The 72,089-nt window shown below is 43.1% G+C and overlaps 1 non-coding gene across 1 annotated transcript; it reads right to left on the bottom strand.

Moving 5' to 3' along the window:
• Positions 1–44,548: 44,548 nt before the first annotated feature.
• Trnak-cuu (transfer RNA lysine (anticodon CUU)) lies at positions 44,549–44,621 on the bottom strand. Its single transcript has one exon. It is a non-coding gene; the product is annotated as a tRNA-Lys (tRNA).
• Positions 44,622–72,089: the final 27,468 nt, after the last annotated feature.

The following is a 72,089-nucleotide window of genomic DNA, read 5'->3' as shown; positions in this document are numbered from 1 at the left end:
AACTGCAAGAGGTTTATTTGAATACACAGGTACCTGGGGCGGCAAGGTCTCTCGGAAGATTTGCGCGCCCCCAGGTTGGGGGTGAGGGGTTCTTATAGGAGAGCAAAAGCGCGGGTACAGAAGCAAAAAAAGCGTGGTTATGGGGACTCATTTCATTGGTCAGTTTAAATAAGGCTAAGCTGAGTGGCACATTCTTGACCTTTCATCTAAATACCAAGGAGGGGGTTGTCCAGACCCACCTGGATACCAAGGAGGGGGTTGTGCTACCTGTTTTTCTTATCTCTTCCTGCCTTCCTAGCTGGAGACCTGATGGTCGACTGTAAACATCCTGACTCACATCCTGTCACAGGACAAAAGGCTCCCTTCCCCTCCCTTACAGCAAGGGGCCTGAATTGTTTATCTCTAAGGCCCTGCATTCCAGCATCAAAGGGTGGTATATTTCTCTTTTTCCTTTTCATTTCCCCATTTTTTTTTTTTTGAAAAAAAAAAAACCTGTTATGCAAGTGTTTATAGGATCTCTGTTTCTCTTTGGTTTACTCTTTGGTATTGACTAGTTAAGACCAGGGCTTGAACAACCGAAAGTCTATCCTTAACAAATTGAATCAACCGATTTAAAATGTAAGGGCCGAACGTAAGAATTAACATTAAAAGAATTATGGGTCCCAATAAGGAAGAAATTAGGGTGGTGAGCCATGGAGATCGGTTCCAAAGCCCTTCGTACCATGTCTGCTGGGCTTCAAACTCTTTTTTACGTTTATCTAGCCTTTCCTTTAGTTTATCTAGAGTTTCAGTCACTACACCCGGTTTTATCAGTATAAAAACAACATTCTTCCTTTAAAACCGCACAAAGGCCTCCCTCCTTTAGAAAGAGCAGATCTAGTCCTCTTCTATTTGTAGTACCACCTCTGACAGGGAAGCTACTGATTCCGTCAGGGTTCTAACCGACTTCTCAAGAGCCCTCAGGTCCTCATTCATAGCTTGATGTAAAAGCATATATTGGTCCGTGCGCACTAGAGCGGCGGCCCCCGTACCTACCCCTGCAGCAACACCCCCCACCCCTAGGAGTATGGCCAGGGTCAGGGTAATAGCTTCCCGTCTTTCCCTCCGGGGAAGGTATTCATAATATTGGAGGACCGCCTCATCTGAGTGGTACGTGATGCGCGGCCAAATTTGTACCAAGACACAATATTCATGCGTTTGGTTGAATACCATTGCCGAAACACAGGGGGTTAGGCCGGTATTACAGGCCCAGAGGGTCCCATTTGGTGGGACTAGATAATAGTTTCCCTTGATAACGGGCGCGGTTGAGATGCAAAAGGGCTGGCCAGACGCAGCTCCTATGCAAACTCCAGTACCTGTCACCTGGGTGAGGGTTAGATGATGGTTCGTGCTCTGGCAGATGGGGGGTGGCGAGGTGACATTGCTATAGTTGCCCCTGAGAGCTATCCCCTCATAATATGGGGGACTTGGGTTAAGGCAGAGCCAGCAATCGTGGGCCCGATCTGGGTCCGAGTGATTCAAGGCCTGGTACGCCCCCCTAATGAGGTTCAAAAGACGATCTCCTGTTCCTCCCTCTGGCTCTATTGCGGCCCCTAGGGGGGCAAGGGTGGTGGCGGGAGCGGTAGTAAGGCTAGTCAGTCCAGGGGTAGCTGGCGCTTTGGGTAAAAATGGGGGTCTCTGATTTGCCAGGACCTGGTTGGGTCCTATCGCCCGGGAAACTATGGCCTCAGCTTTGAGCTGTATTTTGAAAGTCAACCCCCTGTCTGTCGAGTCCAAGTACCATCTGAGCCCCCAAGTATACCCTTGTTGCCATTCAGTGGCCTTTCTACCTTGTTCAGTGAAGGTGATATTAAGGGGCAAACATTTTCCATTAGTTCCACATTTGGAGAGCTGACAATACTCTGTAAAGTACTCCTCATCCCATATCTCTCTCTTCCAGCCGCGGGTCACCCTGATCTTATCCCAGCTGGAATGGGGTTTCCAGTAGGCATCCCCAGTCGTTTCACATCCCCAAGCCGCACAGAACATTTCATTATATCCCCCACATTTGTAAGCCGTAGCTCGATCTCGGCCATCCCGGGGGCAGACATAAAAGCTGGCCTCTGCTAATCGACATCTTCGCCCGGGGTTGGAGCAGCCTACAGATCCTCCCCCCGTTGGCGGCATGTTTCTCGTTAATTGATTATAGTCGGTGGTGGCTATGTCCCAAGAGTCTAGTCCCGCAGCTAGCTGACAAAAATCCGGGGTGAGGGGAGGCCACCAGGTATTGAGGGCATGTTGGCCAGTCGTCTTCCAGACTACCTCCCCAGTCTGGGAAATAATCTGCCAAGTTAAGGAATAAATTGCGTGGGGGCTTCCATTAGGAGCCCCCATGGATCCCAAGATCAACATGGGAAAGACTACTGCCCATAATATCATTTTCGAACCAGTCTTATCTTTAAGGGGTTTTGGGAGCGTTGGATCTTCCATCCTTCCTTTAGGCTGGCCGTCTGTTGTTCTGAGCTGGCGGCTTTCACGTGTGAGGCGTGGATCCAGGCAGCAATTCCGTCCACCTTGAGCGCCGTTGGGGTGGTCAGGAGAACAGTGTATGGTCCCTTCCAGCGCGGTTCCAGGTTCTTAGTTTGATGTCTACGGACCCAAACAGTGTCCCCGATCTGGTACGGATGAGGTGCCACTGGCTGGTTAAGGTTGTCTTTGTAGGCGGCTGCTAGGGGTTTCCAGACCTCTTGTTGTACCAGCTGCAGGGCCTGCAAGTGGGCTTGTAGAGAAGGGGAGTTAGCATAGTCTGCAATGTCCGTGTCAAAGAAATGTATGGCTGGAGGCGGTGCCCCATATAATATTTCAAAAGGGGTAAGGCCATGTGGCCCGGGGGTGTTCCTGGCCCGATATAGGGCCAGGGGCAGGAGCAACACCCAATCCTTTAAGCCAGTAGCGAGCGTTAATTTAGACAAAGTCTCCTTAATAGTTCTATTCATACGTTCTACTTGTCCTGAACTCTGGGGTCTATAAGCACAATGTAATCTCCAATCAATCCCCAGTAACTTGGCCACCAACTGACTTACCTGGGAGACGAAGGCTGGCCCGTTATCAGATCCCAATACCTTTGGCATACCATATCGGGGAAAAATTTCTTCTAATAGCTTTTTGGCAACCATCTTAGCCATTTCATGTTTGGTGGGATAGGCCTCTACCCATCCTGAAAAGGTGTCTATAAAAACCAGCAGGTACCTGTACCCATATAAGCCAGGTTTAACTTCAGTAAAGTCTATTTCCCAGTGGACACCGGGTCGATGTCCTCTGAGGCGTACCCCTTGGAGGGCTTTCGAGTGACCTGCATTGATTTGGGCACAGGCCCTGCAATTGTCTGTTGCCCGTTGGAGTGCCCTGTCCCTGTTCAAGAGGTATTGTCCAGTTTCCATTCTGTCTAGGAGGGTTTTCATTTTCTTCGTACCCAAATGGGTCAACTTATGTAAGTAGTCTATAAGTTCCTGGGTTATTTTTATGGGCACTGCTATTTTTCCCCGATAAATCCAGCGTCTATTCGCTGGGTTATATTCTGTCCCCAATTTTTGGAGTAGGTTTATGTCCTCTTTATCATAGGCCCAGTCTATTGTGGATTGGACGGGCTCGGATATTAGGGGGAGAATTTGTGGTCCCAAAGCAGCCTCTCGGGCCGCTTCATCCGCCCGCCGATTTCCTCTGGCCTCGGCGTGATCTCCTTTTTGGTGTCCGGGACAATGCATAATGCTCAGTCTCTTGGGGAGGAATAAGGCCTCTAATAGAGCAAGGATCTCTGCTTTATTTTTAATTTCCTTGCCTTTTGAGGTTAAGAGCCCTCGTCTCCGGTATATTTCTCCATGTATGTATGCGGTGGCGAAAGCATACCGGCTATCAGTATAAACATTCAGCTTCTTACCTTCTCCCAACCTAAGGGCTTGAGTCAGAGCGATGAGTTCAGCTCGTTGGGCCGAGGTGCCGCTGGGTAAGGCACTGGCCCAGATTATGCACCAAAATGAAAGACCCCCGAAGGATGTCTTCCTAGCGAGAGAGGCCCCGAACCCACAAACCCGACGAAGCCACACTTACGGATGCAAACTGCAAGAGGTTTATTTGAATACACAGGTACCTGGGGCGGCAAGGTCTCTCGGAAGATTTGCGCGCCCCCAGGTTGGGGGTGAGGGGTTCTTATAGGAGAGCAAAAGCGCGGGTACAGAAGCAAAAAAAGCGTGGTTATGGGGACTCATTTCATTGGTCAGTTTAAATAAGGCTAAGCTGAGTGGCACATTCTTGACCTTTCATCTAAATACCAAGGAGGGGGTTGTCCAGACCCACCTGGATACCAAGGAGGGGGTTGTGCTACCTGTTTTTCTTATCTCTTCCTGCCTTCCTAGCTGGAGACCTGATGGTCGACTGTAAACATCCTGACTCACATCCTGTCACAGGACAAAAGGCTCCCTTCCCCTCCCTTACAGCAAGGGGCCTGAATTGTTTATCTCTAAGGCCCTGCATTCCAGCATCAAAGGGTGGTATATTTCTCTTTTTCCTTTTCAAGGAGAGAGGAAGTGAGAGTCCACAGAGATTGTGTGTATTTTCTCCAGTGTCAAGCTGAGTCCCTCCAGCAGACAAGATCAGAAGATCACATGCACTCCTCAAGAAGAGTAACAGATCTTAGTCTCCACAGGATCCTAACATGTGACATAAAGACCTGAACAAAAGTAACTGATCTGACCCTGCTTGCGATCCTACCACCTAGCCTATGCATCCTGTGGATGAATCCCTCTGCTGCTCCAGGCTACCAGGACTTTTAAAGTTTTGCTCAGTTTCCAAAACCTTCCAGAGGGCTATGCCAGTCAGCAGGCAAGTGACCTGTATCCGGAAGTGAGAAAACCATAAGTTACAAACTAAGCAAGACATTTCAAACCATGCATTCGCTTTCCATCAATGGAACAAACTGAGACAAATCAGACGGAAGGAGGAAAAGTATTATCGCTCATGGTGTCACAGGTTCCAGTTCAGAGTGAAATGGCCTTGCTGCTCTTGGGCTAATGGTAAAGCATCACATCACAGCAGGTGTGAGGAGCCGGGGAACCCAGCAGCCAGGAAATAGCAAGTGGAGGAAGGAAGTACCAGAGTTCTGAGACTGTCTTCCAGGGCACACTCAAATGACCTAGCTTCCTCCTGCTGGGTTTCACCTCCTAAAGGTCCCACCCTCTCAGGCATGTCAAAGCCTCCGGACCAAGCCGTCAACACATTGTATCTTTGCAAAACATTTCAGATGCAAACAATCGCCAGCTGAATTCAAAAGGAATTGAACCATTAATCTTTTCAACTGTGACACGCTCCCCATGACGTTCATGATGGACTGCTGCTGTCGGTATTTTTATGACTTCTTATTTAAATTTATTTTTGCTTTGATTTCAGGAGCAATTTGCATGACTATTTTCTCTTGCTCTGCTGTCTGCCACTGAAACTGTTATAATAGCTATCTCTAGCAATCAGATCGCTCTGCCTAGAGGCATCTCATGGTTTCACTACAAGTCCTTTAAGCTATACTGTGATTATGGGGATTACCTGAGACTCCAGGGTTCTCACTCCTGTGTTAACATTCTCAGAACATTATTTGGTGAATCTGTGTGAGCTTGGTTCCTCAAATGTATTTGGTTCATGTTACAGCATTCACTCATTTAGGGCTAGTTAAAAAAAAAAATGTGCATTGGTCTCTTTCGGATTTGGAAGCAAGAATCTTTATATACAGTCCAGGAAGGCCTCAAATTTAGAATCCTCCACCCTCAGCCTCCCCAGTGCAGAGATGATCACAGGTACATGCCACCGCCACACTCAGCTACAACAGACACATTCCTTGTCTATTAAGTATTTGAAAAGGTATTTAATTTCATTGGTCCTCGGGGGAAACACAAGACACAGCAATATGAGATGTCACCGAAGACTCACGCTGTGGCTGAAAAGCACAAGGCACTGAGCAGCTACAAATGCCTGAAAGAAACATTTCTGCTGGTGGGAATGTGAGCCTAGTCCAGCGTACGTATACAAAAGAGGCAAACACACATTTTTAACTAGCCCTAAATGAGCTAATGTGGTGGAGAGATGGCTCAGCAGTTAAGAGCACTGCCTGTTTTTCCAAAGGTCCTCAGTTCAGTTCACAGCAACCACACGGTGGCTCACAACCATCTATAATGAGATCTGGTGCCCTCTTGAGGAAGAGACCTGGTCAGTCGTCCTCATCAACTTAGACCATGAAACCCAATATGGACGAGTTCAACAGAACCTCCACATACAGGCTGCCCATGCCTGCTTCTGCACTGCCAGGGCACAAATTTCATTTTTTAATTTTAAATGAGCGAATGCTGTGACAAGGACCAAATACATTTGAGGAATCAAGCTCACGTAGATTCACCAAATAACGTTCTGAGAATGTTAACATGGGGTTTAAGAACCCTGGAGTCTCAGGAAAAACTATTCTTGGTAATCTAGGAAAGCCTCATTTGCTCTGTTGAAAAGCTTTAGGAATAAATCTGAGGTTTTCCACTGGAAGTAAACAACTTTGCCTCAGGACCATTCCAGCACCCAGCCAAGAGTTTCCAGCCAGCTTCTTTCCATATAGGCTGTGTCTTATAATCTATTAAGAATGCACAATTATAAAAAAATTCCTTCAAGGCTTTGACAGGAAGTTGGCTTTTAGGACTAGAGAGATGGTTCAATGGTTAAGAGTGTATACTATTCTTGCAGAGGACCACAGTGTGGTTCCCAACACATATGTCAATTGGCTTACAAATACCTGTAACTCCAACTCCAGGGAGATGTGGTGCCTCTGGATTCCACAGGCACTTGTACTCACACACAGACACACATGAATACATAATTTCAAAATAATAAAAATAAACATTTTTAAAAAAATAAATCGACTCTTGTTATAAGCTATATTTAAGCCTTTAAAGGTCACCACACATACTGACTTAGTGGATACAGAGTCGTTGCTCTCTGGGAGATACAAGGCTCAGCCTTGCAATTCTCTAACCATAACCTTTCAACAGCTGACCAACCCACAATCCTGTTTTAAGTATGTTTCCGCCACCTAAAAGCATAGACTTATTACAAATAATTGATTTCACGGCCTTTGAGTGATTTAAAACCAGGGGCTTTGGGGACATTTGTGCTCGATGGCGTCATCACACAAACCAGTCTCGCATCTCCTGAAAAACTGCTCCTCCATGAGACCGTTCTTCATCACTTTGGCAGCTGCTTTTGGAAATTTTCAGCAGATTTCTGATTTGCATAATCTTCCTCGCATGTTTGTGCCCCACATATCACTTGGCACAGCTTTGAGGGATATGTACGTCAGCCAGGGCTGGTCCCGGGGCTAAGCACGTGACAGACCCCGAGTCACACGGCTGAACTTAGGGTTCTTTGCTTTGGCCCTTGAAGCAACGCTATCTATGGTGCTTTCATTCATCATTATCTCAGAAATTCACACAAGCAGCTAGATTTAAAATATTTTCCTTATCCACATCAAAACTTACAGATTTTGTTTGTTTGCTTGGGGTTTTTTTTGTCTCATTTTTGAACTTTCCTGGTGGTTTCTTGTATGAAACCGTGCATTTCTTCTTCCTATAGTGAGAGGAGATGTAACATTGTCTCATTAATATTCCTAATGATGGCTAACACATGGACTGTCCCAGAAGGCCCAACACAGCCCTAGGTTTAAGAACACCAGAGGAAACTTAGCCCAAGGCTTACAATCCACTATAGAGAGTGAAATATTTTTTTAAAAAAAAATGAACAAAAACTTTAAGAATGAGAAAGAAAACCATTAAAAGGTCCTAAAACACAACACAACACACACACGTTTATACAGCAAAAGAAAAGTACTTGTAAGTGTGAGAGTTGAAATAAGAAGGCAGAGTGAGCCAGATAGATATGGTATCATGTCGATAATCCCAGCTGCAAGGAGTCTGAGACAGAGAGTTACAATAAACTCAAGGCCACCTTAGGCTACACAGTAAATCCTGCCTCAAAATACCTAAATACATAATTAAATAAATAAATAATAAACGTGAGGTTGACTATAGCCATGCCCAGCCTCCTCTGGGAATATTTGGGTCAGTCAACTCGAGTTTTTCCCTGCTCTATGATGTAGGAGGGCCTTCTGTATATGTGTTGTTTTTATTGGTTAGTGAATAAAGCTGTTTCAGCCAATGGCTTAGCAGAGTAAAGTCAGGCGGGAAATCTGAACAGAGATATAGAGAGGAAGTAGGTGGCGTCAAAGAGACACCATGTAGCTGCTGAAGGAGGCAGGCGCCAGGCTGGAAACTTACCAGTAAGTCACAGCCTCGGGGTGATACATAAATTAAAAGAAATGGGTTAATTTAATATATAAGACCCAGCTAGAAAGATTCCTAAACTATTGGCCAAACAGTGTGATAATTAATATAGTTTCTGTGTGATTATCTGAATCTGGGCAGCCGGGAAACGAACGAGCAGCCTCTGACTACAGCTCTACACAGGGGTAACCTGAGAACACCACAAGCATCAATCCAAAGTTTATTTAAAAAAAAAAAACATGGTGAGGAGTGGATGGATTGCCATGGAATCTGGGTGTCAAGACAATATGCACCCATACACATAGTACGTGTTCATGACTTGGGGGGATAGGGGGTGGGGGAGAGTGCTTGTGGGTCCACCACTTCTCTTTCACTAGCACCCCTCAAGTACCCTAGAAGACGTTTTTTTCATTGAAATTCAGTATTGTATCAGTGCTGAATAAATATTTGTGATTCAGCTGACAGAAATGTTCAAGTTTCATAAAACATCCTGGCATAAAATATGACGTTAGTGAAAGAGAGCTAAGTCACAGATAGCTCAGATGCATGTCTCACAAAGTGAGCTGTGTGCTGAGAGCCCCCACTGGCAGGGCCATCTCATAACAGTGTGACCAGAAGAGCGGTATTCACCCCTTCCAGGGAAAAGACAGGAGAGATTGCCCCAGCTCACAAAACCAGAGAGAAAAAACAACCCCAAATGGGGAATTACACACAGAACAATCCGTACAGTTGATATACAATGCTACACGCATGGGCTAAAGCTATAAAGGCAAGGGTCTGTTAGAAAAGACGAAATTCTGAGCTAAGGGAGATTGAGGGTCTTCTGAGGGTCTGAATCTCAGGATCATCCTAAAGGAAATCCTTGTGACAAGCACTGATACACTCATTTTGAGGATGCTGAAAAAAGGTTCTAGTGGTTTGGTAAAAGCATAAGCATTTAAAGAACTTCTTCGCAATATGGATCCAGGCTAACAATAACTCTGAATTGAGAACTGCAACTCTCGGAATAACTACAACCCAATGAGATGCAGTAGATAGCATTAAGTTTCATGCATTTTCGTTATTTTAAAAGAGCACCTGAAAATCACAATTTTCTACAGTGAAATAACAACACTTTTAAATGTAGATGAATTTACCCAAAAATGTCAACCACATTAAGAAACGTCTCACAAGATAACATGTGAGAAAGGATGTTGGGTGTGTGACTTACTTTTCACGCGACTATGACGGAATGACTGACAGACCAGCTTAAGGGAGGGTTGGTTCTGGCTCCCAAGTTAGCGGTAGTCTTTCATGGCAGGAAAGTCAGAATTGTAAAGCAGCCCACATGACATCTACCAACAGGAGGCATGGATGCCAGGACTAAGCTCACATTCTCCCTTTTTCCTCTCCATTCAGGCCAATACTCCAGCCCGTGCGATGGTACCCCGAACCCACATTCCGGGCTGATTTTTCCTCTTCTGTTAAACATCTCAGCAAATATCACAGAAGGACCCAGAGGTGTATCTCCCAGGTGATACCAAATCAAGTTGACAATGAAGATGAATCCTCATATTTGATCTAAACACGTTTATCTCTTAGAGTGAAAGAAGATGGGAGGTGGAGGTAAGTTTGAGAAATAACACCTTATAATATGGCGTGTAAAGCGAAAGCCTGGGGAAAAGCATCAAGAAAGAGCTTGGGGACATAGTTAGAGAGGACTGCAAGCCCAGCAGGGGAGTGCAAACATGGAATCCCTGCACTCAGGCTGCCTGGGCTACACCATGAGATTTTGACTCAAGATAACAAGAAAGAGAAGGGTAGAAAGAAGAAGAGGAGGAGAAAAAAGCCTCCAAAGATCTTTGCTTTCTGGTACGTGTGTCTTTATGTAGCTCTGTCCCATAATGAATGAGAGACAGCAGGAGAGACTAGCAGGATATTATAGACGTGATCATCATGACTTTCAAGGTCTGAGCATAAAGGAAACCATCACCTGCCCAGCTCTGTCCGCTCCCTGTGGGAGAGCCAGTTGCAGGGCTATATCCACACTGTTTTCCTGCAGGGACAGGAAGAGAAATTGTAAGTGTCTAAAATCATTCTTCCAGGGCAAGAGGAATATTTATGTTATTTATATGTGCTTTTTCCCTCTTTTCTGATGGGTAATTTGACCAATGGGAGAATGATTTTAAAATATGGTTGAAAAGAGAACAGCATGTCTAGGGTAAAGAATTTAAAAGATACATATAGACATAAAGATAGGGTTTGGGGACATTTCATTTCAAACAGGAGACATTCTGGGACGTGTTTACTCTTTCCTCTCACTTGATTAGTTGCCTGGATTTTAAGAAAGTTTATGATATACCAGTTCACCACCATAAACCTCTGCAGTGAAACCACTTTACCCACGCCGAATGCTTGTGCAGACATGCATTCACTTTTAAAATCCTGGCCAAAAGCCTGTGAAGTCATTATAACCTTGAAAAAGATCCAGCCCTTACAAATGTTGCACATAATTTTTTTTTCCGGAGGAACAGAATGTTTAAAAAAATCCATAAGCTATTAGGACCCAGGTTTAATTCTCTCAGAGAGTTAGTGCTTTACAGTCAACAGAAAAAAAAATGCTTGAGGGGAAGGTGGAATGTGATGGAGTTCCCATTTTGTTCCTGAGTTCAATGGAGCTTCTGGAAATTGCTAAGCCCAAGGCCCCGCACTGTGAACTCTCTCTATTCTCCAGCACAGTGATGATGTGGGAGAGACTTCAGCAAATTATCGGTGTCCATTGTGTGTCACATAGAGGTCAAATCCACTCAGGACCCACAGGATAAGGAGAAAAATAGACCAAAACGATGCTCTTCATGGCTGTTCTATTAGGGACTTTTCCTTCTTTTGTCTTGCAATTTGTCAGGGACCACTCGGCCGGCACTGTGGGGAAAGCGCAGCAGCAGGAATAGGAGGTAGTTACAACCATAGTCATGAAGCAGAGCGAGATGAATCCTGGCACTCAGCGGGCTTTGCCTTTTTTTTAAGTTCATCCAGCTCTCCAACCAATAGGACGGTGCCACCCACATTCAGGGTGGGGCTTTTTTCTTCCAACCAATAGGACGGTGCCCTCTACATTCAGGGGGGAGCTTCCGTCTACCAACCAATAGAATGATGCCACCACATTCAGGGTGGGGCTTTTTTCTTCCAACCAATAGAACGGTGCCCTCTACATTCAGGGTGGATCTTCCTTCTACCAACCAATAGGATAGTGCCACATACGGGGGAGGGGGAGGACGGGTCTTCCTTCTTTAGTTAAACCTTTCTGGAAACACCAGTACACTCAGAGTTGAGCTTCTATGGTGGTTCTAAGTTCTATCAGTTTGGTGGAGTATTAACCATCACAACTACTGAATATCCCAGCTGTCACGGGCTCAATCTCACAAATACAGGGCTGACAACACTGAAATCCAGGACTAAGTTGAAGCATTTAAGCTTCCTATTTTCTCAGTAAAATTATACAACATCCAAACAAATTATACAACATCCCAGAACTCTGCATTTACTAGAGCAAGTGTGGCCAGCGATGACTTTCAGAACTGTGTGACAGCTAGAAGCTTGACTTTTCTGGTTTAACACAGATATTCTTAATCATTTTTCTTCTCAACAGTGACAGGGAGGTGAAAATTCAGCCCCAAACTCTTGAGAAATTGAAAAATGGTGACATCATACATTCACTAGACATGAAGTTTAACCTGGGAACTTACCTCCAATTTCAGAAAAGCTAGTCAACTCCACGAAGATGATTGTTTAACAACAATAATGACATGACCTATTTCTATATTTCATTCCATTTAGAACTTAAATGGAGCCACCTCAGAAGGCTATGATCTAGTATTCTCATTTTTGGAGTAGTACATCTTCTTGTAGATATAACTGATGCTTGAACCACATACTTCCAACTAATCAGCAAGCAATACCCCTCCACCCGATGAAAGAAAGATAAATGAAACTCCGGGATTGCTTGTAGACATCAGGACAGCCTTTCAATCATTATGCAGTTTCCTTATCTGAAAATTATACCCTGTTTCTCCCCCATACAAGCCTCTGTTCTAAAAGGCATGACACCATACACATTGCTATATCATCTTGAGCAACAAGAGCTCTTGATGGACAAGAGATGCATCCTGATGCTATACTGTACTTGCTACTTCACCCAAAGCAAAGACATTGAATTTTAGAACTTTGTAAGGAGCAAGCCAGAAAAATATATGTCTATTGCTTCTGCTTATTTTCTTGGCCAGGAAAGAGCAATCTCTAATCGCCTGTTCTAGCACAACGTTTGCCAGCTACCTGGATGTAACAGGCAGAAGTTAAATTTCACACCATGCAATTAGCTGAGCATTACAGATCAGCCAGGTATGCGAGAATGATGTAGCAGATGCAGGCAGGTGTGCGCTCAGTAGATGGTCCTTGTTCTAACCTTCACTAGCAGCATCGATGAGATGTATGCCCTGTTTGCTTCCCCTAGTCAAGGGAATTCACATGCATCTTCATCAACATAAATAACCGCTATTTCCATCTTAAAGTTATCAAGATAAGGAAATATAGACTTTGGAAACCAGCTATGTGTGTTTAATACATATATGAGAGCAAGGACATAAGACATCATGCCATGTGTTCGTTTTGTTTCCAATTATTACATTGAAGGGGTGAATGTCTCTTGGAACCCAGGTCTCAGACCTCACTGGTTAGTACTTCCTTCTTCCAAATGCATCCAGCTGTAATTTTTAAGAAACGATATAAAAATTTCCATTAATCTTCATGTTCTTTAGAAGAAAATTGAAGTTTTCAAACCTGAAATCAATTACTAGGCATGAGTGACAGCAAAGTTCCTCCATCCCACAGGACATAAAATCAATCACACCACAAAGGCTCCTGACACCATCTTTTAAATATTAAATTCCTTCAAGATACAAATAGATAGAAAGCAACTCAGTTGAGATTATCAGTAGCAGAGCTCTACAAATGTGTAGGACTCAATATGACTCCTAAAACCCTCAGAACTCTTGCTCTGTTCTTCTAATAAAAATTAGCATTAATATGTAAAGGCTTGACTATTTTTAACCTTTTCATTTAAATATTAAATTTTTTTCTAACATATAATAGCCTTTTTTACATGGGCATAGGAGTCAAAGGCAACCACAACTGTTGCCAAAGACAAGAGTGCTCTGGGCGCTGCGTCCAGCTCCTCCACCTCCAGGCTTGACACTGCCTGCAGCTTCTCTGCCTGTTGTGGAATATGACTTTGAAACTATGTAAAGATTGCTACATTTGTTTATGCTTCACTTGTTTAATTATGTAAAGATGTATTGCTGTTTCACCTGGTCTGCCTAAGGCACCTGACTGGTTAATAAAAAGCTGAACAGCCAATAGCCAGGCAGAGGAGGGAGAGGTGGGGCTGGCAGGCGGAGAGAATAAAAGGAGGTAGAAAAAGGAAGACACCCAGGGCCAGTCAGCCAGGTAGTCGCCAGACAGATAGACACAGATTAAGACATACTGTGCGTGCACTTTTATCATTATACTTTGTATGGGTACTGCTTTCCCACTACTGGGTAAGCAGCCATCCAACCAGGCAGTCAGTCTCTGGGGTTATGGTCATGGTCATGGGAGGCAGGAGTGTTCCTTGGGAATTGTCTTGAACAACTGAGCTATCTTCCCAGACCCTGTACTTCCCTTCTCAGAGAAGCCATGCAAAGCTGGATTGGAGGTCACTCTGCACCTTTCCTAGAGGAGACATAGCATGTATTAGACTTTTCCACTTGCTCTGTCTATAAACCAGCACCCCACATCCGGGTCCTGTGAGATCTGCAATCTTCCAGTGAAACCCTAATTTTTGCTTACCAATTTTGAAAGCATTTTAGTTTCTAGCAAGGCACTAATATGCAGTAAGGAAGTGATAAGTAGCTGTGTTTTAACTGAATGATCAGTGACTGTCTTTTAACATTTTAGGCTGGAAGAAAGATGGCTTCCCAGATCCTAACACCAAGGAGAGCCTCCACGTTCTTGCCTGCTGTGAGAAGAACAGCGATGTTTCAAAGAACTGCAGTTCCGCAACTTATACAGATTTGTAAGAACACCAGAAGGAACTCTGAAGGTAGCTTAAACAGAAATGTCCTTCCATTGCTTGCATTCTCAAGATGAAAAAAAGAAAAACCAGAGAAACAAAACCCTCTGGTCTGAGGCTGCACAGTCGCAATCAGGCCCTAATAGGTGCGCCCTTCTTCCTCCCTTACCTAAAACCTCTCACACATTTAACTCTATACCGACAGGGAAATAGCTACACCAGGACACTGGCCTTCAGAAGAGCACACTGTGAGTCGTCCTGAAGTTTCTAGGGAGTAGCACTGAAGATTAACGATAAGAGTGGTCCTTAAGACATTGCAATGCTCTTGGTTTGATCATGGTAACTCCCCTATCTTCTGTGTCAAGAATAAGAGGGCCTCTTGGCCTCAGCGTGTCTTTGGTGGTTGTTCACTTTTTTTTAAAAAGCTATACATAGGATGACTTAGCAAAAACCTGTTGGAGTGAGGCAAACTGTATTGGAGATAAAATTCTGCATAAGAAATCGAACAACCACACTAACCAAAATGTGCATGATTCTCACAACCATAGCCCCAATCACAATTCCTTCCATACTCCTTAGTTAAAATTGCTTTAAAGCTAAAAGATAAGAAGAAAATCTCTGATAAAGATTGAGGTTACACAAAGCTCTATCGACAAAACTCTGTCTAAAACATATTGATAACTCATTTGGCTTAGCTGGGTCCCCAGGCCATGACATCAACACACACCACAGATGGCTGTTTGGTGTTTTATCTTTTTCAAATTATGATAAATTGTCTTTCTCCTAGAAGTTTTGGTTTATGGTTTTTTTTTTTAATATTTCACCAACACATTGGAGGTTAAATCTTTGAAACCTCATAGTAGAAACTGATGCTGAGGGTGACTTCAAATCTAGGTGGGTTTCCCAACTTACGTATAAATAGCAAAGGGTGTGGCATGTGGCATGCAAAAGTTATGGTAAAACTTACCTCAAAAAAGCTTCCTTGTGAAAACAAAGTTTATCTATCTAAAAATTGGGAAACTCTGAAGGCAATGAAATAGCTGAGTGGGTAAAGGCCTTTGTCATGCAGACTGACAATTCAAGTTCAATCCCCACGAGCCCTGTTAAGGTGAAGGGGGAGAACTAACTCCACATACACGCTAATAGTAATAATTAACAATAATAATTTTAAAATTAGTAAAATATGTGATTTTGCTTTTCAATAAACAAAGTGATCTATAACATGGACCTGGAATGCTCCCCAGAGCTTGGTCCTCTACTTAGTGTTTCTGGAATGCAGTGGAGACTCTAAGAGGCAGTATCTAGTGGAAGGTCCTTCCAGCACTGGGTGTGTGCCCTTCAGGGGACGGGGGGTCCTACTCTCTCTCCTCCCTGCACATCTTTCCTTTTATTTTATATTTCTTTATGCTGCTTTTGTTTCCTCTCAAATGCCAGGAGTTCATAAAAAAGAAAGCAAATAATTTATATCATAAACATATCAAGCCAAGACTTTACCATTTTCTCTCTTAACTTAAAGAAACAGGAAACACTTTAGAGAGAAAGTACTTCTCAGCAATAGTTCCTCGACGGCCATAGGACAAAGACAGGGAACCCAAACCTGAACCCTGACAGCAACCCTGCACCTTTCTCTATATCAGGTAACCTACGTGATTTTCTTATATTACGTCACTCATTCCTCTCAGCAGTCCTAAGGTGCAGGTGATAGTGTGTCTGCCATCGCATATGTGAGGAAACTGAGACACAGAGAGCTTCATCAATTCACTCTAAATTATCTATCTGGTAAGCAGGACAAGAACTCAGCCTGCTTGGCATAAATGTATCCATGCTTTTAGCTACTCTAAATATTGCCTGCTTCCTGGGCTTTTATAAAAAAAAAAACAAATCACATGCAAAATGGTTACCATCCTCTTGACCATAACAAGCCAGCCTGCAGCAGCTACAAAAATCACCATGCTGGTCACTAGGATGATATTTATGAGTCACAATGCATATTGATGAATTATAAAGTAATATTTATATTTTAGATTATTTTTATATCTACCATCTTATTTTCTTCCTGCTGGAAAAAAATTGGCTTCTAAATAATTCTTTGAGACTGCACAGATTTCTTACTTGGCTTAAAATTATGTTCTTATGGAGGAGAACTATTTATGTGTCTCCTGTGTTTTCTCAATATAAAAATAATCAGATTGATACTTTTGTAATTGTACTCTTCTACTAAAAACAAGGAAGGAAACACACACATGCACAAGCACACAGACACACACACATACACACACACACACACACACACATACACACACACACACACACACGTACGTGCACACGCACCTTCAGCAAAACCAGAAGCATCTGCACCCCACAGGACATCTTTCAATACATGTTCCTAGAGATACATTAGGAAGCAGGCGCTTAAATTTGATTGGTGGCAACTGAGAAGGGGAAGAGTTTATCTTCCATTGACGGAAACTCACATGGGTGATGAAAAATTGCCAAGCCCCATTCAATCTACACGAAGCAAAATGAGCCAAGGAAACAGTAGCCAGAGCCTCTACCAGATGCTACTTGTGAGTTAAAGGAATTTTATCTCCTTCACATGTGATTTATTTGGAAGAGCTTTTAGTGATATTTCTAAGTGAAGCCAAGAAGCATTTTATTGAAATGAGGCATTTCAGTGCTGAGTTCAGTTGAAGCAACAGCCCAGTTTCAAACAAGCATTCAGCTGAACACAGCAAAAGAATGTGTGTTTTTCTGCACACTGGAGACTCAACTAAAAGGAATAACTACAGGCTTTCATATACACAGATAGTAGATGATGATGATGAAGAAGATAGATAGATAGATAGATAGATAGATAGATAGATAGATAGACAGACAGATAGACAGATTGATAGAAATATCTCCCATGCTCATGGATCAGAAGACTTAACATAATAAAAATGACCAACCTACCAAAAGCAATCTACAGTTACAGTGCAATCCCCATCAAAATCCCAACACAATTCTTCACAGATCTTGAAAGGACAATATTCAATTTCATATAGAAAAACAAAAACCCAGGATTGCTAAAGCAATTCTGAACAATAAAAGAACTTCTAGAGGTATCACCATCCCTAATTTTAAGCTGTTTTACAGAGCTATAGTAATAAAAATATCATGGTACTGGTGTAATAACAGACACATTGATCAATGAAATAAAATAAAAGATCCAGATATAAATCACACACCTATGGACAACTGATTTTTTGATAACGAGGTCAGAAAGACACAATGGAAAAAAGATAGCATCTTCAACACGTGGTGCTGGTCTAACTGGATGTCTGCGTGTAGAAAAATGCAATTAGATCCATATTCATAACCCTGAACAAAACTCAAGTACAAGTGGATCAAAGAACGTAACATAAAACCAGACTCTGACCCTGACAGAAGGAAAGTTGGGAAATAGCCTTGAAAGCATTGGCATAGGGCACAACTTCCTAAGCAGAACACCAATAGCACAGGCTCTATGACCAACAACTAATGAATGTCATCTCATGAAACTGAAAAGCTTCTGTAAGGCAAAGGACATTGTCAACAGGACAAAATAGCAGCCTACAGAATGGAAAAGATTTTCACCAGCTCCACATCTGATAGAGGACTAATTTCCAGAATATATAGAAACTAGGCATCAACAAACCAAATAATCCAATTTTTAAAATGGGGCACAGATCTAAACTGAGAGTCCTCAATAGGGAAATCTCAAATGGCTGAGAAACACTGAAAAAATGTTCAAATATTTAGCCATCAGGGAAATGCAAATAGAAACTACTTTGAGATTCTATCTTATGCCTGTCAGAAAGGCTAAGATCAATAACACAAGTGACAGCTCATGCTGGAAAGCATGTGGAGCAAGGAGAATAGTCCTCCATTGCTGGTGGAAATGTAAACTTGTACAATCACTATGGAAATCAACATTTCCTCAGTTCCTAGGGACAGGCAAGGCCTCAGAAAGTTGGAAACTGATCTTCCTCAAGACCCATACCATTCTTGGGCATATACCCCAAAGATGCTCCATCCTACCACAAGGACACTTGCTCAAGTATGTTTATAGCAGCCTTATTCATTATAATAACCAGAAACTAGAAATAAATTTGATGTTCCTCAACTAAAGAATGGATAAGAAATATGGTACATTTACACAATATGGTATTACTCAGCTGTTTATTCAGGAGCTGGTGATTCAAAGAAAGACCTGCTACATGTAAGGGCTTCTGCTTTTTATCTGTTGCAATTATTATTATTATTACATACAAGGAGGGTTTAAAACTCAGAGAACTTTTAACAGTTTAGTGATGTCGTCTTGAGAAAGTCAGTATATCTCAGTTAAAAGCACTTGAGAACTTGTGACTAGGCTGTGTGTGTTCAAATTTCAGCTCTGCCTCTTAGAAGCTGTGTGACCACAAGCTGATCACTGGACTTTCTATATTTTACTTTTCCTATCTGTGAAATGAGACCATAAAAATATGCAAAAAAATTTATGATGTTAGAAAACTGGAGATACAGTAATTACTAAGTAGCTGATCTGTAGTCGATGTAACAGAAACCTCAGTCATTAGTATCTCTTATGTTCATGGTTCTGTTGTTACAATCCTGTCGGTACATAAACAAGAGCCTCCCCTTTCTTCTTTGCTGACCATACTAATACTGTTGCAGAAGTCCAAGAACTAAAGACCTCCTGACCTGTTGTTTGTGACAGATTTATCAGGTGGAACCATGAATCTATTTGCATACATGTAAAGTAAAGGACGGTCCCTTTTCTTCAGCGCAGGGAGGCCGTGTTGACTCTTAGTTTTTGTAGCCATGGTAGCCATGTTGATTCTGTAATCACTAATGACAACTGAGGGACACCGTAACAGTACTAAAGACACCACAAAGCACTGGGCCCCTTTCCTCTAGATAGCTAATGATGCACTGAGAGACTCAAACAACTACAGAACCACAGTTAAGGGAGGTATATGCTACAGTCATCTCCTGGCATTGCCATGAGCATAGAGTACAGATACTTTCTGGCATATTGATCTTGTCTCCCTTGAATATTGTGTAAGTTTTTTCTCCCATTGCTGTAACTAAAATGCCTGACAAGAAGCAACTTGATAAAGGACAGATTTTTTTGGCTCAGTTTGTGAGAATTCCATCATCACAGCAGGAAAGGCAGGGAGGCAGGAACCTAAGGTGGCATGTCACATGTTACATCTGTAGTCAGGAAATAGGAAGTGATGAATGGTGACTCCCAGCCTGCTTTTTTCTTTTTATTCAGACTGGAACCCCATACCATGAGATGTCATGGCTCATGTCTAGGGTTAGTCTTCCTCTCTCAGTTAAACCTTTTTGGAAATGCTCTCAACAAACCCAGAGATGTTTCTATGATGATTTTAAATCTTGTCAAATAAACAAAATTTGTCTGATAAATACTACACAGTAGGATCATCACATTGTAGTTTTTCATTTTTATTTTTAAGGAATTAATTATTATTTTCCATATCATGTTTCATAATGACTATACTAACCTACATCCTAATCCATTATGTGCAAGTACTTCACAACATCCAAAATATGGAATCAACATAAATGGTTGAAGATAAAGAAAATATGGTATCTGTGTTTATAATGGAATACTATTTAGTCTTAGGAAAGAAAATCCTGTGGTTTATTGCATCTTGGATTAATCTAGACAACATATGTTAAGTGAAATAAGCTATGCATGAAAAGACAAACTGTATGATTTCACTTATAGATGCAATCTAAGATCTAACTCATAGACACAGAGAGTGGAATGCTGGTTACCAGCATCTGGGGTCAGGAGGTAAGAGAAATGGAAGCAGCTGGCCCCATTGCACCTGCACTTAGGAAGCGGGAAATGATCAATGCTGGTCAAACTGCACAAAAAAAAATTATCAAGAAGAAATAATTTCAATAAACCTACCATAGTCCCCTACTCTCTACTAGAGATACAGCCTACGCCTCCAGTGGGTACCTGAAACCATAGAGGATGGCACCTACTGGCTATGAAACCCTGAATACATGTGGGTGCCTGAAACCATAGAAGACAGTACCTACTGGCTACGAAACCCTGTATACATGTGGATGCCTGAAACCGTAGAGGACAGTACCTACTGGCTACAAAACCCTGTATACATGTGGGTGCCTGAAACCATAGAGGATGGTACCTGCTGGCTACGAAACCCTGTGTACATGTGGGTGCCTGAAACCGTAGAGGACAGTACCTACTGGCTACGAAATCCTGTATACATGTGGGTGCCTGAAACCATAGAGTGGTGCGGGAGAATTATCTGTATTCTGTCAATCATGTATTTTAATAAAACGCTGATTGGCCAGGCAGGAAGTATAGGCGGGAAAACCAGACAGGAAGTAGAGATAATGCAATGAGAACAGGAGAATTCTGGGAAGCAGGAAGCTTCCTCTGCCATTCCTGCCCAGACCACTGAAGAGGCAACATGTGAGCTGACAGCTGAAAAAGTACCAAGCCATATGGCTAACATAGATCAGAATAATGGGTTAAGATAAGTTATAAGAGCTAAGAAGTAGCCTGACCTAATGGGCCAATCAGCTTTATAACTTATAGTGATCTCTGTGTGTTTGATTTTCTCTGGGACTTGCCTGCTGTGGGGTACCGGGCAGGAACAGATACCCCAACAAGCCAGCCCTCATGTTACAATAGAGGACGGTGCCTACTGGCTACGAAACTCTGTATACATGTGGGTGCCTGAAACCGTAGAAGATGGCACCTACTGGCTACGAAACCCTGTATACATACCAGTGATAAAATATAGCTTTAGGTTTTGAAAGTTAATTTTTAAAACCAGTAGTAAAATTGAACAACTATAACAATTAACTGCAATAAAAGGACTATAGTCTCTCTCTCGAGACAGTCAAGACAAATGATAGCAATCCCAGATGGCAGTTGACTGTAGGTTCCTATGACAGATGGAGCCACAGATAAGGATTTCCATACTGATAAAGGAATCATTTATCCAAGAAACACAGCAAGCTTTGATATGTATTCATCAAGTTGCAGAGTTTAAACACACTGATAGAAGAGAAGCTAGGATAGTTTTGGTGCTTAGGCTGCTTTGTGCCCTTCATGGAACCAAATACAGATGCAAATTACTCTCTCCTGAGCACCCATCACCATTACTTTCCTGAGTCACCAAGTTGTGACTTAGCGACACCATCATAAGGCTTACAACTAGGCAGGAGGAGACCTTCTACCTCTGAAGGAAATTAAAATATTCATAGCCACCTAAGTCTCATGACATCCTTAAACAAAGACATTTCACATGAAAAGATAGGAAAAGTAACTGTTAGCCACACAGAGAAGCCAGGAGGAGGGAGTGGGGCACAGTCTTTCCTGAAGAATCTATAACTAGACCCCATGTCAAGACACCCACAGTCAGGACATTGTCTAGGCTTTATGCAAAGAGTCTTTTCATGTGAATTAGGCCTGAATTCTCATAGGGAAATATTAAAGTGAAGGGAGTCATCACCTGAGCAGAGGTAAGTTGGTAACATGTTACATTGTTACAGAGGTAACAATGTAACATGGTGCTGCCTTTACTATAGAGACTTATCCATCAACTTCACGCCTTGTTCATGTTGACAGACAGCAGCTAGATGATGTCCAGAACTATCCGTGTGACTCCAGCAGACAGGGAGAGGTTTGAAATGAAAAGAAGCAAGGGCAAGTGGGCCATTTCCTTAGCCGAGAAAGTCATGCTGCGTGAGCATGGTGTGACTCTGTCAGAGCTTTCTTCAAGGTACAAATCTTGGAGCATTAGCTCACCAAGTCTCTCTCATTCTTGTGGGACACTAACATCCATCTGAAGTACTCTTAGCCTCTCAAACTTTTGTATAGGACAAAATTTTAATTTGCTTTAAAAGATTAAGCAACTTGAGAGTAACTTAGACAATGTCTTCTTTAGGGGAAAACGATGAAGCACAGGACCCCTGACAACAGAACAGGACCTGAAAAGGATGAATCTCCCACCCCACAGTGCCAGTTAAGATACTTTAGAGTTTCCTCTGCTCTTAATTTTACAGACCTTATGATTTCATTTCTATGCCATGGATAAAACCATTCTCAGCCCAGGACTTGGCCTACTTGACTTGTACAATGGCAGGAAAACAGGGACTTCTGAGACCCATTGGGTGTGTTTCATCCACACAGGCCGACCACAGACTCATCTGTGTGTGCAGGATTTTGTACTAATCTTTTATTTTCATTTTAATAAATAAAGTTTGCCTGAAGATCAGAATGCAAAACAGCCACACTAGTCAGCCATACAGACCAGGCAGTGGTGGCACACACCTTTAATCCCAGCAGCCACACTAGCTAGCCATAGAGGCTGGGGGGGGGGGGTGCACGCCTTTAATCCCAGCAGCCACACTAGCTAGCCATAGAGGCTGGGGCGGGGGGGGGGGTGTGTGTGCACGCCTTTAATCCCAGCCCTAGAGAGGAACATAAGGCGGGATGAGATAGATACTCACTATTTTTCAGTCTGAAGATTTCACAGAGGTAAGAGCTCTCTAGTGACTGCCTGCTTTGCTTTTCTGATCTTCAGGTAGAATCCCAATGTCGGTCTCTGGGTTTTTATTAATCATGCTACAGGGCTTTGCCCTGTTGACGGCCACATTCTCCCCATAAAAGATGGCACCTGGTCCATAACAGGCACTCAGTAAACCCTGTTAGAAGAGGGAATCAAAGCAAGTCCATAAGACAGGCTTCTAGAGCAAAAATAACAATTGCCAGGAATTCTCTGAGCCAAGAGTGTAATAAGGAGGCCACTTGTTCATTTCCTGGCTGCCCAGACTCCTGAAATAACCACACAGAAACTGTATTAATTAAATCACTGCTTGGCCTATTAGCCCTAACTTCTTATTGACTAACTCTTACATCTTAATTTAACTCATTTTCATTATTTTATATTTTACCATGAGGCTCATGGTCTGCTGGCAAGGTCCCAGCATGTCTGTCGCCAGCAACGGCTTCATGGCTTCTCCTGACTCCGCCTTCTTTCTCCCAGCATTCAGTTTAGTTTTCTCTGCCTACCTCTATTCTGCTCTGTGCAGGCCCAAGACAGTTTCTTTATTAACCAATGGTATTCACAGCATACAGAGGGGAATCCCACATCACAAGAGCTGTTTCAGTGAGTTCTGTGCTGTTGATCATCAAAATGTGAACACACACACACATAAGAGGAACAAAGGAAATATTCCGGGCACAGGGTACATGCTGGTAACCCCAGCACATTAGTGGTGAAGCTGAGAGGATTGCTGCACACTCAAGGCCAGACAGGGCTATCTAGGGAGACTAGTTCAAAAACAAAACAGAAAGAATAGATGAACATGAAGATAACACTGGACCAGGAAGATGACTCCATGAGAAAATCTGCATGCTGCCAGACCGTGGTGGCCTGAGTTCAGCCACCAGAAGCCACAGTGAAAGGACACTGATTCCAGAATGTTTTCCTCTGACCTCCATATAAGCACAAGCACACGCGTGCGCATGCACACACACACATACATACATACATACATACACACACTTTTCATACAATCATAGGGAAACCTACTATTGCAAAAATTTCCTAAAATATATACTACATTATATAGACAGATAAAAAGTGTAGGTGAGGTTACCCTGTAACAGGGCAATAATGCCACTTCAAGGCACCAAGGGCTAAGAGACAAAAAGTCCAGTGCCAGGAATGGGTGCCTCTTTTGGGGGTCTAGTGACCAGTCAAGTGAGGCTACATAGACCCCCAAGATTACGAGCTATTGCCAATGCTCTTTGTCTCCCCATTGCCAAAGGTTTCTTTTAAAAGTGAAGAATTGGGAACTGAGTCTTGGTGCTTCTAAGACCCATCCCAGCAGTGCGATTCCTTCTGCAGTTTTAAAAGTTTGTCAAGACGGAGCTCAGAAACAGAAGCAAAGGAAACGTTCTCCAGAGATGGGATGAAAAGCAGAAAAGATGTAGGTGACAATTAGCAGAGACTCTGTAGACATGGAGTAACACTAAGTCACACAAAAGGCTTAGATGCTCTGGACTGGACCAGTGAATCCCAAGACACAGAGGATGTTAATACACAGGGAAAACTTAGATGCTCAGGACTGGGCCAGCAGAGAAAACACTTGCTCTCATCCATTTGTCGGTGAGAAAAGTAGAATGAGATTGGAAGACAGTTTTATTTTGTTAAATTAATAGACTTAATTTTCAAAGTCATTTTCAGATGCATAGTAAAGCTGAGCACGCTGAGTTTCCATTGACCTCTTCCTTGTCCTCCAAGCCTGCATACCTTCTGAGGATCACTGAGAAGGGGCCCTTGCTGGGCAGAACAAGGCAGAGGAGACAGGGGCTGGGTCTCTGATAAAGAAGGTTGACCTGCTAGTGTTTAAATCACACTTTATTGCCCCATTAACTAAAAGGAGAGAAGACAGAAAATGCAACATGTGACCAAGGGTGCTTGTGCTGGTGGCATTTGGGTCCCCGATCACGTGACTGTAAAATCTATGCTGAGCTTGGGTTAAAGTCACATTGGAGCTTTCAGCCAGTCAGGGGGCTCTGGGGCAGGGGATTTATAGTGACTGACAGAGCATCGCTGTTAAACCATCCCCAATTATCAACTTCACAGGCAGGAGGATGATTAAAATTTAACAACATATCCCAGCTTGTTGCCACCCGATAGAGCTGCTGCCATCCTCCTGTCAAGGGGGATAAAGAAGTGAGAAAGTTAAAAAGGCGAATATTTTTAAGGTAAAAGTCTTCCCTTGACAGGGTTGGAGAATAAATCAGCCATGCAAAGAAAAAGATCAGAAGTAATTTTCCCTGATAATGACTGACTTCGATTCTGCATGTCAAATAGTTACTATTTATGGATGTAATGGGGAGAGAAATTCTCAGCTGGTGCTTTAACTTCTAATCTGCTTAGTCATGACATTCTTGCCAATGCTCCACACATTAAAATGGCCTACAATTTATACCTTTTTTAAGCGAAATGAACTACTAGAACTATGCTTTCATTTTAATTGTATGTATTAAAATAATGTAACAATTTGCCTTTGGGGTTTGCACAGAACATCTCTGTAGCTGCAGTGACCAGGTTCCCAATAGTGCAGTATTGGTAGCTGAAAAGGTCCCAAGGCAAGGGATGCCCTTTGATGTGGATCACCCCGCTTGCATACATGAACTGAAATTCAGGTAGCCGTGCAAATGGAGCTCCACCCTGAAATGACATGGGGACTCTAAGAAAGCCTTTGAAATCACGTGCACAGGCTCTGGAGATTCGCAGGACTGTAGGCACCTAGCATTATGAGCCAGAAGCTAGGACTGTGGGTACAGCACTGAGACTCAAACTATAAATTACCTCTGTGTGATCATGAGACATGACAAATGCAATTGTTTCCCCATCTCATTAATTGTGGAGGGCCGGACCACATTCTCCATTGCTTCTAGGAACAAAGGTAGAGATTGACCTCTGTGACCCCAAGGTGTGGCGGCACACGCCTTTAATCTCAGCGCACGTGCTTTGTAACTCTCTACCGCTGCGTCCCTGCCTACTCCCGAGGTTTCACCTGGGACTGGGAGCAGTCAGCCAATCCGGGAATGACACGTCCAGGGCAGGGTCTGTTTCCTTTATAAGGGATGGGTTCCATCTTATCTGGGTCCCCACGGCCGTGTTGGCTTATGCTCTGCTCCCAAGAGACATAAAGCTATTCTGCAGAAGGATCCTAGTGTTCCGTGTGGTTCTTGCTGGCGAGACGGTAGCGCGGGACAATTAATAACCCCAGAGCAGTGTGACCCCAAGTTGGCTCTTTTGAGGTCTTCATCCTGGTCGTCATAGAAATAGACCTCAGGGCAGCATCTGCTATGGGGAGCTCTAATGTGGGCAGCTCTCCTTACTTCCTGTGGCCTTAGATCATTGCTACAGTCGGTGGAGTAGCTCTGTTTTTCTCTTCCCCATCCTCTTTCTCTCTCTTAGCTTTGTCTCTATTGCTCTGATAAAAAACCATAACCAAAAGCTACTTGGGAAGGAAAGGGTTTATTTTACTTTATACCTCTCGGCCCTTAGTCCATCCCTGAGGGAAATCAGGGCAAGAACATGGAGGCAGGAAGTGACATGGAAATCATGGAGGCATGCTGTTTACTGGTTTGCTCCCCATGGATTTGCTCAACCTGCCTTCTTATACAACCAAGGACTTCTGTCCCAGGGGTGTAACCACCCACAATGAACTGGACCCTCCTGCATCAACCATTAATCAAGAAAATACAATGCAGACTTGCCTACAGGCAATCTGATGGAGATAGTTTCTCAACTGTGATAACTCTATCTTATACCAAGTTATCAAAAAAATCAACCAGGACAATTTCCCTCTTGTTCTATTCTTATCCTGTCCCAAAAGGCTGTCGATGGCACTGGCATACAGTTCCTCGTTCACCTACCACATGCAGGAGCTGCAATTTAGAAGGAGACTGCGGAGCTGTTCAGTACAGTACTGTTAAACCATCACTGTGGTTACCATGCCACACCAATTGCTGACAGCCATTTGACAGATCTGACAGAAGGACCATATAGTATCAAGGTTGCCCCTTCCTAGAGTAGCCAACAGTCAATAGCTGATCCATGAGGTGTATAAAGGCCTTCATCTCAACACTATTCTTTCAAAAATACCAGGCAAGAAAATTTCCATTTTAGATTCTTCTGTTTCAGATCCAACTCACAAGGCTTGGTAAAAGAAGCCATCCCAGAAAATAGTCTTAAGATGGATCTTTAAGCTGGATCTTGATCATGCCTTGTTACCTAGCAACAAGGACCCTCTAGTTGGTACTCGGTGAAATTCAGAGAGTACCTGGCATAGAATGGAGCTCAATTTTAAAGCTTTCTCTAGTGGTCAACTAGGATAATACACAGTGGAAGGAAATGCATTGGTGGTGTCTGTAATACACAGAGAAAAGAGAAGTCACTGGGTGTGTGAGTTACATGCCTCACTGCTGAGAGAAAATACATAGCAAAGGCAACCTGAGGAAGAGGGGCTTATTTTGGTTCACAGTTTGAGGGTATAGTCCATCACATGGTAGGGAAAGCTTGAGGTTCCTGGTCACATTGTACCCACAGTGAGTGAACAGAGAGAGATAGATGGGTGCTGGTGTTATTAGCCCAGGATCCTAACCTATGGGATAGTGCCACCCTCATTCAGGGTCTTCTCTCCCCAGTTAAACCTCTCTAGAAGTATCCACACAGGCACCATCAGAGTGTGTCTCCTAGGCGATTCCAGATTTTATCAAGTCAGCCATGAGGCTTTACTGTCACGCAGGATGATGGAATTGGTTGGTTATTGCTTTGACAGAAACTGCACTGGAAGTAGGGATAAAGAGTACTCACCATGGCCAAGCTATTCATGACTGAAATAGGAGAGCCAGGGGAGGCTTCACTCTGCAGAAGATGAACGAAGCTGGGAACAAGACCCAGGACTTAACTACCAGAGGGACTACTCTGTAAAAGATGTCAACTCCATCCAAGCCAAGTCCACCAGGCCAACACCAGACCTTGGGTAGGGAGAAACATCTGAATAGATGGCCCCTATATTTTGAACCCTTAGATCAGAGTCCCAATAACACTATGGATGCTATAAAGCCCACTCCTCCTTATCTGGAAATGACCCTCCCCATCCTTGCTGGGAGAACTACTGAAGTCCTCCCCTCCGGATAACAGGCAGCCTCTCCTTAGTCGGCAGGCTGTGCCCGAAAGCTGCTACAAGATAGATCACCCGGTACCCACAGCAGAAGAACACATGGAGCTGTGTCCTGAGGGCCCTGATAGATGAAATGAGATCATCAATCTGTGAACACTCTTAAGGGAAACAATATCCAACCTGCTGGGGGAGGAGACAGAGAAACAGAAGCTGTGGCCTTTCCACCTTTTAGACTCTTAAAAGACACAGAAAAGGTCTGTGACAATCTATGCCGAGCAAGATGGAAATGTAAGAATTAGTTAATTGGCCCTGGGAAATGTTGAGAGAAAGGCAAAGCAGCAAGGATATACAATGCAGAGTCTGGGAACCTACCAGATGACTGTGCTCTTCAAGAAGGCCTGAGGACATACTAAAGCATATCACATGTCTTGAAGTCAGGAGTGACAGGAGGAAAGATCAGCATCTGCTATGCTCACCGACTGCAACATGGAACTCATTGACTCAGAGCAGCAGAGGTCACTGGGTGGCAACCAGTTGTCAAAATCCAGCTGAGAGCAATTATCATAATGAGCACCAAGACTGGACCCTGAAAACCTGATGTAGTTAGGAGAAGAACGTGTCCAACAGGCTAAGTAGATGGGCAGTAAACAAGGAAACTATTAGAGTTTGTACCACCAGAATAATTTCAAGCATGGCTTCTCAGGAGTATGAGGAGATCGTCTTTTATCCCCCTCCAAAAAAAATCAAGAATCCTTGCAGAATCATGAGCAAGTTCTACACAGAACCTACTGGCAGAGGAAGAGAGCAAGTGTGCGGAGGGACTCCCTAACACCCCAGGAAGTGAACTTTAAAGGCTCATTTTGAAAGCTTCTCCCCAGGCTCATGATGCTGTTAGATTTGGGGGTGAGGCTTAGCTTGTGGAAAAGGAGTGAGTCTTTGGTACTTGGCAGCTGGGCCCAGGATTCCTACTGTGCTATTGCTTCCTGGTCAACCGTGACGTGACCAGCTCTCCACTACACTCTCCAGCCACCATGATGTCCTGCCCAAGCTCTTGGGACCAAAAATCCATGAACTAAAACTCTCTGAAGCCACAAGCCAAAAACCATCGAGCCTTTTCTCACTTAAATTGCTTGGATGGTATTTTGGTCACCATGGTACACAGCAAGTGCTTCTTCACCCTGTGATGGTGCGGTGGATGGACAGAGGGAGGAGACCGTACTGATCAGTGTTCAGTGCCTTTGGTAACTGTGTTACCCAAGAGGCATGAAGCGAAGTTGGCATCCACATAGTCTATGTAGATTGGTACAGACGAGAGCCATTGGTGGCGCATGGAAGACCGGGACTACCGTTTAAGGTGGTTCCACAGGATCCCAGAACTGCCCTCTGACCGCTTTCAAACTCTCTGGATATACTACTATAATAAATATATGTGGTAGGTGGACTCGTTACTTCTCCCGTTGCTGTGACCAAATATTTGACAACACCAACTTAAGGCAGGATGGATTTGTTTCTGTCTTACAGCTCAAGGGTATACAGTCCATCATGGTGGGTAAGGCATGGTGGCAGCAGGGGGCAGCCGGTTACATCCACAATCAGAAGGCAAAGAACAGACAGGAAGTGGTGTTTAGGTTAGAAAACCTTAAGTAATGTAATCCCTACCCTACGCTCACACACACACACACACACACACACACACACACACACAGTGACCCACCTCCTCCAGTGAGGTTCCACCTCCTAACTGTCCCACAACTTCCTAAACAGTGCCACCAGCTGGGGACCACCACATGCCCAAACACATTAAGTCTGTGGGGACATTTCACACTCAACCCATAACAGCATAATGCTATGATTAGTGTTATTTAAATGGTCATGCCCCAAATTCTTCTATTCCTCATATTAATCTAGTATGATCTATTTTTTGATACTATTACAACTTGGAATCAGCTATGTGGTTCTAGCTCCAGACTGTGTTTATTTTACTGAAAAGGCAAAAAAGTGTTTGGGGCATGAATATAAAATGTTATTCTATCAAAAATGAAAAGCTATCTCTCTCTCTTCTCCTTCTCCTCTTCCTGCTCCTGTTCTGTAGCACACTGCCTCTATCTCTCTGTGGACATGCAGAAAATATCTTTATTTACCATTATATATTCTAAAAATAGATAAAAATGAGGCCCTTGAGGGGGTCAGCAGGTGAAGGTGATTGCCACCAAGGCTGATGACCTGAATTCAATCCCCTAGACCTTCCTGGTGAAAGGAAAAAACTGGTTCCCCCAAGTTGTCCTCTGACCTCCATGCATATCCTATAGCGCATGCGCGTGCACACACACACACACACACACACACACACACACAAAGAGAGAGAGAGAGAGAGAGAGAGAGAGAGAGAAAGAGAGAGAGAGAGAGAGTAATTTTAAAACTCATATTAAAAGTAACTTAGCATTAACCCAGATGAACCCATCAGCCATGACCAGCTGATTTTTGTGGTGAGTGCTAACCACTGGAGCAAGAGGGATCATTTACTGCTGCCTCTCTGCCCGTGAGAAATGTCCCAGCTTTGCTCTCTGAATTAACTTATGGTCAGGAAATAGGTGTCAAAAGTGCGGCCAGTGATTTACAAATGGCCAATTGCCTAAATCTGCCACAGTTGCTCTGAAAGACAACAAGAACAGCTTGGCTGACCGAGCTGCTCTCCAAATACCCAGGGGCCTCGTCACCTATGAGGACAGCTTCACTCAACCATCTGATTTCATTGTTATTTGCTTAATGCCAGACCCCAAGGTCACAGACAATTTAAACGCTGCTCCATTACCCATCTGCTGGGCTCCTTGATGCTAAAGCTCCCCAGAAAGCCCTGTCATCAACACTTACCCATTCAGTGCAGCAAGAGAGGGCAAGGGCATCTGTGGAGACACATCCCGGTCACCACCTCTCTCACGGACGTTTGCAAAGACAGTGGCCTGCAACAGAGAAGGGCTTCTGATTGGACGATCTCTGGGTCATTGTCCAGTCCCTGAAGGTGTGCAGACCAACCTCCACCCCAGTTTCAGCTCTTAACTGAAATTTCCAATTCTAAATAAAAATAGAAATAGGGTTTCTAATTGCACTAAACTCTGAAAGTAAGATGAAATTCTTGACTAGTCTTCGCTTATCTACTCTTAAAGGATTAAAATCTGACCAAGTGTGGTAATGGTGTCTGTAACCAAAACACCTGGGAGGTAGAAGCAGAAAGGTAATAAGTTTGAGGTTAGCCTAGTCTACATAAGTGAACCAAGGCCAAAGCAGATATAAATAACTTTTTATTGTTATAATTTAGGCTTTGTAACTATTTCTCCTTGTATTTCATGATACTTCAAACTTGCAGTTCTCCTATCTCTGCCTCCTAATGCTGGGATTACAGACATGCATCATCCTATTGGTCCAAATGTTTTCAAGAATGGATTTTTCATCAAGCATTGTGATACAAGCCTATAATCCCAAACTCAGGCAGCTGAGGCAGCAGGATCACTAATTTGAGGACAACATGGGCTATGTAAAAAAATAGTAATAAGAAAACTACTTAAGGAATTTATGTGCTGCTGAATCAGAGAAGTCCCTGTGTTTTCTCTGGATAACCTAGATTTTTATAACTTGTGTAACAGTTTCCTCTGGAATTGAAACATTCCATCCCTCAGAGAAGCTCCTAAAGCAAGAAAGTAAACAACTCATAATAGCTTCAGGAAGTCCCTGAAACTGACCACATTCACTAGGCCCAGCTGAGAGTTCCTGTCATTCATGCCAAGCTGCAAAGAAGACTCTCGGGCAAGCAAGGCTGTAAGGAAGACTGAGACCAGACCAGCTGCCTCAAGAAGCAGAAACCAGTTGAACTGCTTGACAGAGATTTAACAGCTGAGGCACTTGGGAAGAATAGTCTCCAACCTGGTGAGCTGTCTGCAGGCTGTGCAGTGAGCTATCTGCAGGCCGTGCAGTGAGCTGTCTGCAGGCCGTGCAGTGAGCTGTCTGCAGGCCGTGCAGTGAGCTGTCTGCAGGCCGTGCAGTGAGCTGTCTGCAGGCCGTGCAGTGAGCTGTCTGCAGGCCGTGCAGTGAGCTGTCTGCAGGCCGTGCAGTGAGCTGTCTGCAGGCCGTGCAGTGTGCTGTCTGCAGGCTGTGCAGTGAATTATCTGCAGGCTGTGCAGTGAGCTTTCTGCAGGCTGTGCAGTGAACTATCTGCAGGCTGTGCAGTGAACTATCTGCAGGCTGTGCAGTGAGCTGCAGGTTTCCATCTCTGTGAGCTGTCACCCATGCTGGGGTGGGCCGTGGTAATGCATCTGACTTTGAGTCATTTCTGCTCCTGTAAGTAAGCCTCATCCATATTTCTGTAAGTAACCCCAACAAAATTCACGGTTCATCAAGCTGGACTTTTGTGGTATCTATGCTTTGGTCTATCCTGGTTTTCCTACCTGGGGTTAGTAGACTTGTGTGTTGTATCTCCCCAGGAAAAGTTTAGTCACATAACATGTCATAAATGTCATACTATACCTAAGTACATTTAAAATTCTGGCCTTTTCATATCAGCTTCTATAAAACTGAACAGTTTGAGTATGGGTGAAGTTGAGGGACGTATTTTCCTACTGAGTTTGTCTTCATAAGTATAAGTTTTCAGTGCTAGTTAGCTGTGTGCCTGTGAATAAGATTTTATCCTGAGCTCCGTGAACCTGTGAGCTCTTACTAGACAATGAACCACCTCAAGGCTTGATGGCTCTAAAATGAAAAAAGATGGAGAATATTCCTAGCACAGCATTGCATGGGTCAGCAGCTAGGGTCGTGTTCTGCTGGGCAGCTCTTCCATCTCATCCTGGTTCACTTGTTCATCTTTGGGCTGCTGCGAGATCACTATTGCTGACTTCAGGCAGACTCTCACAGGTCTGAGGACTCATGGAGAGCCATCCGTCCTTCCTTCACATGGCCTTGTATCTTCTCATCCTCTAGCAGAAGATCTGAGCTTGTTCGTGTGAAGGTGTCAGGAAGAGAGGAAAATCAAATTTAAAAATTTCAAAGAGAGGAAGATGTAAGAAGATTCTTGTACCATCCTCACTTTTCTTTCTCCCCATGGTGCTGAGAAGTGAACACAGGGTCTTGCACGTGAGAAGTGAAACTCCATGCTGGGCTATGCCTCCAGCCCCATCATCACTTCTCCTGCGTTCTACTGGACAGAGCAGCGCACAGGCTGGCAGGAACATAAAATCTAGGAAAATAAAAACATCTTTGTGGTAAGGAAAGAATTTGTGGTTGTTTTATAATGAACTGCTTGTCTTTATTATCTGTAAACATTTTTTTTAAAAAAATGATCTCATTAATCATGTTATTAAATGGAACCACTTATAAAAAATCATAGGGTATTTTGGTATCTTTCAAACCAAGGATGCGGAGTCCAAAGCAATGAATGTCCTTGGGTGTCTTGTAAATGCCATCTGATTAACTGAAGGTTTAAATGAGTGCTGTTCAGGGCTTACTTTGATTATCTAATAAATCTGTAGATAAATACATTACACTTGACTTAATTATCCCAGCACTTGGAGGCTAAGGCAGAAAGAGCCCTGTTAGTTCTAGAAGGGTCTGGCTGCAGGACAAGATCCTGTCTCAAAAGACCAAAAGCAAGAGTTTAATTTCATGCTTCGGTTGATCTGTCACCTCTGACATGCCCCTCTGATGCACTGTTTCATGGCTGCCTCCTCAGAAATCTGATCAAGGGCCTACTCTGAAGAGTTCCTGTTTTTCACTTCATGGTGTAATTTGATTTTTCATACACATCGTCTCCCCTCGTTCTTCTCCTCTCTCACCCTCCTACAAAGGTCTTCTCAAACCTGCTCGGCTGAACCAGGCTCCTCCACCTTCCACACTCCTCTCTCCCTTCATCGTGTTTCCATGGATTCTTCTCAATTAGTTCCTGTGTATGTTGGAACCCTCTTGAAAGGTCATTTTAGTAACAGAACGTCTCCTCAGCAGAGACCAGTAGAACTCTCAGCTTGTGAGATGATTGCTGAGCTCCCTATGGTTGAACAAAGTTCTCTCTTCACGGGCTTTGGCCTGGGAAAGTGGTGGCCAGCCCAGTTTCTTTCTCCCATCATTGTCTTCACTATTAGCACATTTCTTTTTTTTTTCTTTACTCCCCCACAGAGTTTCATTTTGCTGACTTCCATCCAGGGGCAAATGGCACAGAATCACAGACCTCCACTGTGACTGCTGTTTCTCATACTATGAATTTCCTACTTTTGCTTCGATGCTGAGCCTTTTATGTTTTCCGCATGGTTGGTTTCACTAACCAAGATCAAAGTTCTAGGGTGAGATATCTCCCAAGATACATGTTAAAATTCTAACCCTAAGCGTCTCAAACTATTATATTTTAAATTACACAGTTAAAGGTTTAAGTAAAGTTAAACTAAAGCACCAGGTTGGTAAAGATGGACGCCTGTAGGAAGCCACCTGGAGGCACAGGTGGTCCTGCAGTTTGGAGGTATACAAGTCCATACCTGGCTTAGCCACGTGGGGCTGAGCACCCTTGCCTGCACCCTTGCTTGCACATGCTCAGACCAGCAGAATGGCATTAACCAATCAGGACAGCGTTCAAGCCTCTCCACCGTTTAAAAGCAGCTGCCTCTGGGCTCTACTTGCTCTCTCTAAGCTTTCTCTCGTCCCTGCTCTCTTCCCTTCCCCCAATTTTCCTCAACCAAATGCTCCGAATAAAGACGTGACCAGGGAAGGAATTCTCGTTTTTAGTGGCGTTCATTCCTGCTGGTCAGGATGCGCGTCGCAGACGCTGGTTTAATGATAGTTTCTTTACAAAATTTGGAGACAGATGCTCAGAGAGATAAGATGACAAGTAGACACATAGAAAGATGGTTACAAAATTGAAGTATCATATCTAAAAGCCAAGGAGTGCCTGCCTGCGTGCCTGCCTGGTTGCAGCTGAAGAGACATAAAAACCCAGAGACAGAAATTGAAGTTTATCCTGAAGGTCAGGAAGGCAAAACAGCCAGTCATTGACTCTTACCTCTACCTCAGTCTGAAATGGCAACCCTGCCTCCATGAATCTCAGAATGAGACTGTGTGAGAGAGCTGTCTCCTCCTGTTTTATATTCCTCTCTAGGGCTGGAATTAAAGGAGATTAAAGGTATGTGCCAGTCATTAAGTCCCAAATAAATCACACAGAGGTCTACATTAACTCTAAACTGATTGGCCCATTAGCTCAGGCTACTTATTAACTCTTATTACTTATATTAGCCCATTATTCTTGTCTATGTTAGCCACATGGCTCGGTACCTTATTCAGCGAGGCAGTCACATCTTACTTCTTCTGTGGCTGGGCCAGGACTGACACTAGGACTTTCTTCTTTCCAGAATTCTCCTGTTCTCATTGACCCACCTCTACTTCCTATCTGGTTGTCCCGCCTATACTTCCTGCTTGGCTACTGACCAATCAGCATTTATTTAAAATATAATTGACAGAATACAGACAATTGTCCCACACCAAAGTCATCTGAGAGGAGGAAACCTTAGTTGAGAAAATGCCTCCATAAGACTGGGCTGCAGGCAAACTTGTAGGACATATTCTTAATTAGTAATTAATGTGGGGGGTCCAGCCCATTGTGGGTGGTGCCACGCCTGGACTGGTGGTCCTGGGGTCTGTAAGAGAGAAGTCTGAGAGCCATGGGGCGCAAGCCATTAAGCAGCACCCCTCCGTGGGATCTGCATCAGCTCCTGGTTCCAGGCTCCTACCCTGTTTGAGTTTGACTTCATTTGATAACGAATAGTGATATGGAAGTGTGAACCAAATAAACCCTTTCCTCCCCCAGTTGCTTTGGCTATGGTGCTTCATCACAGCAATGGTAACTCTAAGATAACACATAACCAATGTCCCTCAACATCACTCTATTTTAGCATGACACCTTTCCATGCTTGAAATTCTCATGTTTATTATTTATTTCTCTATATCAAAGTAAACATATGTGTTATTTTTTCATTATAGGAAAAGCTATAAAGTGTTCAAAAAATATTGCAGATTAAGTTATCATTACAATTATAATGAATACATAAATGCATTATGACGTTGTTAAATATAATATATACACCTCTTAATATGATGGTTGTGGCTTGTTGTCTTCATCTACTTGTGGTGCAGGAGAATTGTCTGTATTCTGTCAATCATATTTTAATAAAACGCTGATTGGTCAGGCAGGCAGTATAGGCGGGAAAGCCAGACAGGACGTAGGGGTGGAGCAAAGAGACTGGGAGTATTCTGGTACACAGGAAGCCCTCAGCCACTCCTGCGCAGACCACTAAAGAGGCAGCATGTAACTTGCCCAGCTGAGAAAGGTACGGAGCCATTATGGCTAACATAGATGAGAATAATGGGTTAATATAAGTTATAAGAGTTAATAAGAAGCCTGACCTAATGGGCCAATCAGTTTATAACCTTATGGAATCCTGTGTGTGATTTTCTCTTTGGGGCATGCCGACTGTGGGGTATCAGGCGGGACAGATACCCCAACAAGCCAGCCCTCATACTACATACTTGCATTGTTATAACAAAATGCCATAGATTGGGCAATTTACACATAACAGAGATGATTTCTTACAGTTCTGGAGTCTTAGAAGTCCATGGTCAAGGTCTCATCAGATTCGGTGTGTGGTGGGATCTGCTTTCTCATGGATAACATCTTCTCATCGTGTCTTCACAGGCTTTTTTATGTGCATTTGCACTATGCATGTGCCCAGTGTCTAAAGTGTTCCAAAGAGGGGTTACAGTTGTGAGATGCTGTGTGTGTGCAGGGAACTGAACGCAGGTTCTCTGCAAAAACAAGTGGTCTCTCTAGAAGCCTCTTTTTTAAAGGCACCAATCCCACCTATAAGCTCTACCATCAAGACTTAATTACTTTTCCCAAGACCCCTCCATTAAACTTTAGAAGTTCAGTTTTGACACACTCATTTTTCAAAATTGAACATTCAGACCATGGCAGGATTTTTTTGAGCATTTGAGAGGTTTTATTTTCTCATGAAGGGGAATATGAATTACTTACTCCTGTATCCCAGGTTATTTTTACTTGTTGCTCATTGTTGGGATTTCTGTCCCACCTGGTCTCCGCAGTCATTAAGTCCCAAAGAAGTCACACACAGAGGTCTACATTAACTATAAAATGATTGGTCCATTAGTTCAGGCTTCTTATGAACTCTTTTTTAAAAATTTATTTATTTGTTATGTATACAATGTTCTGTCTGCATGTATGCCTCCCCACCAGAAGAGGGCACCAGATTTCATAGATGGTTGAAAGCCACCATGTGGTTGATGGGAATTGAACTCAGAACCTCTGGAAGATCAGCCAGTGCTCTTAACCTCTGAGCCATCTCTCTAGCCCCTTCTTATTAACTCTTACAACTTATATTAGCCAATTATTCTTGTCTATGTTAGTCACATGGCTTGGTACCTTATTCAGTGAGGCAGTCACATCTTGCTTCTTCAAGTCACATCTGGCTTGTGGCCAGGTCAGGACTGCAAACCAAACTTTCTTCTTCCCAGAATTCTCCTGTTCTCCTTGACCCGCCTGTACTTCCTGTCTGGTTGTCCCGCCTATACTTCCTGCCTGGCTACTGGCCAATCAGCGTTTATTTAAAATATAATTGACGGGATACAGACCATTGTCCCACAGCAGTTGCTACAAAAAGAAATCATGAAGCTGTAGTGAGGGGCTGCAGGCAGGCCTGCTTTTTGCCTCACCCAGCTCCTGCACGGCTAGCTTAGTTCCAGAAATAACAACACACAAATTGTATTCATTTAAGCACTGCCTGGCCCATTATCTCTAGAGAGTTAGTACTGACTAACTCTCATATCTTGATATTAACCCATTTCTAATAATCTGTAGCACCACGAGGTGGTGGCTTACCAGAAAAGATTCAGCATGTCTGACCTGGTGACTGGCTCCATAGCTTCTGCCTCATAGCCCTCTTCCCAGCATTCTGTTCTGTTTACTCCGCCTACCTAATTTTCTGTCCTATCAAGGGGCCAAGGCAGTCTCTTTATTGACCAATGAAAATAACACAATAGACAGATAATCCTCCTCCATCATGAAGCACCCATTCTAATCTTGTTTTGTCTTGATTGGTTGCTCGTGTGAACCAGTGAGAATAAAAGAGGGGAGTGTAGCAAGTGTTTAAACTCTCTCCATCTCATCTACCCCCAAACTGCACAATGATCTGTATTCATGTGTGCATTTGTTGACATACAGGCCAACAGTTCAGCAATCTGTCCATCTTGTTGAAAGTACATAGCTAGAATCCACCACACTTGCTAAGTAACTTGCTACCCCAGTTTTAGTGTTAGTCCCTTTCTCTATTCCTGAGAAGGCCATCGAAAGCTTGTTGAGATCTAATTAAATAGTGGTATTTGTTCCTCTCATCTTTTCACTAAAAGTTGTTTATGCTATGAACAATTCAGAGAAGGGAGGTGTGTGTCTGAAACTCTCCTGTGGGAAACACTGCATCTGGCTTCCAAGGCTGTTTTCTGTTTAAAGCTGGCCTTTATTTAAAACAAAAACAAAAACTTGAGCTATAGATACCACGAGATAGTCACAGAAACTGCTCCCAGCTAAGGTTCTTTGACTGTGTTTTCACAAAGTCTTGGAGCTGTGAATTAACTCACTTGATTTATGGTAAATAGCTTAACCGATAAACATCCATAGACTTTATAGTCGTGGCCAAACAAGACTTCTCTTTAGAGGAAAAGAAAGAAAAATAATGGATGGATGGATGGATGATAGGTGTGTGTGTGTTGTGTGTGTGTGTGTGACTGTGTCTGTGTCTGTTTTGTTGGAGATCAAACCCAGCACCATGCACACAATAGGCAAGCTCTCTACCCTGAACTACACTCGAGCTCTCTTCTTTGTATTTCTTATTTTGAGGCAGGATCTCACTATGCTGCCCAGGTTGCCTTTGAACTTGCTCTGTGGCCCAAACTGACCTTGAACTTGGACTTTTTCTGTTCTGTCTCCAAAGTAACCCTGGTTTAATTTGTGTCTCTAAGAATCCCTGTAAGAACTAAGTCTCTAATATATTCCATTACTACCAAAGCAGCTGTGGGTTGAAAGCCGTACTCCTGAGCCTTCCCCTGTAGGAAGTAAGCATGGGCAGGCGACAGCTGAACTGTGCTAAGTGGCTGCTGTCATGATGCAGGGTGTCCTGAATCCTAGATTTCAGAACCGGTGCTGAGGTGCCCCTATATTTCTCACATTTATAACACAATACTTTTAGAGAGAGCTATGTCTCTTGCTTACAAACTGCATGAAAGTTGACTGCAGGAGAAAGAAAAACAGGAACCGGGATGACTTCATAATCACAGGTCCATGACCAAGCAGTTGTAGGGAAAAGGAGGTTGAAGTTTTGGAAATGCGTTCTTCATAAATGCCAAGCCCATGTGTCCTTGTAAAGCCTCTCTGTACCCAGCTGGTTCAGCATTACTTATCTGCAGGCATCCTGCATGTGGCATTGGCTTCCTACTGCTACCTTGACACATGATCCAAGGCAGGTCACACAGCCAAAACATCCACACTTACTTGGGACAAACTCTGCCCACAGCACAGCGGTGCTTAGATTTCAATAGCTCTAAATATGCGTAGGTCACATCACTCTTTGTACTCTGAAGAATACCATGCTAACTTTCTTTGTTACCCATCAAAGAATTCTACATTGAAAATACTGGCAATATAAAGGAAGAGTGATAAAAATACAAATTTAGAACAACATGGTAGGAAACAGAAAGGATGCTTGCTGCTTATACTGTCTGGGGTCTTGTAATTTTAGAATAAAAGCTACGGTTCTTATTCTTACTTATAAAGATAACAGCAGTTAATTAGAAAAGAGTGGGTCCTAGACATACGATACAGGCAATATTGAATAATAATAATAATAAAAAAGAAGCTGCTACAAAGATCCAACTAATTATTTACAGAGATTTAAAAAGTACCTTGGGTTGGGGGTATTCTCCTGATCATTTAATACAATTTCAATTAAAGTAGAACATTCAATTCTGAAAGAAACACAAGGATGAGTCAGCGTTTATTGTGTGTGTGATCATTTATTCTATGTTCTAATCATATTCATTGCTCTAGTATGTGAACAGATAGCACTATGGAGGCCCAAAAATGTGAGCCTGTTCCTCCTTGTCTGAAGGTTGGAGTTTGAGCTTGCTCCAAGTTGTTGGCAACAACTGTGGCTACACACCCTGACCTAGGGTGTGGTTACTTGGTGTGTTGAACATTAAGGTGGCATATAGTGGTAGATCCACTCCACCCTGACCAAAGGCCAGAGAATTCAAGCATGCTTCTACTCCTTCTTTTGAAATAGGAAGGTTGACCTAGGGAGTGATTGCCTTTAGGATGGTAGAGTGGGTTTACTGCTTAAGCAACATAATGGTTTTCTCAAGAAATAATGACTCAATGTCTCAAGTATCTGGGCAAGTAACTGTTCTAGTTGTCCTTGGTATCATGTTAAAGCAGTCTTTTGCCTTCTTTCCCGTTTCATATTGGGGTATAAAAGTGTATGGAAAGATAAACAGATTCAGAACTCAGAACTTGGAATTTAGCATGCAGGATCCTCTGAGTTGCCCTCCCGATACCATCCTATGTATCTGTGACTCTTTATTTTCTCTGTTCCTCCTACCTAACATTTCTAATCTTCACACCCCTACCCTAGAACATACAAACCCACCGTGGCTAGGAGTGTGGCAAAAGTCACCCCAAAAAAGTGACTCCCGACATATGGCAGCCCAGTGTGGCACAGCACTGAGCCAGCAGTAAGCCCAGGGTCTTCAAACCAGTTTCATCTTGGCCATATACTTGCTCAGGAGTGACTAGGCAGCTGGTGTATGGTTTTTCCTCTTCAACCCAGATAAGACACCAACAACAAACCAAAGAAACATTCCACACAAGTCCAGCTTGATGACCTGAGAGTGTCCTGAGATTCCTTTCATGAGTAGAAGTCATCCACAACAGCCATATCCCTGAAACACCCACCCCAGCATGAGTGACATGTCACTAGTTACTGCTTACTGATTTTATAACATTGACTAGAGAGATCTGGGGGGTGGGGCGGCTGTGACCTTGTGAACTCTGCAGTATACCTGAGTCTTATAAGCTTCCTGAGTTTTAAAAGTCCCCTCCTCCCTCCAGCAGGGAATGCTTCAATTGGGAGAAAATAGTTACACAACAGCAACGTAGATGGTATTAAGCATACAAAACACATTACCTTAAAACAGAACATGTGATCCTTAAAGTCAGCCGGTGCCCAAAATACCATGAACAGAGCAAAGGACATCTTTCTTTATAAATACAAACCACACAATTAATAAGTTAGCCGTAGCCAGCATCTGTTGCTCCATGTGTCTGAATAAACAGCCCTTTATCCTGATCCGCCTGTGAGCACTCACAGCAAAGGCAGTACAATGTTGTTCTGAAAACAGTTTGCTATGAACTGACCTAAGCATATGCTGGACCAGCTCCTTTCATTGCAAGTGAAGGGGACCCCCACACAACAGGGGTCTCCCTCCCAAACCCCGGATTAGGCACAAATCACACCCAAACACCTGTATTTAACAGAGATCCTTTATTAGGCAGGAAAGAAAAGTTAAAATGGCAGCAAATGACTTTGTAGTTGTAATTTTTATTTTTTTAATTGATTTTTGTTGAGCTCTACATTTTTCTCTGCTACCTTCCCTGCCTCTCCCCTCCTCTTCAACCATCTGCAAAGGTCCCTGTAACATGAGGGGCCGGCTTGTTGGGGTTTCTGTCCCACCCAGTACCCCATAGCCAGCAAGTCCCAAAGAAAATCACTCACAAGACTCCATAAGATTATAAACTGATTGGCCCATTAGGTCAGGCTACAGCTCAGTACCTTTCTCAGCTGGTCAGGTTACATGCTGCCTCTTTGGTGGTCTGCACAGGAGTGGCTGAGGGAGCTTTCTCCTCCCTAGCCTTATCCTATTCTCATTGCCCCACCTCTACTTCCTGTCTGGTTGACCCGCCTATACTTCCTGCCTGGCCAATCAGCGTTTTATTAAAATGCATAATTATCAGAATACAGATAATTCTCCCGCACCAGGTCCCCATGCTTTCAATTTACTCAGGAGATCTTATCTTTTTCTACTTCTCATGAAGATTAGATCTATGAATGTCTCTCTTAGGGTCCTCATTGTTGTCTAGGTTCTCTGGGATTGTGATTTGTAGGCTGGTTTTCTTTGCTTTATGCTTAAAAACCACTTATGAGTGAGTACATGTGATAATTGTCTTTCTGGGTCTGGGTTACCTCACTCAAACTGATGTTTTCTAACTCCATCCATTTGCCTGCAAATTTAAAGATGATTCAAGAGATTCCATCTTACACCTATAAGAATGGCCAGTAGCAAAAACATTGATGACAACTTATGCTGGAGAAGTTGTGGGGACAAGGGAACAATTCTGCATTGCTGGTGGAAATGCAAGCTATTGTAGCCCCTTCAGATATCAGTGTGGCAAATTCTCAAAAAATTAGGAAACAACCTTCATCAAGATCCAGTAATACCACTTTTAGGTATATACCCAAAAGGGGGCTCAACTGTGCCACAAGGACATGTGCTCAACTATGTTCATAGCAGCTTTGTCATAGCCAGAACCTGGAAACAGCCAAATGCCCCTCTACCGAAGAATGGATAAGGAAAATATGGTACATTTACACAATGGAGTACTACTCAGCAGAAAAAATAATGGCATCTTGTAGTTGTAATTTAAAGAGGAGGAAAGGGTAGGTAGGTCTGTGTTAGAATAGGCTAGGATAGGGTGGTAAACAAGATAGGAGAAGAAGAGGAGGAGGAGGATGAGAAAGAGGAAGAAGAAGAAGAAGGAGGAGGAGGAGGAGGAGGAGGAGAGGGAGAGGGAGAGGGAGAGAAGGGGAAGAGGAAGAGGAAGAGGAAGAAGGAGAAGAAGAAGAAGAAGAAAAGGGAAAGGGGGCAGGAATATTTGTCCCGGAGAAACAAAGAAATGCTTCTGGATAGAGGAGAGACAGACATGGCACCTAGGCAAATGGCGGCTTATAAAGGCAAAGGTGGAAACCCCATGTTAGGATGAGGTGTTTAATTTTAACTGGGCATGTTAATGAGGGAATCAATGAGGCCTTCTGATTGCTGGACTTTGGTAGCCAGCCTCAGGAAGAAGAAATGCCCAAATAAGGTAATTGACCTTGGTGGCTAGCTTTAGGAATGTCATTTTATGGGCTTTTAGCAAAACAGAGGGGGATGCAGGAGAAGAGCAAGGCCAGCCAGAGCCATACCCTCTGGTACACTGGTGTCCCTTCAGCAAGTGTGATTCAGCTCATTTGGGCTGGGAAGCCATGAAGGTTCCTCATTTCTGCCCTCTGACATTTTGCATAAACTAAGGATTATTTGTTTGCTTGTAGACAGGGTCACCTAGAACTCACTATGTAGCCAAGGATGGGCCTCCTGCCTTAGCCACCCAAGTGGTGCAATGGCAGGCATGTGTCACCAAGGTGATTGCTAAGCCTTGATGAACATCATCACAAATGGTCAAACTGTCTGTCTTGATGAGAAGAAACCTGCTGGTCTCTTGAAGGACCTTGTTCTTCCCATCCTTGAAGCTGCTCTGCCAAACCTAGAGGTCACCCCACCCCCATCTAAGATCAGAGACTACACGGTCCTCTTGTGCAGCAGTTTGGAAGATCTTGGGTACCTTTGGGGTACAGCCTGAACCTGCACCAAAGCAACAGGCACCAAGAGAGCAGCTGTCTTCTGAAAGGCAACTTACGCACCTCTTAGAATTTGTTTTCCCTTCCCCTCTGATCAGTTAGTCTGCAGGCCTTTATAAACATACATCAAGAAAGTAAGATTGAGAAAATGGCTCCATCCGCCATCTTCCATATAAAGAAGAGGCTGGGGCCTGGCAGAGCTCTCCTGGTTGTTGTGGGGACACTGTTCCAGCCCCATATCAGGGTAACAGTTTAGAAAGGTCTATGGCGGAAATGGACTTTGGGTGGGACCAGGTACATGGACTGGTGTTGTGAGAGTATCTTCCGCTACCTCAACCAATAGTCGCTGGAGCACGAGCCCACAGTGCGACGGGGAGCGCCTTCTGCTCCTTCAGCCAATAGCTGCTGAAATACCAGCCCACTGGGGCGTAATACATTTCTCTTTTAAAAAGAGACACAGATCCCGGATCAGGCCCTCTTGGTTTCAGCACTTGATCCCAGCTCCTGCTCCAGCGACTAGGCTCCCTTCTTGACGGTTTATGGTGTATGTAAGTTTTACCCCCCAAAATAAATAACCCCTTAAAACATAACTGGTGTGGGATTGATTCGCCAATACTTGGTGCCCAACGTGGGGCTCGAACCCACGACCCTGAGATTAAGAGTCTCATGCTCTACCGACTGAGCTAGCCGGGCTAGCTGGTTTTAGAGCTGGACTGAGCTAGCTGGTTTTAGAGTTGGACTCTGGCTCAGTCCCTCTCTAATTCCAAGCCTGTTGTTAAAAGAAAAACCCAGAGTTTCTGGAGTTTCTGTCTCATGTCAAGAGCCATGATATGGGACAGAAATAAATATGAGTTTAGAAAACATTTTTACTTTTCTTCATATCTATCATACCTTTCATTAAGTATATCTATCATGTCTTTCATTGAATATATGTATGTCTGTATATGTCTATATGATTAATGTTTAACTTTTCCACAACGAACAATAAGTTTTTCCTGCAGTGACATTTGAAGTTTCCAGGAAAAGATGGGGCCCCATAACAATAACTCCACCTGGTTGATATGACATCATGATACTGATAGCGCTACTACAAAACCTGTTTTGGGTACCAGCTGCACAAGACGATTCCAACGTGGTTAGCTGAAATGATGCACATCTTGTACAACATTCTGGCCAGTCCTCAACAAAATACTCAGAGACTATTTGCAATTTTAAAAGACATTGATCTTGAAATTTAACCATCATTTTGCTTTCACAGGATCCCCCAGAAAGAACGTCGCCCCCATGACAGCTGGAAGTAATTCTAGAAAATGACGTCCCCTCTCCCAGTAAAGTTTGTCCTTGGGTTTAGGGACATCATTTAGGGGTTGGTTATAATTAGTATAGGGTTGAGGGTTGGGGGAGGAATTTTATAAGCGCAGGAATCTTAAAAAAAAAAGAGGGATAATTGGATTATGGGATAATAGCTTTGTACTTGTGAGTTACTGTTTTTAGACAAATATATTGGTATTGATTCTTATATATTGATACAAAGTTAAATTATGTTGACTATTTTATGCATGCATGCTTCTACCTCTGTTTAAAACATTTTTATGTATTGACATATATATATATTGTGTTGATATATGTATATTTTACCATATTGCATTGTACACTTCTACCTCTGATTAAGATACTTATATATTGTTTATGTATTGATATATATATATATTTACCCTATTGCAATGTATACTTGGACATTGTTTATATTTGGAGGTCATATTGTCCCCATTTATTGCACAGTTGTTTACTATCTCAGTCTTTAAGTTAGATAGATATTGAGAATTATATAGATCAATAGTCATCTAAGTTTGTCATTTATAATTAGACTAATCAGGTTCTTTAGATACATAGAGATTATATTCAGTATAGATAGATAATCTTCAACCTCTTCAAAGAGCTGTAAAAAATGGCCTATAATCTAATTCAGAGTTCTGTGGTAGGGAGACACAATCGCTCCTGGCAATACCGATCTATTCCCGAGAGAATGTTGAGCACCAAAGACACTCCACCTGGAGCCTTTCTTCTTGGCAGAACTTGCCTTTGGGTAAAGAAATGCCCATACCTCAACTACTGACAGAGTTACAGAATATCCGTAAATGGATAAAACAGGACTGTCATATCCTGCCAAGACAGGGTAAGATAGTTTTGAAAAGTTCCTTGCCTTTGAAAATGGTATGTCAGTTACGTTAGGCCTTAGCCAAAGTTGGTTGCTTCAACGCTGCAAACGTGACTTTGGGTGTTTGCCCAGGTAGCCAGTTGTCTATGTGATTTGTTACATGTCCTGGAAGTTTGATTGCACTTCCTAATTACTCAGGTAACATTATTTCCCTTCTCAGATCTTTGATGGGATTGAAGATTATATAAACGTAGTTACTTTCCTTTCATGACTTGGCCAAGTTATTTATTATACAAGACTTTAGCTAGTTAGAATAGGATATTTGTACTTATTGTATATAATTGTGTAGGTTTGTACTTACTGTATATAATTTCGTAGTAGGCTTAGAACTCTTTTACTTAAACAAAAGGGGGAGGTGTTGTGGGAGTATCTTCCGCTGCCTCAGCCAATAGTCGCTGAAGCACGAGCCCACAGTGCAACGGGGAGCGCCTTCCGCTCCTTCAGCCAATAGCCGCTGAAATACCAGCCCACTGGGGCATGGTACATTTCTCTTTTAAAAAGAGACACAGATCCCGGATCAGGCCCTCTTGGTTCCAGCGCTTGGTCCCGGCTCCTGTTCCCGGCTCCTGCTCCAGCGACTAGGCTCCCTTCTTGACGGTTTATGATGTATGTAAGTTTTACTCCCCAAAATAAATAACCCCTTAAAACATAACTAGTGTGGGATTGATTCGCCAATAGACTTTGGGTGGGACTGTGGTTCATGTTCCCCTGTGTGAAAGGTGGGAAAATAAAGTACATTGTGTTAGCCAAGCTCTGACCGAGACCTCAGTGCCGACCCAAAGGGCTTGGGGAGAAGTCTTCACCTTTGGTAGTAATCAAATGGTAGAGGTGGTGGCCTAGGCTCATGGGACTCAGAGAATTCAAGTGCCAGAATGGTCCATTGTCATCCAGAATCTGTCAAGTCCACCCAGACGTGAGTTTGGGAGGATCAAAACGGGCCCAGGATCCTGCTCACATCAGCAGAGGCAGCAGGCATGCTTTGTGCTGGTTTACAGAGCTGAATGTTAAATAATCAGGAATTTTGAAATCCAGTGGTTAAACACAACTAATATCAAAAATTAAATTATATCAACTTACAGTTAAGCACATGCATTAAAAACAAAGGTAAGAAAACCTTAAATTTTATGCCATAGTTCGTTTGAACGTTTCACTGCTGCCTGTACATTCTTTCATGTCTAGGTGACAAAAGGAAGCATTTCCAAAACCTTCCACCACTGCAGAATTTCTGCGAACCCCTGCACACTATTCTAAGACTACATAACTCAAGAAGTTGTGCTCTGGGAACACAGGCTGTTCAATGCCAAGTTCACAGGCCCAGTCTGCCTTAGGAAGGTAGTGCTTTATCAGGAAGGAGTTGACAGCTATCCCAGCTCTGTCTGCTTTTGACAAAGGCAGAACCTCAACAACATCGCCATGCAGAGGTTTACAGCGTGCCTGATTCCACGCAACACAGAATGCATCCGTGGCCCTCTACAAAGCCAGGTAGGTGTGGGATAGACTGTGGCCATGGGGCATGCTGGTATCATGGCACACCATGCAGAAACATGTGTTCAATAAACATTGTGTGCACCCAATGGCCTCAGAGGTTTGAAAAGCTCTCCTTTAGAGACCTCAATATAATACTACAGTAATTCCCAACGGGAGGAGTACAACCACTCAGGAAGACAAAGAGTGGAAGCTTGAATCGTCCCAGTTCAGTGATCCTTCACACCCCGTGGAGAATTTGCTAACTCCTGTCCCCCAAGCCATGAGCCCTATATACTTAAAGGTCTCCATCTACAGACAAGGGATAAAGCAGAGGATTCACTGGCCAATAAACACTGCCATAGTTTAGGAACTATCAGTGAGAAATGGAGCCAGCCTCCTAGCCAGGTCCACTGGGCAAGATCAACAGGATGAAGACAGTTTCTCCTATGCAATGAGGCAAGTGGAACCCATGTGAACCCACTGACTCGCTGGATTTCCACATGCTTATCTTTGTCCAATGTAACCACGAGTGGACATGCACAAAAGCCCTGGCCCGAGAAGAATATGGTAAGGAAAAGTTAAAGGGTTTTGTGTCCTATATACCATCTACATTGCTGTTGTGTGTCTGCTTTCTCCTAATTGAGGCATTCCCTGCTGGAGGGACGAGGAGGCTACTAAGACTCAGTGAGGTTTTGAATCGTACTGCCAAGCAAGCCACCCAAGAATACAGAGGTGACAGTTAAGAAGGAATATCAGAAAGCTAATGACCTTGGGCTAGGTCAAAGCAAAGAGCCACAGTATGAGGATCCTTGTCCATCCTCCCAGCATCCACTCTGAGTTTCCCCTCAGGAACCTGTGGGGATTGTGGATTTGGCTCTACATAAAGTAATGCAAGGCTGGGCTAGGGAAGCCATACTGTCACCTTTGCCACCTTTCTCACTCAGGTCTCCCTAGGCTACCACGGGGAATCTGAGCAGAGGCACCTTCAGGGTCTCTACAGCATCGCCCAGGTTACCTTCTTCCTGAACGTGCCAGCCAGTGACCCCATAATGGGAATCTGGGGTCTGGCTGATCCTCTAGCTCAGGACTATTCCCTATTCCCACTGATATTCTTTGTCCTGGAGTTCTTCGCTGAACTGGCCACGATCTTCTCAGCTCTAGTGTGTCTGAGCCTCTTCTGTAGCCACACCCCCTTCTCCGTTCACGGGTAACAGGTGTGGTGGTTCCTGCTTTTTCTGTAGTTTCTTTCATATAACTTTTCTTCCCACAGTGAATCTTCTGCTCCAAATTCCATCTTTGCATCTACTTCCTAGAAATCCAAACATGACTCTTAGAATCAATTGGCTCATAACAAAGACATAACTACAGCATAGGAGGGGAAAGACCATATTTTAAGTAGATGATCAGTGAATCACGGACCCAAGTTCCACTCTACACATAGAAATCAGCTCTGCGTGGATTTTAGATCTAAGAATAGGGGGTTTTTTAGAAGTTATTTTAAATAGGAACAAGAAGAAATGAAAAGTATACCACATGGATTTCACATTCTCAAAAGTAGCTGCTCGTCGAAAGATACCACTGGGGAAAAGGAAAACAATGTCCAGCTTCCTTTTCCGCTGCTGTGGTAAAACGCCATGACAAAGGTGACTTCAGGGAGAAAGGACTTACTTCATCTCACAGTTCCAGGTGACAGCCCATCACTGTGGGAAAAGTCACCATGTCAGGGACTTGATACAACTAGTCATATATCCACAGCCAAGAGCCGAGAGAGCGTGGATGCATGGGGTCTCCACTCTTATACAGTACAGGAACCACTAGAATCTGCCTAGGGAATACTGCCGCCCACAGTGGGCAAGGTCTTCTCACATTAGTTAACTTATTAAGAAAATCCCCCACAGATATGTCCACAGACCAGCCCAGTGGAGACAATCCCTCACTGAGACACTCTTCCCAAGAGAGTCCAGGTTGTGTCGAGTTGACAAATAAAGCTAACCATCACAGATCCTAAATGAAGCAAGATATATAAAATTTATGTCTTCTATGGAGATCCTATGTCCAGCAAATATAAAACTGCTTTGAACTAAGCTGGAGGAAGGCAACTCTGCTTCAGAGAGAATTCAGTTCCCAGAGCTACTAGGACGAAGTCCCACACACCTGGAGTTCTGTATCAGACTTCCCTCTTCTCTCACATGGCTGGAAACAAGTCTGAAAACATGCCAAAAACTAGAGTTATGCATTGACACAGCATTAATCCTTCCGGGGACTGCATAGAGCCAGTCCTGGTATCTCCCACTTTGGGAGAGTGATAGAATCCCTTTTTTAAGATTTGTTTATTATATATAAAGTATTCTGCCTGCGTGTATGCCTGCAAGCCAGAAGTGGACATCATATCTCATTACAGACGGTTGAGTCAATATGTGGTTGCTGGGAATTGAACTCAGGACCTCTCGAAGAGCAGACAATGCTCTTAAATACTGACCCATCTCTCCAGCCCTGATGGGATCTCTTGATATCACTCAGCCTCCATTTCTGGCCATAGCACCTTCTCTTGTCTCTGTGTGGGTTCCCTCACCTTCCCCTCTCTTAAACAAACACACGTGAGGATGCTGAGGTGGCTTAGTTAGTAAAGTACTTGTCTTGTAAACATGAGGACCTGAGTTTAACCCCTACATAAAAATTGCCTGTCAATATATATTCACATTATATTTAGGAAGGTATGTGCATACATAGATGCATATAACACCAATTAATGAAAAAAGAGGCCATGAGTTTTAAAGAGAGCAAGGAGGGGTCTGTGGGAGGGTTTGGAAAGGAAAGGGGAGATGATGTTGTTATGCTATTAAAAATAAAATAATTTTAAAAGATATTAATACAAACCAAAAAGGGAAAGAAAAAGAAATTTTTCTGATATGGTCCAGTGCTAAGGAGGAGAGACAGCTGATGCCTGGGACTTGCTGGCCAGACAGCGTAGCTTACTTTGTGAGCTCCAGGCTGGTAAGAGATAGAGTCTCTTAAAGGGAGATGGGGAATAGCAAGCTGGCTCAACAGGTTAAGGTACTTGCCACTAAATCTGATAACCTAAGTCCCATGCAACACAGCATCTATCTAGGAGAGAAAGAACCAACTTTCCAAATGTTTTTTCTGACTTCCATGTGACTATCGTGGTGTATGTACACACATACACACTTGCAGACATGCATACACATGCACACACACACACACAGAGAGAGAGAGAGAGAGAGAGAGTAAATAGATGAATAAATAAATAGATAAATAAATGAATGTAAAAAATATTAAAGGTGAGCAGAGCCTGAGGAATGACATCCTAAGTTATCCCCTGACCTCTAAAATCTGGTAAACAAGTGTGCACATGCACCCCACACATATGTGTGCCTGTATACACACAAATATGCACACACATACAAACAACAGTTGACTGCATTTAGAGCTCAACAGGATAACCCAGAACCAGATAATCCTAATATTAATTCTTCAACTCATCACTTATCAACCTTATCACTCCTTTTTCAAGGCTCCCAGGTGTCTTCGGGGCTGTGATTCGGCCCACGTGAGAGGAAAGGATTTGAGTTCCACTTCACGCGGAGGGTGTTCAGATGGCAGCCTGTCTGTTACGCTCTTAAACCCGCTCTAGTTCTAAACTTTGTCATACTATAAAAACAAGTGTTGGTGGCGTCACACATGGTAACCACCACAAGACAGTCTTGATTGCTGTGTTCTTTGGGGACAATTCAGAAAGTTTTAGCAGTGAAGCTTACTGTTAAAAGTGAGGTGAGGAAAAGCAAAAAAAAAAAAAAAAAAAAAAAAAAAAAGAATGAACTAAAAGCAGACGCTGAATGAGAAATGGAGTCAGGAGAATAAGAAACGCAAACACAGGACATACCTTCAAGGTTTTATGACAAGCCAAGCTCTACAAACTTTCCAAGATGCTACTGTGAATGAGTTCATTTCCCTATTAGAGGTCTGATCAATTGCTTAATGGGATAGAATCCTGAATAAGACCAAAACTTACCTACCACCACCAAGTGGCAAAACCGTGAACATCTCCTTGGTCCCAAGTATGCCTCTTGGGAGGAATCCTTAGTTTATATGAAGCAAAACATGTATTATGTCAGATTAGTTTAACACAATACAGGGCCCCCAAAAATATCTTCCTTTCTTTCCCCGCCCCACCTCTCTCCATTCCTCTCCCTCTTTCTCTGAATCCCTTTCTCTCTCTCCCTCTTTATTTTCTTTTCCCAGATTTCCCATACCTTTCTTCGCTCCTTCCAGCTTCCTCTCCTCTCTCTTCCTCTTCCCCTGCCCTTCCTCCTCTCTCTTCCTCATCTTCTCATCAAGATCTCACATCACTGAAAGAATCTAATGCTTAAGACAGGTTCCTCCCCTGCCACAAACCCTCACACTTACAATCTCAGCACTCTGGAAGTTGAAGTTGGAAGACTGCCCACAAGATCAAGACTATCTTAGGTTACATCGTGAGTTCTACAGCGTGAGGCACTGCCTCAAAAAAAAAAAAAAAAGAAAAAAGAAAAGAAAGAAAGAAAAAGGAAAGAGATGGGTGTCTCCCTGTAAATGGGAAGGTGTTTCTAATGAGGACTGTGATTATTTAGTAGACAATTTATGGATTCTCTTTCGGGGCTCAGTAAATGGGAACAGGAAGCATCCGATATACCCCCGAGTCCGCTCATAAGCATGCCATCCATCTTACTGCTGCTCCAGAGATCTCACTGCCTCCACAGAGTAGGTCAGGCCTGAGAGCTAATAAATCATGGTTAGAAAATGTGCCTGGTACGATGGATATTAAATAGAATACAGCTCATTTAGGTTGCTTTAATCTCTCCCATTAGATAGTGGGTAATAACTGAGGAGACTTTAGCACATAAATTCTCTGATCTGTAACGTGAGGCATGCATGTGACCTCACTGGTGGCAGGTACTTGGGAGTGAGGCTTGCTGCTGAACACTGAAACTCTCCACAGAGGACTCCCATATCCTCAAGTTGAAACATAGTGGGGAAAGGTCTGTGGTCTAGAGCAAAGAGACACTGCAGACCTCGGAGCTGGGGAATCTGGGCTCTGGTTCTGGACCTACCTGTCCCACAGGTACACCAACATTTCTTTATCTGTGAAAGATAGGATGGTAGGAGAGGTGTGCAAAACTCTACCTCCTCTGAGACTTGAAATTACTCTGTTCTCTTCTTATTAAACAAGGTCTTGGTATGCAACCCAAACTGGACTCCAATTTGTGATGATGCTTTCAGCCCAATCTCACTAGTGCGGGGATTGTAGGACTGCAACACCACACCTAGATGGGTGGTTCCAAGGGTGACCAAGAAAAATGCAATAGCAGCACACAGCTTGTGCTGCGTCCTTACCAGGTACCAGTCAGTGAGCCAAAATATTTACCAGCACGGAAGGCTGTAAACAGGAGTGGGAGTCTCAGGCTCCTATAAGGAAGAGCAGGAATGAAAGCAAAACGTGAAATCGAGAATGAAAGCAGAAAGGTCTTCTGGGATCACTCCTCTAGAGTCCCAAATGTCTGGGATTTCAAAGGCATTAGAGATGCAGCAACCCAACTCTGATGTCACTGATCTCCTCTGCATCTGTGTGTTTCTAAGTCCCAAATGTGACACAGCAGATTCTTCCCAGCAACAGAAAGAATTTGTTTCTATCAAGCTGGAGCTCTCTGGTGAGAGGCATTGTTTGAAAGCAAGCCAATTGGGGCTGGAGAGATGGCTCAGAGGTTAAGAGCACTGCCTCCTCTTCCAAAGGTCCTGAGTTCAATTCCCAGCAACCACATGGTGGCTCACAACCATCTGGAATGGGGTCTGGTGCCCTCTTCTGGCCTACATGCATACACACAGACAGAATATTGTATACATGATAAATAAATAAATATTTAAGAAAAAAAACAAGCCTATTGTTACTCTGATAAATCATGCCACCCCTAGCATTTTATTGTTATATTTCACATATTCTTAGGGGTAAAAATTTTGCTTTCATTAACTCAAAGACCCAACTCTTAGTCTTAAAAAAAATAACAGAATACTATGCCTACACCAAGTGAAAAATTATAATTTTGTCTTAATTTTCAAAACAGTTTCAACACATAAAATCTATTTTCTACATTCTTAATCCACTAATTCTAATAGAGTTGTTTCCTTTGTTGTTGTTTCCCGTCTGTCCTTCTGACCTGGAAGACAAACACTACTAGGATCTAATAATTGACTGGCAGGTTTCATGTTTTCCAGTATGTGATATTTTGGTTTGCTGAGTTTCATTTTTATCCTGTTTTGGCTGTGTCTAGTTTCACGATGTGATTAATGACTGAACTCGTCTTGGTCTCCCTGCGATTGTCTTGGAAATTTGCAATAGCAGATTTATTCACTTACTATAAATGCAAAACAGAGATGTGATTCTCAATGCAAATGTTGCCCTTAAAGCACACAGATATTTATTACCAACTGCTTTTGTAATCAACTTCTTGGATTTTGCACACAGTATGGTAACTATTAACTTTTAAAAATAAAATATTGTCTCTGATAATTACCCAACTCATAACATTGCAAATTGGACTCCTTCTAGCTAAAGACAGCATCACAGCAGAGCAATCCTCTCACTGTGTACACCTTGGAATTATGCCTAATAAGGGCCATGTGCTTGACTGACAACTAGTTTCCCCTAGGGGATAATGTTAACTAGAATTGCAATAATAAATGGATTTATAAAACGACTGTCACAAATAAATTGACCTCATGTTTGACCTGAGTTGCTCATGCAGTTGACAGACCTAATAAAACACCAGACTTCTTCCCTCAGAACTCTCCTGGTAAGCCATTGGAACATTATTCTCTGAGTCAACAAAGATAACTGACTTTCCTGAGTGAGCAGTATTAAAAACCCACCTTACTGTTCAAAAACCACAGTCCTCCACAGTGGTTCTGAGCCTGACTCAGACTTAAATTGGCTGAGGAGCCCCTCTCTGACTCCTACTCTGAATTCCAAACACACAGAGACATTTATCACTTTATCTGTTAACTAGTTTTCATCACTGTGACAAAATGCCAGAGTAAAGCATCTTAAAACAGAGGTTTGATGTGGGATTCCCCTCTGTATGTTGTGAATATGATTGGTTAATTAATAAAGAAAACTGCCTAGGCCTGTTGATAGGGCAGAATTTAGGTAGGTGGGGAAACTAAACTGAATGCTGGGAGAAAGGAGGAAGAGTCAGAGAGAAGCCATGTAGCCCCACTGGAGACAGACGCCAGAATCTTTAGCCAGTAAGTCACAGCCACGTGACAATACACAGATTAATAGAAATGGGTTAAATTAATATTTAAGAGTTAGCCAATAAGAAGCTAGAGCTAATGGACCAAGCAGTGATTTAAATAATATAGTTTCTGGGTGATTATTTCAGTTCTGGTCAGTCAGGACGAACAAGCAGTCTCTCCTCACAACAAAGGTTTGCTTTGGCTCTGGGGTTTCAGTCCACAGTCAGCTGTTTCCATTGCTTTGGATGTGAGGCAGGCAGAACATGGGAGAGAATACATCATAAAGAGGAGTTATTCCACTCCTGGCAACCAGGAAACAGAGACAGAGAGGAGGAAACAAAGAAAAGATACACTTTTTTTGCCCTCTACAAAAAGCGCCATCAGATTACAAATCCCTCAGCAAATTCATGGGTTGATAAGTCAAAACCCTCATGATCCAGTCATTTCCCTAAAGCCCATGGGCTCACAACTGAGCCACGTCCTTGACATGTGCCCCTCTGGGACATTTCAAATCAAAACCATGACACTTGGATGTGGGACACTCTTGTTTTTTTAAAGCCCTCTCAGATTTTTAAGTGGATTTAGTTACCATGTTGGAGCGCTAATTGTAGAAGGAGCAGCAGGCTGCTTTTCGTCCTGCCCGGCTCCTGGCTGCCTGGCTAGCTTTACCCGAAATAATTACAAGGAAACTGTATTCATTTAAACACTGCCTGGCCCATTAGTGCTAGCCTCTTATTGGCTAACTCTCACATATTGATTCAACCTTTTTCTAATAATCTGTATCTCACCACAAGGTCATGGCTTACCAGGAAAGATTCAGCATATCTGACCTGGTAGCTTCATGGCAGGCAGCTCTCTGACTCTGCTTTTTTCTCCCAGCATTCTGTTCTGTCTCCTCTGCCTATCTAAGCTGCTGTCCTATCAAAGGCAAGGCAGTCTTTTTATTAACCAATGAAAGTAACACATAGACAGATTACCCTCCTATATCAGTACACTGTCTGTCACTCCTTTTCTTCCCCACAGTGGGATTGGCAGTGAGGCATAGAACACAGCACTCTAGTCAGACATTAGAGAAGTCTCAGTCCTCAAACCAAAGAGATACAAACTTCCCCAGTGTGGTAGTACAAATGTCTGATAGCTTGTAGACGCTAATGCTGTTTGAAATTCACTTACCTGTTCTTTTTTTCCATTTTCATTTAACTTTTTAACTCAAGAAAGCTGACCAGTGGTTAACAGTACACCTCAAGCTTGCTCTGGCTAAGAGGGAGAAGCCTCTGAGATGCCTAGAGCTACCAATGCTTCTAGTGTTGAGACGGTAGACGTGGGTCTAGTTTTCATGGGAGCTATGCTTATCTTGAGTAAAAACTTGCATTTTTTTTTCAAGACTGTGAATCTTCTAGGTCCTTAGCACCAGACCAGGACTAGGAATATCCTGGTAGATCCTATTTAGTCCCAGACTAGGGTATCCAGCCTCATTGACTAAGCACCTGATTAGAACTTCACTTAAATTCTAGCCTTAAAAGATCTATTGTTCTCTTACTTTATTGCTGTGACAGAATATCTGACAAGAAGAAATTTAAGGAAAGTTGGCTTACTGTTTTAGGGGACACAGCCCATCGTGGTGGAGAAGGCTTGGCAGTAGAAGCATGAGGTAGCTGGCCTTGCTGCGTTGGCTGTAAAGAAGCTGAGAGAAGAACGCTAGTGCTTAACTCACTTTCTCCTTTTTATTTTTCAGTCCAGGACTCCAGGCCAGGGCTTGATGTGGTCCATATCAGGGATGGGATCCCACTTCAAGTAATATTTCTGAAAACACCCTCACAGGAACATCCAGAGATGACCTTCCCTAGTGATTTTAGATTTAACCAAGCTGACAGTGATGATTAACTATTATAAGAGGCAGAAATCAATTGCTCCTGAATCACAGCCAGCAATGCTCACTGGATGCTTTCCGTGATGAAAACGCACCTTGATTAAAGCTAGAACTTTCAGGCTCACCTGCTATCAGTGACATACATGAAGAGAGTGGCGTGGGGAGTGGTGTGACGGTTGTATCTTACCCCTAGTTCTCATGCAGGCGTGATCCTCGCTGCTGAACCATCAACTCATGCTACAGACTTTGAGTGCCCACGTTTCCCACAAGAAACTGACTCTCAAAGTCATACACACAGAATGGGCAGGACGAGGATCTGAAACAACACTCTGTGATTCCACATCCTAACTGTCCCACTCCACTATGCATCTCTCACCATTCTGTACTGGATATAAAACTCCCTCATGCTACTCCGGACTGTATGGCTGTGGGCAGTACCATCCCACGCTACACAAGGGCACGCTATAGTACAATGTCTTATTCCACACTAAATGTGATATGCCATCCCACAGCCAAATCACCACCTCTTGTACTGCTTGGAGACTTCCCTGAGGAACACTGCACATGGAATGTGCGTCTTTGCCAAGGCTCCTTCTAATTGGCTTAATAAAGAGCTGAATGGCTAATAGATAGGCAGGAAGCGGCTAGGCAGGACTTCTAGGAACAGAGAGGACTCTGGGAAAAATAAGGGCAGAGTCACCAGTCAGACACAGGGAGGAAACAGGAGGTGAAAGATGAAAGAGAGGTAATATCACACGATAGAAAGTAGATTAATACAAATGGGTTAATTTAAGTTATAAGAGCTAGTTAAAAACAAGCCTAAGTGAGCTGGGTGGTAGTGGTACATACCTCTAATCCCAGCACTCAGGAGGCAGAGACAGGTGGATCTCGGTGAGTTCAAGGTCAGCCTGGTCTACAGAGTGAGTTCCAGGACAGGCTCCAAAGCTGTAGAGAAACCTGTCTCTAAAAACAAACAAACAAAAAACAAAAAAAAAACAAGCAAAGACCAAACTTTCATATAAATAATAATAAGTCTCCGTGTCATTATTTGGGAGCTGGCTGATGGGACAGATTCGTTACACATGTGGTGGAAGAGATGACCAGAGCTCTGAGCTCTGGAAGGGCTCGCTGACCCGATTCAGCACAACTCCACGACCCTCAGCTCTCACTGCTTCTGTGAGAGTCTGGAGAGTTTGTTACTTGGGAAAGGTTCATAGTTTGCTTGAGAAAAGTCACAGCACTTAGCGTGTAGGAGAAGGAAAGCCTACCCCAAAGACACATTAGACAACTCTGATACTCAGAGTTCTCTCTGTATTTCATAGTTTTCAAAGACTATATCCACAATTTATAAGTAAACTGTATAAATGTTTTACGGTATCAGAAGAAATTAATCTAAAATTAAGAATACTTTAACAAAGTAATTTTTTAATAAGCTAGGCTTTTGTTTTTCTTTCAGTTAGTGTCAAAGTTCATATTTTTGCATGGCAAAATGACATCACAGGTGTAATTTTGCATTCAGCTTACATTATTCCTGTTATTTTGAAAAGGGATTTTCATAGACAGTAAAAAGAATGTTTCAGAGTTACATCAAAGAACTTGCATTACAGAGATATAACAGCCAGTGGTTCCTTAAGTTGGGGTGGTGTGCAAGCCTAGCAATTTTAAACTACAAAGAAGAAAATAGCCTTGCCTGATAGAGTATTTCATTTAAGTCACAGAATTAACGCTATATTTATCTTGTGCGTGAGGGGAGCCAACAGAGCACAGCAAATAGTTCTCAGTTCTCGCCATGAAACTTTCAGATTTTCCAGTGCTAAATGTGAGCCATTTATATGAAATTCTTAGTCACCCAGTAACCTGCTAATAATCATTAGACAGTCTGGGAGCTGGCCAAGGAAGGAGGCTGAGGATTAAAGCTTCTGCCAAGTAGAAAAGGCGTTCCAGTAGTCAAGTATGTGAGCTAAAGGGGAGATGGCATTTAGACAAAGCATATAATCATCCTTCCAATCTTCAATAGACAAAAATGAACACACAAATGAACCTCTGTCAGCATTCAGAAAAGGCTGCAGTTGAAGTGTGTACACATATTGCACAATAAACAGTCATGTGTTGCTTATTTTAAAAAAAATAGAACTTTGTAAGTAAAGTGCATAGATGGGCTGAGGATGTAGTTTGGTTGGTAGAGTTCATGAGTAGCATTCACAAAACTATGAATACCCAGTATCACATAAGTCATGTGTGGTAATGCATGCTTGTAAACTTTACCCTTGGGAGCTGGAGGCAAGAAGATCAAAAGTTCAAGGTCTTCCTCAATTACATAGCAAGTTTGATGCCAGCCTGGATTGTGTAAGATTGTATCTAAATATACTATTTGATAGAAGATAGATGATAGATAGGTAGAAGATAGATAGATATAGATGGTAGGTGGTAGATAAATAGGTAGATATATAATAGATGATAGAAAATAGATGATTGATAGACATAGATAGGTAGATGATGATAAATAGATGGTAGATAGACGGAGAGACAGACAGACACACAGACAGACAGACAGAGAGATGATAGATAGATGAGATGATAGATGGTAAATAGATAATAGGTAAATATATAATGACATATAGATAAATAGATGATTGATAGAGAGACATAGATAGGTAGATAATGATAGATAAATAGATAGATAGATACATAGATAGTAGACATAAAGAGAGAAGGAGAGAGGAAAAGAGAGAGAGAGAGAGACTAAAACTGCCTTGATAATGGGGAAGTTTGAATGGGAGTGGACAATAACTGACTGGAGGCTGTCGGAGCAACAGCATCACCCATGGGTGCTGGTACTGGCCCAATTAGAATTCTGACAGCCTCGTTAATGATCTGGAAAATGGAGTGAATAGCTCATTAGTGAAATTCAGAAGTCAAAGGGGATGATGGGTTGGCTGCAAGAAGGTGTTAATAGACCAAGGTTCAGCTTAGGAAAATGTTCACTCATCTAATTAAGCCAAAAGTCACCATGTGAAACTCATTTCATGGTGTATCCAGAAACCACCAATGCATGCAGAGACCAGCCAATGGCTGAAAGAGGCAGAAGCTGCATCCCTGTGATCAAAGGTTCTCTTTGAAAAAGCACCAGGATGTTAAGCAGATGCTTGCATGGCTCCTGACCAGCATCCTGCCACCAGTTCATCTTGCCTGGTGACCAGCCCAGACATTGCATTTCTACCTGGGGAAGATGGATCCAATGGCTTCCTATGGATTCTCTATCCTAGACATCGATAGTGCTTAACACTGTGATGCTTAGGGGCAGTACTGAGACCAAGGACAGGGTGTGAAGTCCAAGCCTGGGGCTGAAGTTTGAGTGTTTGTTCCCGGATAGGCCTGGGAATTGTGTCTTAATCTCTAACCTCCACCTGCTTCCAGGCTTACCGTGGTGACGTTGGAACCAATCAACATGCTCAAGCTACTTTCCAGCATTTTTAGGAAGCAGTTTGTGGTCAGGGGGTTGTCTGCTGTATGTATCACTTTCATTAACAGGCAAAGCCTAGTAAGTCTGAATAAAATTTGTACTTGAACACGTACTCCTGCATAACCCTATGCTGACCTGCTCTCATTGCCTTCCTTATTAATGGCTGCTTCCATGAGTGTCTTCAGTGATTGACTGATTACTTGTTACTAACACTCACTTTAGCTACAGAGTAAGGAAACTGTTTAAAAAAAAAAAAGTCAGTGGCTCCTATTACTATTCATAAATTCAGTCCTCGACATAAGTAAGCAGGAATTGCCTGGTGGTGGCGACACACACCTTTAATCCCAGCATTCAAGAGACAGAAGGCAGAGCCAGGCAAATCTCTATGAGCTCAAGGTGAGCCTGGACTACTGAGCTAGTTTCAGGACAGTCAGGGCTACACAGAGAAACCTTGTCTCAGAAAAAAAGGAAGGAAGGAAGGAAGGAAGGAAGGAAGGAAGGAAGGAAGGAAGGAAGGAAGGAAGGAAGGAAGGAGAAAGAAAGAAAGAAAGAAAGAAAGAAAGAAAGAAAGAAAGAAAGAAAGAAAGAAAGAGAGAGAAAGAAGGGAGGGAGGGAGGAAGGGAGGGAGGGAGGGAGGAAGAAAGACACCTTGCAATTCTTACTATTTTCCATCAAGTCAAATTGAAATACATTGGGAAGATGATTGATATCTTCATTTACAAGAAGCTTGAAAGACTTATTCAATCCAAAAGAGCTGACAGAGGGGCTCTTGACTTGAGTCTATTATGACCACCTAGAAGAAAACCTCATATTCAGGCTCCTGTCCCACCTCAGTGACAGATGTCATGGCTATTTGCAGCCCCGCTACTCAAGGAATGCACTGCTTCTGGGACTGTATTGGCTAGCATGGCCATGGGTCCTGTTCATGGCTACAGCGCTGTGGGTTCCATGCCCCAGATATCCAGAGAACCTTCTGTGAACCCACACCTCCTGTGGTTAGAATGGAGAGGTCTCCACCAGCCAACACTGGAATTGAGGGGGACAGGTAAACTGGATGCTCTCCCTGTTCACCCATGTGCATCAGGTGGGGAAAATGCTCTAACCTTGCCCCATAGCAAGGGGTCTCCTCCATCCCCTCTGGGAGAATGAATTAATCGTTCATTAATTAAACTAAGACTTGGAAAGTCTTAGTTATCACGATGCCCCCAAGCCCATAGAGATGTTCCTCACTAAGTCGTCAGCCAGGTGGCCATGAATCTTTACCCAAGTTTAGGGCTTGCGGTTTTGAAACATTTCAAAGGATGAATGTGAGATCTACGCTGTTCCTTAAAGTAAAACACAATGCAAACACATGACTTTGTAGCACAAGGGTGTGGGGATACGAAGAGTTGAAAATGACAGGATGAACCAGGGAGTGGACTGTTACAAGATTCCAAGACAGTCAAGAAGAAATGGCAAGGGTGGGCACAAGCAACAGTTCCACGCGTGTTAAGTGAGATGGTGTCCGGCACTCTCTGGCGAAGATGAGCTTCTCAGCTCACTGATGGCCATTCCACACCAGCTTGGGAAGCTGAGATAATACTGGAGGTCTCCACATCCTCTAAATCCGGGCCTCTTTCTCTCAGGCTCTGGGAGGACCTTGGGTCTAGGACACACCCCCTTCCTGCTCTGTGATGTAGAGCACCTCCCTGAGAACAGTGCTGTTTGGTGCTGGGCTGTGTCTGATCTGGGCCAGTCTCAGACACTAGAAGAGGTGAAGGTTCTCCTGGTTCACTCCTGCTAGAAGCAGTGTCCCTTGTCTGATGTCACTGGATTCTTGTCCAGCAACTGCAGAAGCCCAGCCAGTGCTGAGATTACATTTCATGTCACCCTTAATTAATCTGACTGGATACAGCCCCACCCCCCACCCAAGACTGAGAGAAGAGATTCTCAAGGAAGGATAACAGAATGGGCTTTTATGTTCCTGGCTCTTCTGCAGATAAATGTCTCGAAAAACTGCTGTTTTATCTCTTTTATTGTTTCTGGTACTGAGCTCATGTTTTTGCAGCCCAGTCTTGTCAGCTCACCCACCAGCTTTCACAGGGTGGAAACCCTTGCAAGACTGGGGCCACCCAGCACAGTGGGGTTGCTAATGACAGGGTCCCAGCAAATACCAGTCCTCGTGCCTGGATGTGGTAGCCTTCCTGCTCAGCCCTGCTCCAGCCAAAAGTGACAAGAACACCTTGTGACGTGTGTGTGTGTGTGTGTGTGTGTGCATATATGCATTCACGAGCTCCAAGGGGGATCAAGACATAGCTCTGGAAGGACCATGAAGCTTTTCTGATGAGCTGTTTCCTCTGTGGACACTGAAGTCTGCAAACCCAGGATGACTACAGTCTGGTGCATTGGCAGACTAACAAATACTCCTTCTCTATGGCAGAGAGCTCGCCTAGCAAACACAAATCCCTGAGTTTGATCTCCAGTGCCACAAAACAATAAACACACAAACAAATCAGTCTTTTTACTTGCCCTCTAATTCCCATCGAATGTCTGAATTGCTTGTGTTGTCCAGAAGACAATATTGACAATCTAACTAAAAAAAAAAAAAGAAGTAATATTCCACAGATTTAGCCAGACTGGCTCCTTTTAAGTTCAGATACGTTGAGTATCTTTTTTTTTTACAGGTACTTAGCAGATGATAGCCTGTTGTTTTTCTGAATGAGATTTTCCATTACAAAATAGAGAGAATAGCTTCTGGATTACTTCAGGTGCTTTACACAGTAGCTATGAAATGTCCATGATAATTCTAAAATCAAAAGTTAAAAAATAAATTGTTAGCCTGGAGGTTGTGGTGTACACCTTTAATCCCAGCACTCAGGAGGCAGAAACAGGCGGATCTCAGTGAGTTGGAGGCCAGCCAGGTCTACAGAGTGAGTTCCAGGACTGCCAAGGCTACACAGACAAACCTTATCTTGAAAAACAAACAGAACAAAAACCTGTTTAAGGCTGTGAAGAAGGCTCGGTGGGTAAAGTGCTCGCTGAGCAAACATGGGACCTGAGTTCAGATCCCAGCATCCACATAAGAAGCTGGATGTGGATGGATGTGTCTGTCAATCCAGTGCTTAGGAGGCAATGATAAGTGGATTCCTGGGAGCTTGCTGGATACTCAGCCTTGCCAAATCAGAGAGCTCCAGGTTCAGTGAGAAACCCTGTCTCAGAAACTCAGGTGGGACCTCTGTCCCCCTCATGCATACAGACACGTGCATGTGAACCTATGCGGGGACCAGGGTGGGGTATTGATCATGGTTTCTGTCCTGCCCAGTTCCTGCAGTCATTAAGTCCCAACGAAACACACAGAGGTCTACATTAATCATAAACTAACTGGCCTATTAGCTCAGGTTCTTAGTAACTCTTATAACTTATATTAGCCCATAATTCTTGTCTGTGTTAGCCACGTTGCTTGGTACTTTTTTGGCGAGGAAGTCAAATCTTGCTTGCTCTGTGTCTAGGTGATGACTACAGACTGAAACTTTCCTCTTCCCATAATTCTCGTTGCCCCACCTCAACTTCCTGCCTGGTTGTCGTCACCCCACCTATACCTACTGCCTGGCTGCTGGGCAATCAGCATTTTATTAAAAATAATACAAGTGACAGGATAAAAGACCATTGTCCCACAGCAGTGGGGGCTTAAATAGCTGTTTGGAAAGTGACCAAACACTTTAGATTTCATCAAAGAACGTAGCAGGAAAATATTAAAAACAAAAACCTAGAGTAACCATATTAAATTTGGACTTTCAGGTTGTTGAAGCCACTCTTTCTGCTTTCTTGCTCTTAAATGTAAACTTTTTTCTAATTTTGTAATGATGTGCCCATGTATAGTCTATTCCTGTAAGGCACTGAGCACAGACAGAAAATACCAGAAATAAGAATTTCATGCCTGCTTGTAGAATTCACACCAGCTACTATAATTATGACTAAGCACTGGCTTCTGATTTAAATGGATTACTTAAACTATGTAAGTAACAGATTGCTTAATACAGTGTTTCTAAAAGTCAGCTTGGGGACTGGAGAGATGGCTCAACCATACTTGTTTGCAGAGGAAGGACCTCCCTCTGATTCCCAGCATTCCCATGGTAATTTCTGATCCAGGAGATCTGATGCCCTCTTCTGGTTTTGGCAGGCATGTGCACAAAATGAATTTTTTTTTAAAGGGCAGCCTGATTTGACTTTGAAGTAAGTACTCACATTGGTGAGTTTTGAGTTGATCGTCCAGCCACTTAAGGAATTTTACATCTATTTTCACTCAGAAAAAAATTTTAAATTATAATGATTATTAATAAAATCAGACTTTCAGGCATTTCTGAGAATGTTTTAGTTGTTGTAGGACATTTGTGATCAGAACCAAAAGCTACCAGATGAGAGAAATCGAACTTTACTACAGAAATGCTATCCTTAGAGGACAGAAGGATTTGTTTGTATCTTAAGGCAGGGTCTCATGCGGCCCAGGCTGGCCTCAAATTCACTATGTAACCAAGGCTGGCTTGGATTTCTGATCCTCCTGCTTCTACTTCTCAAGTGCTGGGATACAGGTGCATCACTGTACTGACTGAGCTTCAAAAATGTAACATGATTTCATTCTAAATTTGAGCAGATTGAGGCAGAGAGATCTATGAATGGAGAGTGAATATCCTTGCCTTGTGAAAATATTCTTCTCAATGAGATACAATTTTATTAGAAATACTGACAAGTGAGGGAGTATAGATCATGCCTGCTATGTCATTATTGTCATAGACATTGGGAAGTTGGTGCTCTTATAGAGGCCAACACAGGTTAAACCAGGGAGGAAAAGAATTCTGGGAATTCGAACTATAGTAGCTACCATAGTTAACAGAAAACCCAACTATTTCCTGGAAGCCAGGCAAAATTTACCTAGCTCTTACCTAAGACCTACACAGACACCCACTGACGAAAGTCAAGTTTTTTTATAAATGGGGGAAGATGTGCTATACTGGTCAATTTTTGTTAACCTAACCCAAACACACACAATTAAAGAACTCCCTCCCTCAGAATGGCCTGTGGGTGTGTCTGTGGAACGTGCCATCCTTAGGCAGGTGGGCAAAGACAGGATAAAAATGGGTAGCTGGTCAAGGCTTGGAGAACAAGCCAGTAAGTGGCATTCCTCCACGGTTTCTGCTTCAGCTCCTGCCTTTGGGTTCCTGCTTTGAGTTCATGCCCTGACTTCCTTCGTGATCGATTGTAACTTGTAAGCCAAACGAACCCCTTTTTCTCCCAAGTTGCTTTTGGTCATGTTGTTTATTACAGCAATAGAAAATCAAACAAGTACAAGCATGTAAAGGAATTTTTCAAATAGGAAATTTCTAAAATTAATCCCTAATATTTAATCCATGCATCCTTCTATTGTGGATGGACTGTTGAAAGGCTGCACCCATGAGACTATGAAAAAGAGGAAGGTGGGGTAACCTGGAGCCCCTAGTCTTCTCCACTCTGCGTAGAAGGAGAATTCTTCCTCTGGTCTCTGTGTTCACATACTCTCCATGCTGATTTGACTTCTAAAATATGCTTCCATGTTGAAAAGTCAATTTATATTATGAACTGTTAAAATGACTTTCTGGTAGACATTAAAATAACATGTACGAGGCCAATTCCACCAGTAGTCTGTTGCCTAGAGGGTCTGGCCAATGAAGCATGAAAGTTCCAGAACTATTGAGTCAGGAGAGACCATTTGGGGACATTAGAAAGATGGTTTTTCACTAGGCCTCTCCCATCCCCATTACAGGGTCAGCAGGGTTACACTCACAATTCTTACATTATAATCCCTTTAGTTTATACACTCAGTAACACTGGCATGTTTTATATGTTTGCTTGCTCTTGGATTTTTTGAGACAAAGTCTCACTCTGTGGCACTAAATGACTTAGAACTCACACTGTCGCCTGAGATGACCTTGAATTTAGGGCAATCCTCCTGCAACCGACTTGCAAGTGCTGGGATAGCGAGCATGCACCACCACATTCAACTAACACTACGTTTTTTGAGACTTAGATGGAAAAAATCTTTAGATGCTAGCCAACCTCTGAAGGAAGGAATGAACGGCTCTTTGAATAGCTGACTTCCCTATGAATCAACAAGAGAACTTTAACAATGGTGTTCTAACATGGCGTCCACAGCAGCAAGTTTTCAAGTTTAAACACTAGACCCAGCTCTTCAACCGCAGGCAACAGATTATTCACACATGCTGGCTAGCTCTCTCTCTCTCTCTCTCTCTCTCTCTCTCTCTCTCTCTCTCTCACACACACACACACACACACACACACACACACTACAATACTGAAAATCAGACCTAGAGCCATATTTATGCTATGTAAGTACATTACCATTGAGTTATTTTCCCAGCTCAAAATAGTCTAAGAGTAATTGATGAGAATCAGTCCACAGTTTTATTTCCCCAGCCAACAAATTATTCGAGCGAGAATCTGAACACAGACACCTCACGTAAGATTGTGAATGGTAAAAGGAATGACACAAATCTCTGTAACACAAATGTAAGAACAGAAGAAACTCTTCACATCACTCTTGGACAAAATTCATCTGTACTTCTGTGGCTGAGAGGTGCTTATGCAACTACCAGTTTTCTGTAAAAACTGGGATTGCAGCGTAGCTGAAAAGCAACAAAAGAACCAAGCCCATAGAGAACCAGATAACTGCACCAAGAGACCCCACACAACTCCAGGGTCCCAGAGCACAGAACCCAAAGTTCTCTGCCCTTTTTAAAGTCTTTTACATTTTTCCTGAAAATTTTAATTTCCAAATTAAAAGATTTAGCAAATACACATCCCTGGGATATTTCCCAACAAAAATCAATAATAACAAAAATATTTATCTACCTCTGTAAGCTTCCGCACTTTTCTGTGGACACCCGAACCTCGAAACAGGCGCGCGCTTTCCTGACTCGAGCCCACGAGAACGGACGCATGTCCTAGGGGTTTGAACAGACGACACACACACAAAGAGACCGGCTCATCTGCCAAAGAGCAAGTGGCAAACGGCAGCTTTATTAAGCATAAGTCGGGTATATATACTGTGGGGCAAAAAGACACCAGCCCCCCATCAGGATCAAGGAAAGAGAAAAGTCAGGGGGCCGCACCCAAGGTCGGAGAGCAGCTGAACAGAGAAAAGAGGAAGCCAGGTGGGCGTGCTCAGGCTCAGAGAAAAGCTGACCCGGGGAACCTTGCCTGTGGGCGAGAACCTTGCTTGCAGGTGGAATTACCATGACAGTAGAGGGAGAGTTCTCTCTAAGCTACACCCTTGGGCCGTAGGTGAAATTAACATAACAGGAGAGGGCAGTTCTATGCTACACCCTCAAGCTGATGCAGTGGAACCAGGAAGCAGAACAGCCCTGCATAGCGCCTCGGGAAAAGTGGGGAACTTGTGCACCCACATACCTCCACACTTTTCTTTTGCCACTGTCATTACTATATTAAATCTAAGTATGAAAGTACTTAAAATATTAAATCTACATCAGTGCCTCTCATCAAAAAGGAAATCTTACTTTCATTCGGCATCACCTGACACGATTTCTAATTATCGTGTTGATAGCCTGAGATCAGAAGCAAAGCTGCACCTCCTTGCATTGGAGTTTTAACAAGCAGGCTAGAAGGAATAATGAATCATTCTCTACTAATTGGTCTATTACAGTCCTTATCCTTTTCCCAGGTTCTAGGTCAAAAGGCAGTTCACAAGGCTGAGCAAGGAAGACTTAGCTCCAACCGTCCCAATAATGTTGGTACAATTTTCCTTCCTAAGGAATCTGGCACTTCATGGGGTTTCTCCAAACCCAGTCTAATTTAAGCATGAGATACAAGCATGTCTGTGTCACAATTAGCTCAAATCTGGTTATGAATAGAAGAACCTTTGGGGATTTTAAAGATCGCCTTATTTGATACCTCTATGATCAAACACCTTCCTCATGATTTTCCTGATGTGTGACATGTTGAGTCAAGGGGCTGAGGACACTAGTCCCTGGTTGGGTGATTGATTGGGCAGCAGGGGAGGACCAGAGGTTTAGTGGGATGAGTACCAAGGAGTTGCTTGATGGGTTTGTGGGAAAGGGTGGGCATGGTGGCGGGTTACTGCCAATATGTAACCCTATGTCTGAGACCTGTGAGGTGCAGATGTCTTCGGGCCTTTTCCAGAACATCAATTTTCCTTAGACTGCAATCGTACTGTATTTGCGGTGTTTTCTCCACAACTGGGGGAATAAACAAGAGCCACACCCAAATTACAGACTGGCTGGATGCTCGAAATGACTTTGTACTAACTCATTGAGTAACTAATCAATAACTAATGGATTTTTTTTGGCGTGGCTTTTCTGTGGTATTCTAATTATATTTATAATCTCTACCTATCTAGTGCAGACTCAATTATTTTGTCATACTTTTGCTTGGAAATTAAATGGTTTTTGACAAGCAAGAATCATCTCTGATTCCATGCAATCAATATGATCCTGTGTCCTACTGGTTTTGAGCTCATGCACGCCTGTGACAAAGCTGTTCTCAGAAATCATGAGCTTGCTTTAATAGTTTCTTTCTTGTTTCTGTGGATTCGTGGTGGTGGTGGTGGTGGTACAGGGTCTCATGAGCCATAGGCTGGCCTCAAACCCACGATATAGCGAAGCTGGTCTTGAACTCCTGATCCTCCTGCCCCTGTCTCACGAGTGCTGTGATTACAGGAATAGACCACCATGATGGGCTTGGAAATGGTGTGGCTCTGTGCCGTTTTTTTCTCTGTATCCTGTTCATACTGAGGAACACAGAAATAAGCACAGATTAAATAGATTTTTTTTTCTCTTCCTCTCCTTGAATCCAACAACAGCTGGTGAACAAGAATTAAAAAGCCACTAAAATATTTTGTTTATGTTTTATAAATAATAAAGTGTGTGTTTGCTTGACAGTCTCCCTTGGTGAGTGATAACAGTCGCTGCCATGAAGCATTCAGGATAAACAGGCTTTTGAAGTTATTAAACATCATTATTATCAAAACCGTGAAGCGCTATCATCTTGTACTGAGGAAAGCTGATGCCCCAAGGTGCTCAAAGCAGCAAGCACACATCAGCACCTGCCTGTGCCAATGCATTATTCCAGTTCCAAATTCACATCTTACCTTCTCTCATCCTGATTTCCATTCATAGTCTTTATGATGTAGAGTTGTGCAGAGTAAGAGCTATAAAAGTTAGCCCGATATTTTTCACATTAGGATGAGTGACAGGGCGACCCACAAATTATACTCCACACTACTGCCTATGAAGCCCAGTTAATTGTGGAAAGAAAAATATCGGTATTAACCCTATAATGTACTCTGACTCTGAAGCTCTCTTCTTAGTGATGCATTGGACAGAAATGTCCTGTCAGTAACTGTCCAAAAAGGAAAACATAGCATCCAAGGACATTTTTAGAAGGACATTTATGATGGTTTGATGCCTGCAATCCCGGCACTTGGGGGACAGAAACAGTAAGATGAGGATACAGAGTCATCCTCAACTGCATAGCAAGTTTGAGATGAATCGGGGCTCCATGAAAACAAATCTCAAAGAACAGGAAAGAGAGAAGGAGGGGAGGGGGAGGGAGGGAGGGAGGGAGAGAGGGAGGGAGGGAGGGAGGGAGGGAGGGAGGGAGGGAGGGAGGGAGGGGGGGGAGGGAGGGAGGGAGAGAGGGAGAGGGAGGGAGGGAGGGAGGGAGGGGGGAGGGAGGGAGGGAGGGAGGGGGAAGAATAAATGAATGAAAGAAGGTATTTAGGAGCTGTGAAGATTGCTCAGTGGTTAAAGTTTACCCCACAAATGTGAGAATTGGAGTTCAGATCCCTAGGACCCACACAAATGCCGGGTGGGCGTGATGGTCTGTCTGTGATTCCAGCTTCAGAAGACACACAGAGAATGCCCAGAGCAGCAAGTTCCCTAGTGAGACTAACCATATGGCTGAGGTCTGGGTTTCACTGAGAGATCCTGTCTTGGTGAAAAGCATAGAAAACCATCAAAGGTGACTCTCACCATCAATCTTGGACCTCCACATGTACAGGTTCATATGTGCAAAACACACACATGCACACACACACACACATGCACACACACACACGCACACACACACCCCATATACACGAACACACACATGCACACACATGCACGCACACACACATGCGCGCACACACACACCCATATACACGAACACACACACACACACCATATACACGAACACACACACAGAAAAGGAAATAGGCCATCTGGTATTTTCCCTGCAGTCTGACTGCCTTGAATCCATGAATGACAGTTCTCAGAGGAATATGTTTCATAGCCTTAACATGAAGTCATATTAAGTAAGTCTAATCTGTTATTTCATGAAAAGACTTATTTGGGTCAAATAGGTCAAATGGCAGACATCATTCTTAAAATACGTAAGTTAAACTGGACATCTTATAAAAATACTTAAAATGAATATTTGTATTATATGTACATATAGCAAAACCATTTTATTTTAAGGTATCCTACATATCTTAAAGTCTTACTTGACAAGTAAACTATGATATTCCCATTAATAACTGATTCTAACTTCTTGAGTTAAGCAAAATATCTCTAAGAGAATAATGACTGTCAGCGAAAATTCCTGAGACAAAGAAAGCCTGTCTGTACGTTTCCAAAAACAAGAGAGGAAATAACGCTGGCACAACATGTCAGTTTCTGTCATCGTGATGAAGGAGCTAAACAGTCAACTAAGAGGAAAGATTGACTCTGGCTCCTGGTTTCAGAGGTGTCAGGCTGTCCGCTGGCTTCATTGTTGGAGGGCTGCATGTTTGAGAGAAAGGCAGGCTCTGGAGTCCAACTGTTCCCGCCAAGGGATGCTCCAATGGCATAACCTTCACTAAAGGTTCCACCACCAACAGCACCACCCTGGTACCAAACCTCAAAGCACTGCATTTGGGAGACATCTCAGGTCTGACCCATGGGCTAGAGAAATGGTTCATCAAGTATGAGTGCCCTTGTAAAAGACCCGAATTCAGTTCCAGTACTGTTCCAGGTGGCTTACAACTGACTGACTGTAATTCCAGATCCAGGATCTGATACCCTCTTCTGGCCTCTTCAACCAACTGCACTCGGGGGAACAATACTCAGTCTCTCTCTCTCTCTCTCTCTCTCTCTCTCTTTCTCTCTCTCTCTCTCTCTCACACACACACACACACACACAGTAATTAAAAAATCTTAAAAGAGGAATATATCCAATCCATTGGTTATATCCAGGATTATATTATAATCATTTTGTGTCAGGGGAGTTCTGGATGTTTGCTTTTAACAAAACAATTGATCGGGGACACAACACTGAAAAGAATCACTATGGGTTCTGGCATACCAAAAGGAGTCTTAACTGTCACAATTTTCCCCTTTTGAGTGTGAATTTTGAGTGTGAAAAAATCTATGAAGAGGAAACAGAATGTCTCCTGCAACAGGTAAGAGCTATTCAGGCATAAGCAGCAACCTCCAAGGTGCATGTCTACATTTAATATTTAATTATCAAACTCTGTTTAGTGTGTGTGCATATATGTGTAGTAAGTGGTTTGATGAACCTTCTGTTAATAATACAGGAAATGATAGTCTTAATTGAATTTTTTGACATTTAAAGCCTTGCAGCTATGAGAAATTAGAATTCTCAAATTTATATACATATTTATAATGTTTGGAAACAGAGCCATTAATAAGAGAAGAAGGTTTTTAAATCTTATTCATGTGAGCTAAAATGCTGAGGGAAACTGAACAGACATACTTGTTTCAGGAAAAAAGGAAGAATGTAAAATATCCTAGATATTAAGAAATAGCT

The sequence above is a fragment of the Myodes glareolus genome, chromosome 3 (genome assembly GCF_982192425.1).
Source record: "Myodes glareolus chromosome 3, mMyoGla1.1, whole genome shotgun sequence".
In the NCBI taxonomy this organism is placed as follows: Eukaryota; Metazoa; Chordata; class Mammalia; order Rodentia; family Cricetidae; genus Myodes; species Myodes glareolus.
Note: the sequence above shows the minus strand (reverse complement) of the source record. Positions and strands in the feature narration are given on the sequence as shown.